The 72,089-nt window shown below is 46.7% G+C and overlaps 1 protein-coding gene across 1 annotated transcript; it reads left to right on the top strand.

Annotated features, from left to right (window-relative positions):
* The first annotated feature begins 27,404 nt into the window (after positions 1 to 27,404).
* LOC136631579 (cholinesterase-like) lies at positions 27,405 to 63,670 on the top strand. The gene is made up of 4 exons (XM_066605859.1): positions 27,405 to 27,423; positions 32,617 to 34,129; positions 38,411 to 38,566; positions 63,547 to 63,670. Coding segments are annotated over exons 2-4 (1,662 nt in total). The 5' UTR covers positions 27,405 to 27,423; positions 32,617 to 32,624; the 3' UTR covers positions 63,548 to 63,670.
* Positions 63,671 to 72,089: the final 8,419 nt, after the last annotated feature.

The raw sequence follows: 72,089 nt of genomic DNA, 5'->3' as shown, positions 1-72,089 counted from the left end.
AGTGTCTGACTAGGGGCTCCTACCCACTTGCGTTTTTTTTTAACGCTGCGATATTGCTGATATCCTGTTTAAGTATCCTGAAACCCGGACATCTAGATAAAACCCCTGCCACAGAGTTCTCTCAGGTGACCAGGAGTCTGGAGGAAGCTCTGGCAGACAAAACTCACCATGAACTGCAGAAAAGACAAGGAGAAGGGTGGAGAGGTGAGGGGCCCTGGAACTCTGGTAGGACACTCTATGCACAAGATAATACAGGAGGAAGGGGAGGGAGCACTAACATGCAGTGGAGGGAAAAAGCAGGCTTTCACAAAACAGCTCCACAAAACAAACTCAGATGTAGCAGAGCCCACACTGCAGGACATTCTAGGGGCTGTCACCAAATGCACAAATGCAGTACAAATGCTTCACCAACAGTTTGGCACACTGCAAGAGCACATGAGCCTAATCAGACAAGATGTGCAAAAAATATCTGAAAAGTTAACTGCTGCAGAGGGAAGGATCAGCGATATAGAAGACAGAGTGATCCATATGCAACATGCAGTGGATAATAATGCGCAAAAAATTGCATCCCTCTGCGCCAAAATCGATGATCTGGAGAATAGCTCCCGTAGAAATAATATACGTATAGTGGGACTGCCAGAAAAAATGGAGGGCAACAACCCATGTGAGTACTTTGAGAACTGGCTTATAGACGTATTTGGCAAAGAAGCCTTTTCACCAATGTTTGCAATAGAGCGTGCCCACCGCGTCCCCACAAGACCCCTCCTTCAGGGACCCCTCCGAGACCAGTTCTTATGAAGCTCCTCCATTTCAGAGACCGCGACACTGTTCTAAGAGGGGCCAGAGACAACGGCGATCTCAAAGTTAATGGTGCCAGAATATCCTTTTTTACCAGACTTTTCAGCAGAAATGCAAAAGAAAAGAGGGACTTTCATGGAAATCAAAAAACGACTAAGAGACCTACATGCGCCATACGCCATGCTATACTCGGCCAGACTGAGAGTAGTAGCAATGGTGGAGACGCAATTCTTTGATAACCCGAAAACTGCATCGCTCTGGCTGGAAAGAAATGAATCCGCAATCCACGCTGCCGCGCGCTCGCCTCGCTGCACGGAGGGACCCAATATCGACGGCTGACCCGGGGAAAATGAACGGAGCAAAATGACAGAAGAGCAAAGATCAAAGATTGAAGAATGAAGAAACAGCTACTCAAGAGCACAGCTTTAAGTTCTTTGTTACCAACATCCACCTTTGTTCTAAGTGTTGCTTTTCCAAGTTTAACTTTATCTGCTGTACTAACAGAGGACACACGGCCATATCCGGCGACTTGGTGGACTGGTACCCCGATCTGCGACGGTTTCGACAGATCTGTAAGATTTATGTGGGGAATGTTTGTTGAGTTTGTTTGTTGTCTCTCATGTGCTGATGGGGAGGGGAATGCAGTTATACATAATTGTAACGTGATTGTGGTGGTCTGGAGTGTCGACAGGCTCATGAATATCGTGACCTCCTATATTCATATTCAACCAATGAAAAATGGCTGATAGATTCACGATTGTATCTTGGAATGTAAGGGGGATGGGAGACCTGGTTAAATGCCTGGCGATATTCCGGACAATCAAAGAATACCATCCACTAATATTGTGCTTGCAGGAGACACACCTCTCTAAAGATTCATTATCTTCGTTCAAAATCCAATGGGCCGCACATAGCTTCCACTCAGTATATACTACATGCTCTAGAGGGGTCAGTGTCTTGGTACACCATTCTATACCTTTTTCTGTAATTGCACAAAAGATAGACTCAGAAGGCCGATATGTCTGCCTGCATTGCAAGATATACAATTATATAATTATATCTGTTTGTTGATCTCAATATACTCTCCACCCCCCTATAGTTGCACAGTCATAAAGCAGATACTGAATTTTATTGTGGATACACCAGACATCCCAGTGTTGATAATAGGAGACTTCAACTCAGTAATAGACCCCCACTGGGATAGAATGAGCACGCAGAAAACACCGACCTAAGAGGGGTTAACTGCACTGGGGCAACTGTTAACAGAGACAAATCTACTAGATATATGTCGAGCCAAAAACCTGGGTACTAGATAATATTCATGCCACTTTAGTACATACCAGTAGAGATGAGCGAACGTACTCGTCCGAGCTTGATATTCGTGCGAATATTAGGGTGTTCGGGATGCTCGTTACTCGTAACGAGTACCACGCGGTGTTCCGGTTACTTTCAGTTTCCTCTCTGAGACGTTAGCGCGCTTTTCTGGCCAATTGAAAGACAGGGAAGGCATTACAACTTCCCCCTGTGACGTTCAAGCCCTATACCACCCCCCTGCTGTGAGTGGCTGGGGAGATCTGATGTCACCCGAGTATAAAAATCGGCCCCTCCCGCGGCTCACCACACATGCCTTGTGACTCAGCTGAGGGAAAGTACTATCGTGCTGGAGCTGCTGTAGGGAGAGCGTTAGGAGTTAGTGTAGGCTTCAAGAACCCCAACGGCCCTTCTTAGGGCCACATCTACTAGTGTGCAGTACTGTGTTAGCACAGTATTTTTTTTTTTTTCCAAAATTGGATCTGCAGAGCATTGCGCCCTGCAATAGGGACAGAAGTGGGGGTTAGGCAGGGAGAGTGTTAGGAGTTAGTGTAGGCTTCAAGAACCCCAACGGTCCTTTCTAGGGCCACATCTATCCGTGTGCAGTACTGTCCAGGCTGCTGTTAGCAGTGTTGCATATTTTTTTTTTCTTTCTCAAAACCGGCTGTGGAGAGCATTGCACCCGGCATTAATACTACAGGGATAGCATTGTGTAGGCAGGGCCAGAAGACATACATTATTCATTGAATACACGCAGTGTGGGTGTTCCTTGTAAAAAGCAGGGAAAAAATTCTATTTGGCCTGCCTGTGTCAGTCCTAAGGGCTCTGGGTATGTGTGTGCTGCGTGGAGAACGTAAAAAAATCAGACGCAACCAGCTACGGTTGAGTGCAGCCTTGCGCCAATTTCTTTCCTGCCTGGGAAATACCTGCTCTGCCACAGTTAGTAACTCTGCAACAGTAAAGTTCTGTGACAGTTTTGCAGGGCCGCAACACAGTTATTAAACTTATTATTCAGTGAATAGACGCAGTGGGCCTATCCTTTTAAACAAAAGGGAAGAAAGTATATTTGCCCTGCCTGTGTCAGTCCTAAGGGCTCTGGGTACGTGTGTGCTGCGTGGAGAACATAAAAAAATCAGACGCAACCAGCTACGGTTGAGTGCAGCCTTGCGCCAATTTCTTTCCTGCCTGGGAAATACCTGCTCTGCCACAGTTAGTAACTCTGCAACAGTAAAGTTCTGTGACAGTTTTGCAGGGCCGCAACACAGTTATTAAACTTATTATTCAGTGAATACACGCAGTGGGCCTATCCTTTTAAACAAAAGGGAAGAAAGTATATTTGCCCTGCTTGCGTCAGTCCTAAGGGCTCTGGGTACATGTGTGCTGCGTGGAGAACGTAAAAAAATCAGAAGCAACCAGCTACGGTTGAGTGCAGCCTTGCGCCAATTTCTTTCCTGCCTGGGAAATACCTGCTCTGCCACAGTTAGTAACTCTGCAACAGTAAAGTTCTGTGACAGTTTTGCAGGGCCGCAACACAGTTATTAAACTTATTATTCAGTGAATAGACGCAGTGGGCCTATCCTTTTAAACAAAAGGGAAGAAAGTATATTTGCCCTGCCTGTGTCAGTCCTAAGGGCTCTGGGTACGTGTGTGCTGCGTGGAGAACGTAAAAAAATCAGACGCAACCAGCTACGGTTGAGTGCAGCCTTGCGCCAATTTCTTTCCTGCCTGGGAAATCAAATCACTGGTAATACAGCATGCTGAGGGGTAGGGGTAGGCCTAGAGGATGTGGACGCGGCCGAGGACGCGGAGGGCCAAGTGAGGGTGTGGGCATAGGCCGAGCCAGTGCGGTGGCCAGGGGTAGAGGCAGGGCCAGACCGAATAATCCACCAACTGTTTCCCAAAGCGCCCCCTCGCGCCATGCCACCCTGCACAGGTCAAGGTGCTCTACGGTGTGGCAGTTTTTCACAGAGACGCCTGACGACCGACGAACAGTGGTGTGCAACCTTTGTCGCGCCAAGATCAGCTGGGGAGGCACCACCAACAGCATGCGCAGGCATATGATGGCCAAGCACCCCACAAGGTGGGACGATGCCCGTTCACCGCCTCCGGTTTGCACCACTGCCTCTCCCCCTTTGCCCCAACCTGCCACTGAGATCCAACCCCCCTCTGAGGACACAGGCACTACCGTCTCCTGGCCTGCACCCACACCCTCACCTCTGCTGTCCTCGGCCCCATCCAGCAATGTCTCTCAGCGTAGCGTCCAGACGTCGCTAGCGCCACAGTTTGAGCGCAAGCGCAAGTACGACGCCACGCACCCGCACGCTCAAGCGTTAAACGTGCACATTGCAAAATTGATCAGCCTAGAGATGCTGCCGTATAGGCTTGTGGAAACGGAGGCTTTCAAAAGCATGATGGCGGCAGCTGCCCCGCGCTACTCGGTTCCCAGTCGCCACTACTTTTCCCGATGTGCCGTCCCAGCCCTGCACGACCACGTCTCCCGCAACATTGTACGCGCCCTCACCAACGCGGTTACTGCCAAGGTCCACTTAACAACGGACACGTGGACAAGCACAGGCGGGCAGGGCCACTATATCTCCCTGACGGCACATTGGGTGAATTTAGTGGAGGCTGGGACAGAGTCAGAGCCTGGGACCGCTCACGTCCTACCCACCCCCAGAATTGCGGGCCCCAGCTCGGTGGTGGTATCTGCGGCGGTGTATGCTTCCTCCATTAAAGCACCTTCCTCCTCCTCCTCCTCCAACGCAACCTCTGTCTCGCAATCAAGATGTGTCAGCAGCACGTCGCCAGCAGTCGGTGTCACGCGGCGTGGCAGCACAGCGGTGGGCAAGCGTCAGCAGGCCGTGCTGAAACTACTCAGCTTAGGAGAGAAGAGGCACATGGCCCACGAACTGCTGCAGGGTCTGACAGAGCAGACCGACCACTGGCTTGCGCCGCTGAGCCTCCAACCGGGCATGGTCGTGTGTGACAACGGCCGTAAGCTGGTGGTGGCTCTGCAGCTCGGCAGCCTCACGCACGTGCCATGCCTGGCCCATGTCTTTAATTTGGTGGTTCAGCGCTTTCTGAAAAGCTACCCCCACTTGTCATACCTGCTCGGAAAGGTGCGCCAGCTCTGCGCACATTTCCGCAAATCCCACACGCACGCTGCCACCCTGCGGACACTGCAACATAGGTTTAATCTGCCAGTGCACCGACTGCTGTGCGACGTGCCCACACAGTGGAACTCTACGCTCCACATGTTGGCCAGACTCTATGAGCAGCGTAGAGCTATAGTGGAATACCAACTCCAACTTGCGCGGCGCAGTGGGAGTCAGCCTCCTCAATTATTTACAGAAGAGTGGCCCTGGTTGGCAGCCATCTGCCAGGTCCTTGGAAAATTTGAGGAGTCTACCCAGGTGGTGAGCGGCGATGCTGCAATCATTAGCGTCACCATTCCTCTGCTATGCATCTTGAGAAGTTCCCTGCAAAGCATAAAGGCAGACGCTTTGCGCTCGGAAACAGAGCCGGGGGAAGACAGTATGTCGCTGGATAGTCAGAGCACCCGCCTGTCTATATCTCAGCGCGTTGAGGAGGAGGAGCATGAGGAGGATGAGGAGGAGGGGGAAGAGACAGCTTGGCCCACTGGTGAGGGTACACATGCTGCTGGGCTGTCATCCTTTCAGCGTGTATGGCCTGAGGAGGAGGAAGAGGAGGAGGAGGAGGATCCTGAAAGTGATCTTCCTAGTGAAGACAGCCATGTGTTGCGTACAGGTACCCTGGCACACATGGCTGACTTCATGTTAGGATGCCTTTCTCGTGACCCTCGCGTTACACGCATTCTGGCCACTACGGATTACTGGGTGTACACACTGCTCGATCCACGGTATAAGGAGAGCCTTTGCACTCTCATTCCCGAAGAGGAAAGGGGTTCGAGAATGATGCTATACCACAGGGCGCTGGTGGACAAACTGATGGTAAACTTCCCATCCGACAGCGCTAGTGGCAGAAGGCGCAGTTCCGAGGGCCAGGTAGCAGGGGAGGCGCAGAGATCAGGCAGCATGTACAGCGCAGGCAGGGGAACATTCTCCAAGGCCTTTGCCAGCTTTATGGCTCCCCAGCAAGACTGTGTCACCGCTCCCCAGTCAAGGCTGAGTCGGCGGGAGCACTGTAAAAGGATGGTGAGGGAGTACGTAGCCGATCGCACGACCGTCCTCCGTGACGCCTCTGCCCCCTACAACTACTGGGTGTCGAAGCTGGACACGTGGCCTGAACTCGCGCTGTATGCCCTGGAGGCGCTTGCTTGTCCTGCGGCTAGCGTCCTGTCAGAGAGTGTGTTTAGTGTGGCTGGGGGAATCATCACGGATAAGCGTACCCACCTGTCAACCGACAGTGCCGACAGGCTTACACTCATCAAGATGAACAAAGCCTGGATTTCCCCAGACTTCTCTTCTCCACCAGCGGACAGCAGCGATACGTAAGCAATACGTAGGCTGCACCCGCGGATGGCAGCTACGTTCTCTCTCACCATCCAAAACGGGGACATTTCTGCTTCATCAATCTGTGTCTAATATTCCTCCTCCTCCTCCTCCTCCTGCTCCTCCTCCTGAAACCTCACGTAATCACGCTGAACGGGCAATTTTTCTTAGGGCCACAAGGCTCACTCATATAATTTTTCTAAACAATTTTTATATGTTTCAATGCTCTTAAAAGCGTTGAAACTTTAACTTGAACCAATTTTTCGTTAAACTGGGCTGCCTCCAGGCCTAGTTACCACTTAAGCCACATTAACCAAAGCGATTAATGGGTTTCACCTGCCCTCTTGGTTGGCCATGGCCAATTTTTTGGATGTACATTAGTACTGTTGATACAGCAATTTTTGTGGGCCCTCGCCTACAGTGTAATCAAATGAATTTTTAGCCCACCTGCATTACAGCTGACGTTACATCCGCTGTGTTGGGCAATGCAATGGGATATTTTTGTGTATCGCCGGTGGGTTCCAGGGAGCCACCCATGCTGTAGGTGCACACGGAGTTTAACCTACATCTGTCCACTTGTAAAGAACCCCAGTCTGACTGGGGCATGCAGTGTGGGCCGAAGCCCACCTGTATTAAGCACGACATTACTACCTCAGCTGTGTTGAGCAATGCAATGGGATATATTTATGTACCGCCGGTGGCTTTCTGGCACCCACCCATGCTGTGGGTCCACAGCGAGTTGTTACTACATCTGTCCACTTGTAAAGAACCCCAGTCTGACTGGGGCATGCAGTGTGGGCCGAAGCCCACCTGTATTAAGCACAACATTACTACCTCAGCTGTGTTGGGCAATGCAATGGGATATTTTTATGTACCGCCGGTGGCTTCCTGGCACCCACCCATGCTGTGGGTCCACAGGGAATTATAAATGCATCTGTTTCCACTTGTAAAGAACCCCAGTCTGACTGGGGCATGCAGTGTGGGCCGAAGCCCGCCTGCATTAAACATGACATTACTACCTCAGCTGTGATGGGCACTGCAATGGGATATTTTTATGTACCGCCGGTGGGTTCCAGGGAGCCACCCATGCTGTCGGTCCACAGGGACTTCACAATAGGGAGTTGTACCTGCCTGTGTCTATGAATTAAAAACCGCGGTCTGACTGGGGCATGCAGACACCTTGACAGAATGAATAGCGTGTGGCACATAGGTTCCCCATTGCTATGCCCACGTGTGCAGCTCCTGATGGCGGTGGCACAGGATTATATTTCTCATTGCTTCTGTACAGCATTGTGGGCTATCGCCCCGCCCCTTTTAAAGAGGGTCGCTGCCTAGCCGTGCCAACCCTCTGCAGTGTGTGCCTGCGGTTCCTCCTCATGGCAGACGCACTTCTAAATAGACATGAGTGTGGCGTGGCATGAGGGCAGCTGAAGGCTGCGCAGGGACACTTTGGTGTGCGCTGTGGGGGGGAGGGGGGGCGGTTGGGCAGCATGTAAGCCAGGAGAAGTGGCAGTGGAGTATCATGCAGGCAGTGATTGTGCTTTGTTGGAGGTAGTGTGGTGCTTAGCTAAGGTATGCATTGCTAATGAGGGCTTTTCAGAAGTAAAAATTTTTGGGAGGGGGGGGCCCCACTCTTGCCGCTATTGTGGCTTAATAGTGGGACCTGTGAACTTGAGATGCAGCCCAACATGTAGCCCCTCGCCTGCCCTATCCGTTGCTGTGTCGTTCCCATCAATTTCTTGAATTGCCCAGATTTTCACACATGAAAACCTTAGCGAGCATCGGCGAAATACAAAAATGCTCGGGTCGCCCATTGACTTCAATGGGGTTCGTTACTCGAAACGAACCCTCGAGCATCGCGATAATTTCGTCCCGAGTAACGAGCACCCGAACATTTTGGTGCTCGCTCATCTCTACATACCAGGCTATGTCACGCATAGATCTAGTGATTGGTAATGCACAGTTATATAGCAAGATAGTACTGATCAAATATCTACCCAGAATTTTGTCAGACCACTCTCCTATACAACTAGTCATAAAACACTCAGAAATAGGAACACCCAGACGGCCACTATGGAAATTCAATGCATACTGGCTTAGCCTCATAGAGAATCAAGGTGTGGGGGAAACTCTTAAAGAATACTTCGAACTGAATGCGGGATCCACAACCAAGGGCGTGCAGTGGGAGGCTATGAAAGCCTATCTCAGAGGCATTCTAATACAGCGGATTACGCAGGCCAAAAGAATACATAGAGAAAAGGGTCAAAAACTAAAGGAGAAATTAATGGCTAGTGAAAATAGACATGTGGAAGCAGGCACGGTGGAAACACTTAGGCAGTGGCGGGGAGACCAGAAGGCCCTAAACCTGTATACTTTAGAAACCGCAGCGCACAAAAACAAATTTAGAAAACAATCCTTCTTTGAGGAAGGTGAAAGGGTAGGACACATGCTAGCCATAATATCAAAAGCACAAAGGGGTACCACATATATTGTCGGGATAAAAAACAATCAGAACATAATAGAGACAAATACTGATGTAATTAGGGAAATAATAAAGCAATATTACAAATCACTATACTCCTCTAACCTCTGCAAAGCAAAAGAACAAATCAATCAATATCTGGCAAATATTAAGCTACGAACATTAACAAATGAACAAAAAGAATACCTAGATGCCCCGATAGATGTAGAGGAAATGGAAAAAGCTCTAGAATCACTAAATAACAATAAAGCGCCAGGAGATGATGGACTCCCAGTGGAGATATACAAACAATATGCAGAAATACTACTACCAAGACTGCTTGAGGTACATTCAGAGGCGTTACAACGGACAGAACTACCACCGTCTATGCGGAATGCCGTAATCACAATAATCCCGAAACCAGGGAAAGACCCTCTATCACCAGATTCATACAGACTAGAGATGAGCGAGCGTACTCCTCCGAGCTTGATGCTCGTTCGAGTATTAGGGTGTCCGAGATGCTCGTTACTCGAGACGAGCACCACGCGATGTTCGAGTTACTTTCACTTTTAACACTGAGACATTTGCGCGCTTTTCTGGCCAATAGAAAGACATGGAAGGCATTACAACTTCCTCCTGTGACGTTCCAGCCCTATACCACCCCCCTGCAGTGAGTGGCTGGCGAGATCAGGTGTCACCCGAGTATATAAATCGGCCCCGCCCGCGGCTCGCCACAGATGCATTCTGACATAGATCAGGGAAAGTGCTGTCTTGCTTTAGCTGCTATAGGGAGAGCGTTAGGTGTTATATTCGTCTTGAAGAACCCCAACGGTCCTTCTTAGGGCCACATCTGACCGTGTGCAGTACTGTTGAGGCTGCTTTTAGCAGTGTTGCACAATTTTTTTTTTGTATATCGGGCGTGCAGACCATTGCGTCCGCAGTCTGCAGTCATTGTACAGAGTATAGGGGCAGTACTGGTGAGGCAGGGACAGTGGAAAAGGTGAAAGAGATATACTGTCTATATAGGCAGTGGGCTTTTTCAAAACAATTGGGGAAAAATACTATATTTGGGCTGCCTGTGACCGTCTTCAGTGTACTGCGTGTCTGCTGGGGGTAGTAGTCCTAATTAATACGCAGCTAAGCGTTACAGCAGGCTTGCGCAAAATTGTTTCCTGGCTCTGCTGTCTCCGTTACATCACCGTCATCATAGCGCCAGAGGGAAACAGTATACATAATATACGCTGCATGCAGTATCTGTCTGGTGTTTCAGCTCCCATTTAAACAAATTGAAGCAAAATACTTAAGGCCTACTACTGCCCTTTGGCCACTTGACTGCTTCTGCGCTGTGAATTCCACTAGCTCAATCACACGCACCTACGTCTCACTACAGGCATGCGCAAAATTGTTTCCTGGCTCTGCTGTGCCCGTTACATCACCGCCGTCATAGCGCCAGAGGGAAACAGTATACATAATATACGCTGCATACAGTATCTGTCTGGTGTTTCAGCTCACCATTTAAACAAATTGAAGCAAAATACTTAAGGCCTACCACTGCCCTTTGGCCACTTGACTTCTTCTGCGCTGTGAATTCCACTAGCTCAGTCATACGCACATACGTCTCACTACAGGCGTGCACAAAATTGTTTCCTGGCTCTGCTGTGCCCGTTACATCACCGCCGTCATCATAGCGCCAGAGGGAAACAGTATACATAATATACGCTGCATACAGTATCTGTCTGGTGTTTCAGCTCACCATTTAAACAAATTGAAGCAAAATACTTAGGGCCTACCACTGCCCTTTGGCCACTTGACTGCTTCTGCGCTGTGAATTCCACTAGCTCAATCACACGCACCTACGTCTCACTACAGGCATGCACAAAATTGTTTCCTGGCTCTGCTGTGCCCGTTACATCACCGCCGTCATAGCGCCAGAGGGAAACAGTATACATAATATACGCTGCATACAGTATCTGTCTGGTGTTTCAGCTCACCATTTAAACAAATTGAAGCAAAATACTTAAGGCCTACCACTGCCCTTTGGCCACTTGACTGCTTCTGCGCTGTGAATTCCACTAGCTCAGTCATACGCACCTACGTCTCACTACAGGCGTGCGCAAAATTGTTTCCTGGCTCTGCTATGCATTCCATAAGCGAAGTCAGCCTCCAATCACAGGCCAATAAGCGGCACATTTAATTACAGCGTTCTGTTTCTGCTCTACTCGTAATACACCATGCTGAGGGGTAAGGGTAGGCCTAGAGGACGTGGACGCGGGCGAGGACGCGGAGGCCCAAGTAAGGGTGTGGGCACAGGCCGAGCTCCTGATCCAGGTGTATCGCAGCCGACTGCTGCGGGATTAGGAGAGAGGCAAGTTTCAGGAGTCCCCAGATTCATCTCACAATTAATGGGTCCACGCGGTAGACCTTTATTAGAAAATGAGCAGTATGAGCAGGTCCTGTCGTGGATAGCAGAAAGTGCATCCAGCAATCTATTGACCACCCAGTCTTCTACTCCGTCCACAGCTGCAACTCTGAATCCTCTGGCTGCTGCTCCTCCTACCTTCCAGCCTCCTCACTCCATGAAAATGACACATTCTGAGGAGCAGGCAGACTCCCAGGAACTGTTCTCGGGTCCCTGTCCAGATTGGGCAGCAATGGTTCCTCTCCCACCAGAGAAGATTATTGTGACCGATGCCCAACCTTTGGAAAGTTCCCGGGGTCCGGGGGATGAGGCTGGGGACTTCCGGCAACTGTCTCAAAAGCTTTTTAGTGGGTGAGGAGGACGATGACGATGAGACACAGTTGTCTATCAGTGAGGTAGTAGTAAGGGCAGTAAGTCTGAGGGAGGAGCGCACAGAGGATTTGGAGGAAGAGCAGCTGGACGATGGGGTGACTGACCCCACCTGGTTTGCTAAGCCTACTGAGGACAGGTCTTCAGAGGGGGAGGCAAGTGCAGCAGGAGGGCAGGTTGGAAGAGGTAGTGCGGTGGCCAGGGGTAGAGGCAGGGCCAGACCGAATAATCCACCAACTGTTTCGCAAAGCGCCCCCTCGCGCCATGCCACCCTGCAGAGGCCGAGGTGCTCAAAGGTCTGGCAGTTTTTCACTAAGAGTGCAGACGACCGACGAACTGTGGTGTGCAAGGTTTGTCGCACCAAGATCAGCCGGGGAGCCACCACCACCAGCCTCACCACCACCAGCATGCGCAGGTATATGATGGCCAAGCACCCCACAAGGTGGGACGAAGGCCGTTCACCGCCTCCGGTTTGCACCGCTGACTCTCCCCCTGTGCCCCAGCCTGTCACTGAAATTCAACCCCCCTCTCAGGACACAGGCACGACCGTCTCCCGGCCTGCACCCACACCCTCACCTCCGCTGTCTTCGGCCCCATCCAGCAATGTCTCAGCCAGCATCCAGCCGTCGATAGCGCAACTGTTTGAGCGCAAGCGCAAGTACGCCGCCACGCACCCGCACGCTCAAGCGTTAAACGTGCACATAGCCAAACTGATCAGCCTGGAGATGCTGCCGTATAGGCTTGTGGAAACGGAGGCTTTCAAAATCATGATGGCGGCGGCGGCTCTGCGCTACTCGGTTCCCAATCGCCACTACTTTTCCCGATGTGCCGTCCCAGCCCTGCACGACCACGTCTCCCGCAACATTGTACGCGCCCTCACCAACGCGGTTGCTGCCAGGGTCCACTTAACAATGGACACGTGGACAAGCACAGGCGGGCAGGGACACTATATCTCCCTGACGGCACATTGGGTGAATTTAGTGGAGGCAGGGACAGAGTCAGAGCCTGGGACCACTCACGTCCTACCCACCCCCAGAATTGCGGGCCCCAGCTCGGTGCTGGAATCTGCGGCGGTGTATGCTTCCTCCACTAAACCACCCTCCTCCTCCTCCTCCTACGCAACCTCTGTCTCGCAAACAAGATGTGTCAGCAGCAGCACGTCGCCAGCAGTCGGTGTCGCGCGGCGTGGCAGCACAGTGGTGGGCAAGCGTCAGCAGGCCGTGCTGAAACTACTCAGCTTGGGAGAGAAGAGGCACACAGCCCACGAACTGCTGCAGGGTCTGACAGAGCAGACCGACCGCTGGCTTTCGCCGCTGAGCCTCCAACTGGGCATGGTCGTGTGTGACAACGGCCGTAACCTGGTGGCGGCTCTGCAGCTCGGCAGCCTCACATACGTGCCATGCCTGGCCCACGTCTTTAATTTGGTGGTTCAGCGCTTTCTGAAAAGCTACCCACGCTTGTCAGACCTGCTCGGAAAGGTGCGCTGGCTCAGCGCACATTTCCGCAAGTCCAAGACGTACGCTGCCACCTTGTGCACCCTGCAACATCGGTTTAATCTGCCAGTGCACCGACTGCTGTGCGACATGCCCACACGGTGGAATTCTATGCACCACATGTTGTCCCGGATGTATGAGCAGCGTAGAGCTATAGTGGAATACCAACTCCAACATGGGCGGCGAAGTGGGAGTCAGCCTCCTCAATTCTTGCAGTAGAGGGGGCCTGGTTGGCAGACATCTGCCAGGTCCTTGGAAACTTTGAGGAGTCTACCCAGATGGTGAGCGGCGATGCTGCAATCATTAGCGTCACCATTCCTCTGCTATGCCTCTTGAGAAGTTCCCTGCAAAGCATAAAGGCAGACGCTTTGCGCTCGGAAACGGAGGCGGGGGAAGACAGTATGTCGCTGGATAGTCAGAGCACCCTCATGTCTATATCTCAGTGCGTTGAGGAGGAGGAGGAGGAGGAGGAGGAGGGGGAGGAGCATGAGGAGGAGGGGGAAGAGACAGCTTGGCCCACTGCTGAGGGTACCCATGCTGCTTGCCTGTCATCCTTTCAGTGTGTATGGCCTGAGGAGGAGGAGGAGGATCCTGAAAGTGATCTTCCTAGTGAGGACAGCCATGTGTTGCGTACAGGTACCCTGGCACACATGGCTGACTTCATGTTAGGATGCCTTTCTTGTGACCCTCGCGTTACACGCATTCTTGCCACTACGGATTACTAGGTGTACACACTGCTCGACCTACAGTATAAGCAGAACCTTTCCACTCTCATACCCGAAGAGAAAAGGGGTTCGAGAGTGATGCTATACCACAGGACCCTGGCGGACAAACTGATGGTAAAATTCCCATCCGACAGCGCTAGTGGCAGAAGGCGCAGTTCCGAGGGCCAGGTAGCAGGGGAGGCGCGGAGATCAGGCAGCATGTACAGCACAGGCAGGGGAACACTCTCCAAGGCCTTTGACAGCTTTCTGGCTCCCCAGCAAGACTGTGTCACCGCTCCCCAGTCAAGGCTGAGTCGGCGGGAGCACTGTAAAAGGATGGTGAGGGAGTACGTAGCCGATCGCACGACCGTCCTCCGTGAAGCCTCTGCCCCCTACAACTACTGGGTGTCGAAGCTGGACACGTGGCCTGAACTCGCGCTGTATGCCCTGGAGGTGCTTGCTTGTCCTGCGGCTAGCGTCTTGTCAGAGAGGGTGTTTAGTGCGGCTGGGGGAATCATCACGGATAAGCGTACCCGCCTGTCAACCGACAGTGCCGACAGGCTTACACTCAACAAGATGAACAAAGCCTGGATTTCCCCAGACTTCTCTTCTCCACCAGCGGTCAGCAGCGATACCTAAACAATACGTAGGCTGCACCCGCGGATGGAAGCATTGTTCTCTATCACCATCAAAAACGGGGACCTTTTAGCTTCATCAATCTGTGTATAATATTCATCCTCCTCCTCCTGCTCCTCCTCCTGAAACCTCACATAATCACGCCGAACGGGCAATTTTTCTTAGGCCCACAAGGCTCAGTCATATAATTTTTGTAAACAATTTTTATACGTTTCAATGCTCATTAAAGCGTTGAAACTTTCACCTGAACCAATTTTTATTTTAACTGGGCTGCCTCCAGGCCTAGTTACAAATTAAGCCACATTAACCAAAGCGATTAATGGGTTTCACCTGCCCTCTTGGTTGGGCATGGGCAATTTTTCTGACGTACGTTAGTACTGTTGGTACACCAATTTTTTGGGGCCCTCGCCTACAGTGTAATCCAATTAATTTTTTGCCCACCTGCATTACAGCTGACGTTACATCAGCTGTGCTGGGCACTGCAATGGGATATATTTATGTACCGCCGGAGGCTTCCTGGCACCCACCCATGCTGTCGGTCCACACGGAGTTGTAACTGCATGTGTCCACTTCTAAAAAACCCCAGTCTGACTGGGGCATGCAGTGTGGGCCGAAGCCCACCTGCATTAAACATGACATTACCTCAGCTGTGATGGGCACTGCAATGGGATATATTTATGTACCGCCAGTGGGTTCCAGGGAGCCACCCATGCTGCCGGTCCACATAGAGTTGTAACTGCATGTGTCCACTTCTAAAGAACCCCAGTCTGACTGGGGCATGCAGTTTGGGCCGAAGCCCACCTGCATTTAATCTGACGTTAGCTCTGCTGTCCAGGGCACTGCAATGGGATACATTTGTGTACAGCGGGTGGGTTCCAGGGAGCCACCCATGCTGTGGGTGCACACGGAATTCCCATTGCGGAGTTGGGGATTCCCAGTTGTACCTGCCTGTGACTATTTATAAAAAAACGCGGTCTGACTGGGGCATGCAGACACCTTGACAGAATAAATAGTGTGTGGCACATAGGTTCCCCATTGCTATGCCCACGTGTGCAGCTCCTGATGGCGGTGGCACAGGATTATATTTCTCATTGCTTCTGTACAGCATTGTGGGCTATCGCCCCGCCCCTTTTAAAGAGGGTCGCTGCCTAGCCGTGCCAACCCTCTGCAGTGTGTGCCTGCGGTTTCTCCTTATGGCAGGCACACTTATAAATAGACATGAGGGTGGTGTGGCATGAGGGCAGCTGAAGGCTGCGCAGGGACACTTTGGTGTGCGCTGTGGACACTGCGTTGTGGGGGGGGGGGGGGGGGGTTGGGCAGCATGTAACCCAGGAGAAGTGGCAGCGGAGTCTCATGCAGGCAGTGATTGTGCTTTGTTGGAGGTAGTGCGGTGCTTAGCTAAGGTATGCATTGCTAATGAGGGCTTTTCAGAAGTAAAAGTTGTTGGGGGGGGGGCCCACTCGTGCCGCTATTGTGGCTTAATAGTGGGACCTGGGAACTTGAGATGCAGCCCAACATGTAGCCCCTCGCCTGCCCTATCCGTTGCTGTGTCGTTCCCATCACTTTCTTGAATTGCCCAGATTTTTTACAAATGGAAACCTTAGCGAGCATCGGCGATATACAAAAATGCTCGTGTTGCCCATTGACTTCAATGGTGTTCGTTACTCGAAACGAACCCTCGAGCATCGCGATAATTTCGTCCCGAGTAACGAGCACCAAAACATTTTGGTGCTCGCTCATCTCTAGATACTACCCATACCACAGCGGCCTTCGCAGACGATTTACTGGTACTGGTCACCAACCCAAACAAAGCGCTACAGGCACTTATAGAGACGTTCGACCTCTTCGGCAGGCTGTCCAATTTCAAAATTAACTATGAAAAATCAGAAGCCCTAAATATCTCCACTCCGCCCCGTATAATAAAAAGATTAAGAGAACGATACGCCTTCAAATGGCCCACATCTAATGTTAAATACCTAGGTATTATACTCTCCGCCAACCCCGCCCAGCTATACGAGGTAAACTATACTCCACTGCTCAAAAAAGTGAAAAATCAACTCACGCAATTTAACATGCAGCTGATTTCTTGGATGGGCAGGAAAAACCTTATTTCTACTTATATACTCCCACCAATTATCTATGTCTTACATACGGTCCCAATAGAAGTCCCAATTTTTTTCTTCTCGCATCTACATAAACTGTTTAGAGACTTCATATGAGAAGGGCATAAACCGCGGCTAGCTTTCTTTGTCCTGACTCAAAAACGCCCCGAGGGAGGCGCTGGTCTCCCGAATCTACAGCTATACCACAAAGCAATCCATATCGCAAGATGGATCTCCCTAATAGACCATATAAAACAAAACAGGAATCAGCGCCTTACTCGCACAAAACGATTTCAAAGAAGTGTGAGATACTTTTTTGTACTCACCTGGTGCACGGCCAAAACTCCTGTTTGGGAGATTGACCGGCACCTTATATCCGAGTTTGCTTGTAGCGTCCCTGGAGTCCCGAATCCAGATCACCGGAGAGCGTCTTTGGGGTTAACAGCCGTGACCGGCTATTTGTGCAACAGTTTGTATTTAAATAGAAAAATTTCCCCCGCGCTCCTGGGTTCCAGCAGAGATGAAGGACACAATGTCCATAAATAATTTTAAATAATTTATTAGTTCTTTTGCTACGCGTTTCTGCGGGCTTACCCGCTCTCTCTGAAGCAGAGGGCGGCTCCAAAAGCCGGCGTCTGAGCACTTCCGTGAGCATATAAAGAAGTGTACTGTGCTGTGTAATGTTATGCCTGAAGAGAGCGGGTAAGCCCGCAGAAACGCGTAGCAAAAGAACTAATAAATTATTTAAAATTATTTATGGACATTGTGTCCTTCATCTCTGCTGGACCCCAGGAGCGCGGGGGAAATTTTTCTATTTAAATACAACCTAATAGACCATAGCTCATCCACCCCCACATTGGATATAGAAAGGGCGATGCTGGGGAAAAACAATCAAGTGCTATTATGGATTAATGGAATCCCTCTCGTCAAACAAGCATATTTCAGCCCCATCACAAAATGCACAATAAAAGTAATAAGATCTACCTGCCAAGGGGCAATGGAAGGGAAACTCCTCCCCCCAACGGCCCCGGCATCTTTGATTCCAGCCATCTTAGCAAACAAACCAATCAAAAACGAAGGGATATTGGACAAACTTGAAGGCCTCAAAATTTACGATATTCTCACAGCTTCCAAACTAACAAATCAGGGGCAAATAGACACATACCTCCCACCACATCCAGTAGACTTTCTGACTAAAGCCGGTCTCTTCCACACTGAAGCGATTTCAATCAACTAATACAAACAACCTAAGAGACCCACTTTGGTACGAGTCGTACATCTCATTGACCTCACGCCCTAAGAAATTAGTCAGTCAACTCTATAAAGGTCTACTATTAGCGTCTACCCCCGAGAGGCCCTGGATTCTCCAGGAGTGGGAGAGAGAGCTTGGTCTCAATCTTAGCAGGGAGGAGATCTCTAGAGTCCTAAAAAACCCTTATGGTTTTTCTAAATGTGTCCGTATCCAAGAGAACTCATATAAGACCTTAACCAGGTGGTATAGGACCCCTGTCACAATCTCCAAAACCTCCCCTACATCGCCAGACGTCTGCTGAAGGTGTGAGGAAGCGAGAGGAACCGCCCTGCAAATTTGGTGGCAATGCACTAAAATTAAACCCTTCTGGTGATCGATCACCAACCTTGTCAATAAAATCTGCCACACGACGTACTCCTTTAGACCAGAGGAGATCTTAATTTGGCTGCCAACAAAGCAATTCAAACCATCCCCTAAAAATTTACCAAAACCCCTGCTGACGGCGGCCAAGCTCTTGATCCCACTTTTCTGGCGGAAAAAGGACACCCGGCAAATCTCACAGTGGATAGAGAGAGTTTCACAAATCTTCCGGTTCAAGGAAATTTTGGCCTGGAAAAATAGCTCGAGAGATGCATTCACAGCACTCTGGGCGCCCTGGATCCAGTTCCAAGGAAATAGAAACAACCCAGATACTTAAAAATTAACTGACTTAGCAATACATAGAGATCTGCCTTGTTCTGCCTTCTTGCTAAAAAGTACGTATCTTGCAACATGTCCCCCCCCCCACTCCTGTATCCCCAGCCCCTGTTCCTACTAAGTTCGAGCTGATTGTTCAGTTGTCTCTCATATGTTTACAAGTCTATATACAACCTGGTATTACTAATGCAAACCTGACTAGCGTCCTGCGAGAGCTGATTGTATCTATAAAGCACTGGCTCTGTTTTTTTTCCCCGTTTCCAAAACAATAAAAAGAAATTGTTTAAAAAAAGTCTCCTCCCAGCCTTCTTTTTTGCAAGCTAAACATTCCCAGATCCTTTAACCATTCTTCATAGGACATGATTTGCAGACCGCTCACCATCTCGGTAACTCTTCTCTGAACTTGCTCCAGTTTGTCTATGTCTTTTTTAAAGTGGGGTGCCCAGAACTGGACACAGTATTCCAGATGAGGTTTGACTAAGGAAGAGTAGAGGGGGATAATGACCTCACGTGATCTAGACTCTATGCTTCTCTTAATACATCCCAGAATTGTTTTTGCCTTTTTGGCTGCTACATCACATTGTTGGCTCATGTTCAGTCTATGATCTATTAGTATACCCAAGTCTTTTTCACATGTGCTGCTTCTTAGCTCAATTCCTCCCATTCTGTATGTGCTTTCTTCATTTTTCTTGCCCAGATGTAGGACTTTGCATTTCTCCTTGTTAAATACCACTCTGTTAGTTGCCTCCCACTGTTCAAGCTTTCCTAAATCTTTTTGAATACTCTCTTGGGTATAAAGAGAGTGGCTACAGCTTTTATTAACACGCATATTTTTTTCAAAACCTTAAAGGAAAACTACCAACCCTGGAGGAACAAACTTGAACTCAACCAAAAGTCCTGTAATGCTAACCCACTGGCTGAACGGACAGCATGCATGTATTTGCTCATTGCCTTCAGGGACCAATCCTCTGTAACATATGTAGAACAAAGAAAAGGAGCCAATATTTGTCCAAAATATATCATCTATCAAGCAGCTGGGTGAAAACCAGAACCACCAAATTGTAGGGAGGAGTGGGTGGGTGTCCTGTACACTGTCCAGAGGGTAAGAGAGAGGACACTCCCCTTAGCTCCACTATTATTAGCCCTAACCCCCACCTTTTCTCCACAAATTAAACAATCCCAGCAAGTGCCATTAAAGGGGTTGTCCCGCGGCGAAAGTGAAAATTTTTTTTTTTCACTTACCCCCGCATTCTGCCCTGTTAAAAAGAAAACATGGGTTAGTTTTTAAAAAGCACATTGTGCTTACCTGCATCAGCGTTCTGCAGCTTCTTCTTTTCTTCTTGTGAAGATGGCGCCGCTGGACTTCTCCCATGGTGGACCGTGGGTCTTCTCCCATGGTGCACCATGGATTTTCTTCTCCTTCCTTGCGTTCCATTGCCGATTCCAGCCTCCTGATTGGCTAGAATCGGCACACGTGACGGGGCGGAGCTACGATGACGACGCGGTGTCCAGCTCTCCAGCACGAGCGGCCCCATTCACCAGCCAGAAGACCGGACTGCGCAAGCACGTCTAATCGGGCGATTAGACGCTGAAATTAGACGGCACCATGGCAACGGGGATGCTAGCAACAGAGCAGGTAAGTGAATAACTTCTGTATGGCTCATAATTAATGCACGATGTATATTACAAAGTGCATTAATATGGCCATACAGAAGTGTATAACCCCACTTGCTTTTGCGGGACAACCCCTTTAACACACCACTGGTAAAATGTAACTATTAGATTCCCGTGTAGTCTCAGTCTTCCTCCCGATACAGCTTGGAGCCTCTACAAGTCAACAATGAAATGAGTGGGGATGTCTTTATTTCAATGTATGGATTCCATCTTCTAATTCACAGTTTGCATATCTAATTGTAAAAGTGGAGCTTTCCTTGCTGGCACTTTTTCACTGGAGGTGTATGAGCCAAGAATGCTCGCTATATCTTAGGACATTATTGTGGTATCAATGGACTACACAGTCTAGGTTTTTGTTTACATTGCTAGAAAATAACAACATTTCAAAAAATACCAGTATGTTTAACCAGCAGTTAGCTCTTTAATGGGTTCCAAAAACATTGCAGTTTTTGCAAAATAAAAAAATATATAAAATAAGTAAAGTGCTGAGCATATACTGGGACATCAGTGAAAAATTATAGTAATCTTATTGTAAAGCTCAAGATGAGGACGTGACAGCTCCATGCTGTCGGTGCCCACAGGTAGCCGACAGCATGGAGCTGTCATTCCAGGATGCGGGCAGTCAACCCCAGCATTGCGATCGGCGCTATCCAATGGATAGCGCCGATCGCAATAAAGTACATAAAACAGTGTAAAAAGTTAGATATTCAGCTGTCCTGATGGATCGGATCCATCAGGGCAGCTGAAAATACTCACCCGGCTTGTCCGCGGTGTCCCCCGGAGATCTGGTCCTCCCGGACCCGCCGCCGGCCCTCTGCGCATGCGCGCCAGACGATGACGTCACGCGCATGCGCAGAAGCCCAGGAGCCCCCGGCAAATTTAAAATCTCCTGGCTCCCGGCTCCTGAAGGTAGCCGGGAACCAGGAGGTGTTACTGGGGACTGCTGTAAGCAGTTCCCGAGCCCGTGATCGCCGCTATCCAATGGATAGCGGCGATCGTGAAAAAGTTTAAAAAGTTACTAAAAAAGTAAAGTTTCACCTCCCCTCATGGATCGGATCCATGAGGGGAGGTGAAAATACTCACCTCGGTCCTCCCCGATGTCCCGGGACCCGAAATCCCTGTCTGCGCATGCGCGCCCGATGTCAGAGGGGCTCGGGCCCCGGGAAATTTAAAATCCCTCTGCTCCTGGCTGCCATGTGCAGCCAGGAGCAGAGAGATTTCACCGGAGACATGATGACTGTTATCCAATGGATAACAGTGACCATTTAGAGTTAAAAAAAAAAGTGTAAAAAGTAAAAAAAAAAAGGGTAAAAAGTAAAAGAAAAGTTTAAAAAAGTTAAAAAAGCTTGCATGTCATCTCCCCCCACAGATAATATCCGTGAGGGAGGATGAAATGACGTACCTAAGGCCCGCAGATTTATCCGCGGAGCTTACCCTAGCTTCTGCGCACGCGCCCATCGCCAAAATGGCAAGCGCATGCGCAAAAGCTGTGATAATTTAAAATCTCCCTGGTCCTGGCTACAAAACTTAGCCGAGAGTCTGGAGATTTCACGGAGAGCCGCGGTGAGCGGTTCCCGATCACGTGTTCGCCGTTATCCAATGGATAATGGCGATCACGTAAAAGTTAAAAAAAGGTGAAGGTCGGTGAGATGAGATGAAACTTTTTACCGGAGGCCTCCGTATTTGCACCCCGACGCGATCTTCCTCAGTGAACTTTCCCGGATTCTGCACATGCAACCGCCGGCAAAACACCCGACACATGCGCAGGAGTCGGGGAGCCCAGGAAACTTAAAATCTCCTCACTCCCAGCGACCAATGGTCGCCGAGAGCCTGGAGCAGTGACCTTGTTGAGCGGTCCCCGATCACGTGATAAAAAGGTAGCGATCTACCTTTGGCCAGTCTCACATGACCAGATAGGAATTACGGATTCCGCATGCGTCTGATCCGCGGTAATACGCAGATCAATCGCATTGGATTACACAATTCCGCTCACATTAGTGGGTCGGAATTGCGTAATCCACTCGCAGAAAAGAGAATGCAGCAGGTTCTATTTTACCGCCGATATCCGCAACATGGAGCCCATTGTGCTCCATGGTCGCAGATATACCCGCAGCCCATACGCAACTACCTTGTATACTGGCTGCGGGTACCCGCATCATCGCTATGCAACGGTGCGGGAAATACAAACAACAACAAAAAAAAAAAACTGCGCATGACCGCCTGTGTGAGTAGGCAGTTATGCGCAGTACATTACGCGGCCGTACGCAGGGTCACAGCTGGGATCCGCTGCCGGCCTCTGCAAGTACATTCCACATACGGCCGCGTGAGCCCGGCGTTATTCAGACTGCTAACTGTAATACGCAATTTACAAGAAGCCCCGGGGACGTTCGCCTTCCTGCAGTTCCAGGAACAGCTTGTTGAGCGTCTTCTGTGTGAGACCGCCGCACCTCCGCAAGCTTACAGAGACTCACAGAGCGCCACTTTTTACACCCCATACCCGCTACTGAGGTCACAAAATACCCCCAAAAAGCATGAGAGGAGGGGGGATACCCGGTTTTATTGCCCCATGTACCCTTCCCAACCAGCCACCGTAATTACCACTGTCTTTGGAAATACTACACAGTTCACATTATTACTTTTATCTAAGATTTGGGCAACACCGAAAAGGGCGCGGAGGGGGGGGGGGGATTTTTTAAAGGTGTCAATTTTTATTCCGTACATGTGGGCAATGGGTCCTGGAATGTACTCAGTTGTGCCCTGCAATCCAACGGGTGTTCCCTCCATTATAGGCCTTGCCATGGGCCCTGTAAGTAGATTAGGGCCACAATGGGTATGTTTTTGAACACGGGACAAATGGGGGTATCCATTTTGGGGTGAATGTCTTCATTCCTATGTACACTGTACAAAAAAAAAACAGTTTTTAAATTGACAAAATTGCCAAAAAAATGAAAATCGTAATTTTTTCCTTCTGCTTTGCTTAGATTTATTCAAATACTGTGGGGTCAAAATACACAATGCACCCCTAGATGAATTCGTTAAGGGGTCTAGTTTTTAAAATGGGGTCATTTGTGGGGGTTCTTTATCGTTTTGGCCGCTCAATGGCTCTATAAGTGAGCAATGGGTCCTGGAATGTACTCAGTTGTACCCTGAAATCCAACGGGTGCTCCTTCCATTATAGGCCTAGCCATGTGTCCTTTAAGTAGATTAGGGCCACAAGGGGTATGGTTTTGCACACGGGACAAACAGGGGTATCCATTTTGGGGTGAAAGTCTTCATTCCTATGTGTGGTGTACAAAAAAAACAGTTTTTAAATTCATACAAATGCCAAAAAAATGAAAATTGTAATTTTTTCCCTACTGCTTTGCTTAGATTTATTCAAAAGTTGTAGTGTAAAAATACACAGTACACCCCTAGATAAAGTCGTTAGGGGGTCTAATTTTCAAAATGGGATCATTTGTGGGGGTTCTCTGTGGTTTTGGCCGCTCAAGGGCTCTACAAGTGGGCAATGGGGCCTAAATCACCTTCATGCTAAATTTCTGTTCTGAAAGCCACCGACTACTCCTTTCATTTTGGGCCCCGTTGTGCATCCAGACATAATATTAGGGCCACAATGCGTATGTCTCTGAACACAGGAGAAACAGGGGTATCAATTTTGGGGTGCAAGGCTTTCATGTGTGTGCTCTACAAAAAAAGCTGTTTTTAAAATGACAGAATTGACAAAAAAAAACAAAAATCACAATTTTTTTCTTTTGCTTTGCTTGAATTCATTCAAAAAACTGCGGGGTCAAAATGGGCAGTACACCCCTAGATAAATTTGTTAAGGGGTCTGGTTTTCAAAATGGGGTCATTTGTGGGGGTTCTCTTTGGTTTTGGACGCTCAAGAGCTCTACAAAAGTGCTATGGGGCCTAAAACGCATTCAAGCAAAATTTATGATCTGAAAGACACCGACTGCTCCTTTCATTTTGGGTCCCGTTGTGCATCCAGACATAAGACAAGGGCCACAATGGGTATGTTTCTGAACACGGGAGAAATGGGGGTATCCATTTTGGGGTGTAAATCCTCATTTTCATGCGCACTATAGGGAAAAAAATTGCCTTTAAAATGACATATTTGCAAAAATATGAAATTTTATTTTTTCTCCTCTAAATTGAATTAATTCCTGAAAAAAACTGGTGGGGTCAAAATACTCATGACACCCCTCAGTGAATATATTAAGGGGTGTAGTTTTTAAAATGCGGTCATTTGTGGGGGTATCTATTATTCTGACACTCATGAGCCTTTGCAAACTTGGCTTGGTGCAGGAAAACAAAGTGTTCCTCAAAATGCTGAAAAGTTATGTTAAATTTTTACGTCGTCTAAATGGTTAAAAAACACACAAAAGTTTTTCAAGTGTGCATTCAGAATAAAGTAAACAGATAGAAATATATATCTTATCAAAAATTTGTACAGTATGTTTGGACATATTTAAGATATTATGGTTGAAAATGTGAAAAAAATGACAATTTTTTCAAACTTTTTCCAATATTGGTACTTTTAATAAATATACACAAATTATATCGGTCTCTTTTTACAACCTAAATGAAGTATAACATGTGGTGAAAAAACAATATCAGAATCACTTGGATATGTAAAACCTTTACGGAGTTATGCTACGTTGAACGACGCATGTCAGATTTCCAAAATTTGGCTCCGTCACTAAGGCGCAAACAGGCTTCGTCACTAAGGGGTTAAGCAACATTTTGGAAAACAGCCTTTTTCAAATGAATGTCCCAATCTCTTTGCACTCCATTAGCTTGAAAACGGCCCAAAGTATTTCTAAGTTTGCCTGCATCTAGAGTCTAAAAGTATTATTATTTTGCACTTGATGTCCCAGTTGTGCTTGCCAATCTTTTTTATTTTTGACTATTCATGACTATTGACTATTCAGCGTGGTGCTGAAGACTAACAACTGCAAAGCTCAAAGTAATTGATATTCTAAATATCGCCATTATTGGAATTCACTCCTTCCTAAACTAGTTGGACAAGTTGCTAAGGAACTGTAGATGCAATCTGATGTTTTATTTACCCCTTCCCACCACTAATCTGTAGATTCATGTCCCAGCCGCAAAGCTCAGTGCAACTGGGATGTGAATTTACAGTTCTTCACTTGGCACAGTGCTGCAAAGAGCAGTCTGAGGAGCAGCCTGCCATCTTCAGTTGCTTATAGAGATGTCTTGCGATAGTCCAATCAATTGGTTCAGCTTATGTGTATGTGATGACTATGAAAGCCTATCATGACAATCACTGTAAAGTTTTTTTAGTGACCTTTTTTTGCCCTGCCCCTGTCTTTCAGCTTTCATTCATTCTCTTGTCAATGCTCTTTCAGCTGAGGAGAAAGGTGACCGATAGTGGGAAGGCAACCGTATAAAAAAATACACATATATACACACAGATAATACATGGTCTTGAACGGTTAATTAGTCTACCTTGAAATCTATGATGGATAGTAGAAAGGGTAGGTGGATGCTTAGGGATAATCTGGAGAAGGTGGAACAATTTATGGTAGAAATTCCCTGTTAGTGCTTTGATGACAGAAAAAAGTGTCCATCATCTTTATGACATTAGCCCACCATAACCAATAAGCACTTAGAGGAAAGAGAATGATTAGAGAGCATTGGAAAAAACTATATGTGTGTATCTTTATATATAGAAGGATGTGAGTGATGGTGAAGAGCTGCAGGACCAGGTAGATGGTACTACAGATAAGTTGAAAGATAGCCAACCTGCAGTGTGAACTGAGTTCCCATAATAAGGATTATGAAGAGAATGTGCATTTTAGCCTGTCATATGTTATGCTATAGAGAACTACATTGTACAATACTTGAAGGCTTTGTACTTGATTCAAACGGCTGCTATATGTATCCAGCCTGCAGAAACCCATCCTAGGGCAGGAGAATGCATGGTAGACCAAAAAGCACAGTGTAGTTCTAATAATAATAATAATAATCTTTATTTATATAGCAGGAAGATATTCCACAGCACTTACAAAACAGGGGAGAACAGAAACAAACCCACAGTTACATGTAGTAATTAGAGATGAGCGAACGTACTCGGATAAGCACTACTCGTCTGAGTAATGTGCCTTATCCGAGTACCGCTGTACTCGTGCTGAAAGATTCGGGACGCGCTGCGGAGCGGGGAGCTGCAGGGGAGAGCGGGGAGGAACGGAGGGGAGATCTTTCTCTCCTTCTCTCCCGCCCGCTCTGCCCCGCTCCCCGCTGCGACTCACCTGTCAGCAGTGGAGCGCCCCGAATCTTTCAGCACGAGTACAGCGGTACTCGGATAAGGCACATTACTCGGACGAGTAGTGCTTATCCGAGTACGTTCGCTCATCTCTAGTAGTAATCAATTGATGGAAACAGAAGGCGTAAGGGGCATACTCCAATGAGCTTACATACTACAAATAATGGACTGATAGAGAAGGTAAAGGGGCTGGAGATGTGCACGGTATGGCGAGTGTGGGATGCTATACACATAGACAATGGTCAAATTGAGCCGTTTATTGGCTGAATCAGTATGACTGCAGGGGGTGGTTGATGATGGCTAGCAGAGGATGCAATCAGTAGGACAGGAAGAATGTTATCAGGGAGAGTAAAGAGGGGTTTGGTTTAGGACATTGTGAGGAAGTCGTTAAACAGCTCCATAGACATCAGTTTCCTGGAGACCTTGAATAAAATGTTTTTGAAGTATAGTGAAAAAAACATATCACATTCTAAATGTTCTGTCCTTAACTGACCGTTGAAACTGTAGATAAATTGACAGTAACCCATGGCATTATTGATTTCTATCTGTTAATATTTAATCTGCTTAATAGCAATTTTACTCTCAAACAGTCCAAATCTCCATTTACTTGACCTCTAACCCTGAAACTTTAGTTTCAAATTATTTGCTAAGTTTAGTGTAACTTTAGTAAAGGTGGAGCCTAAACCTTTTCTTATAAAGCTACTGATGATGTCAATCGAAGAGACAAAATCAACAGTAGACCGAAAACACTTGGTGAGTAAAATCTGAGATGCAAAGCATTTATATTACTGTATATATTCTTTAAAATGATGTTATCAAAATCTATGTATGTAAGAAGGGTCCATGCTTAATAAAATGAACATGAGGTATCCAGCTGGTGGGATACCCCATGATCAGCTGGTATCCGTGGGGAGACTTGGAATTATTTGATTCATGCAGGCTGGTTTAATCCTTCAACTATACATCTAGTGTTTAGAATTTAGAAATGAACATTTTACTCTTTTAATTTAAATATATCAACTATATTGGACTGATTCAGTTGCATATTTTTGTAGTGGAACTGGGGCTTTGTTTTTCTGCGGCACAGATCAAATCCCCTATATAGGTATAGATTTAGGGGTGGTTTCACATACCTACAACCTGATTTGGCAGTTTTCCATGCAATTTTTTTTAACCAAGGCCAGAAGTAAATAAATAAATGTAGTAAATATAAAGTAACTATTTGTACTTCTCCCTCCTGCTTGAACCAACTCTGCCTTTTGCTATAAAACCTGTACAAAAAACTTCCACAAAAACTAGCTTTTCCCCAAAAAATCCTCTGCGTGAAACCACCTCACTTTCAGACAGAGGAGCAAAAATCACCTAACAGATTTAAATTACGTTAAAAGGGTTCAGTAGGAAACAGTAGCCCATAGGTAGAAATCTGAAAAACAAATTAGGTAGAAATTCCTAATACTCATCTTGACCTAATCCTACCTTCCCACGTTAATCCTTGGTCTGGTGGAGAGTAGAGATGAGCGAACACCAAAATGCTTGGGTACTCGTTGCTCGAGTCTAACTTTTCGTAATACTCGAGAGCTCATTTCGAGCAATGAACCCCATTGAAGTCAGACTCCAGCATTTTTGTATTGGACCGATGCCCAGCATAGCTGATGACTTGACAAACACCAGAAAACATCAGAAAGTCATGGAAACACCACAGAACCGAATAGGTAGGGGCAGCTATTAAGCCAAAATGGGGGCAAGTGTCTGGTGTCACCTGCCTAACAATTTTTACTTCAGACAAACCCTCATTAGCAAGGCACACTTTAGCTAAGCACCACACTACCTGCAACTAAGGACAATCACTGCCTGCGGGTGACACCGCTGCCTCTTCTCCTGGGTTACATGCTGGCATTGCTGTCCAACCCCCCCCCCCCCCCCCCCCACAAGATCCTGCGTCCACAGCGCACCCAAAACTTTCCCTGCGCAGCGTTCAGCTGCCCTCATGCCACATGCTCGCTTCATAGCTACACCACCCTCATGTCTATTTATGAGCACGTACTGGATGAGGAGGAACCAGAGGCACACACTGCAGAGGGTTGGCAGGGCCAGGAAGCGACGCTCTTTGAAAGTGTGGGTGATAGCCCATGATGCTGTTGAGAATTGATAATAGATTGACTTACGATCATTCCAATCCCGTGCCACCGGCATCACAAAATTGTCAGGAGCCGCAAACGTGGGCATAAAGGGGACTCAGGTGCCAGCACTTCTACATATCTCCACAATGCAGCAATACTCTGTGTGGGAAGCACGTGAGCGGGCCCAGGGTCAGGCTCGGTCCCAGCCTCCATCTTGTGTGACCCAAGGTGCCATGAGTTACATAGCAATGGGAAATCCATGTGTCCCCACACAATTCATTCTGTGTAGGTGTTAGGTAGCTCAACAAGGCAATGGAAAGTCTTTGAGTTCCTTGAGCTTGCCTATGCTGTCGGTGCACAAAGAAGGTAATACACAAGAGGAAATCAGAGCGCCCAAACATGGCCGAATTTCACCCCGCCAAGGACCTCGGCCCACATTTCTACCCTAGTCAGTCAGTGTATTTGTGCCAGACAGGTAAACCAACGCAATGGGATGTCTTTGTGCACTCACAGCATAGGCGAGCCCAAGGAACTCAAGCATGGTATTACACATGAGGAAATCAGAGTGCCCAAACATGGCAGAGTTTCACTCTGCTAAGGGCCTCGGCCTACTTTTCTGCCCTAGTCAGTCAGTGTATTTGTGTTAAACAGGTAAAACATCGCTATGGGAAGTCTTTGTGCACTCACAGCATAGGCGAGCCAAAGGAACCCAAGGAAAGGTCGTCCGTGCTTTCACTAAAAAACATCCACACCTTTGAACATCTAGCTCTCTGCACGGTGGCTTACCGCGAGGGGGTGCTTTGGGAAACAGTTCGGGGATTTTTTGCTTTGCGCCTGCCTCTACCCCTGGCCACCGCACTGCCTTTTCCAACCTGTCCTGCTGCTGCACTTGCCTCCCCCTCTGAAGCCCTGTACTCAGTAGGCTTAGCAAACCAGGTGGGGTCAGTCACCTCATCGTCCAACTGCTCTTTCTCCGAATCCTCTGTGCGCTCCTCCCTCAGACTTACTGCCCTTACTACTACCTCACAGATAGCCAACTGTGTCTCATCATCATCGTCTCCCTCACCCATTTGAGACAGTTGCTGGAAGTCCCCAGCCTCATCACGCGGACTCCGGGAACTTTCCAAAGGTTCGCCTTTGGTCACGACAAGCTCCTCAGGTGAGAGAGGAACCAGTTTTTCCCACTAATGGCAGGGACCCGAGAACAGTTCCTGGGAGTCTGCCTGCTGATTAGAATATGTCATTTTCATGGAGTGAGGAGGCTGGGAGGAAGGAGGAGCAGCAGCCAGAGGATTCAGAGTTGCAGTCCCTAGGCCGGGAGTAGTGGACTGCATAGAAGACTGGGTGGTCGATACATTGCTGGACGCATTTTCTGCCATCCACGACAGGACCTGCTCACACTGCTCTGTTTGTAATAAAGGTCTACCACGCAGACCCATCAACTGTGATATGAAGCTGGGGTCCCCAGAAACTTGCCTCTCTCCTAATCCTGCAGCAGCCGGCTGTGATTCACCATGACCAGGAACTCGGCATGTGCTCACATTCTCACTTGGACGTCCTCGTCTGCGTCCACGTCCTCGACCCTTACCCCTACTCCTCATCATGGTGAATTAAGAATAGAGCAGGGCCAAAATAAATTACCCCACTGTATAACACTGACAACTGTGGCTTAATTCACCGCACACAGAGACTTGTAGATAGCGGAGGCTCTATGCTGTGACTTGAAAAAAATAACCCGCTGTCTTGCGCTGATACCAAGGGGTAATTTACTAGGGTTGAGCGAGTATACTCGCTAAAGCACTACTCGCTCGAGTAATGTGCTTTAGCCGAGTATCTCCCTGCTCGTCCCTGAAGATTCGGGGGTCGGCGCAGGGCGGGGAGCTGCGGGGGAGAGCGGGGAGGAACGGAGGGGAGATCTCTCTCTCCCGCCCGCTCCCCGCCGCGACTCACCTGTCAGCTGTGGCGGCTCCCGAATCTTCAGGGACGAGCAAGGAGATACTCGGCTAAAGCACATTACTCGAGCGAGTAGTGCCTTAGCGAGTATACTTGCTCATCCCTATAATTTACCACTCGCAGAGACTTGTAGATAATAGAGGCTGTGTGGAGTGGGAGAAGACTCTAAAGCCAGAGGATAGTGCTGGTAACTGCGGCTATCTCAACGCCACCAAGGAAAGGATATTGCGAGAAGAGCTGCACAGCGGCAAAGCTGAAATACTTTGCAGTGGCCCAGGTAATATTACAGTACTGTTTAGCGGTGAGACCGCTGTCTAATGCACTGCAGACACAGAACGTTATAAATGAATTCGTTTGCAGCAGGCTATGAAATATTTGAGTGCAGTTTCACGATGAAAGCTGGTTGTACAGCACTGCAGCCGGAGAAAACTATTACTGAAGAGGCTGGGAACAGGCCTAGATGTGTAATACAAAATTGGATGCACTACAACTCCCAGCCAGCCACAAGTATAATGCAAACAGTCAGATGTAGCCCAACGAAGGAGCTTTGGGGCTTTTGAAGACAGGATCCCACTCTAACATTTTCCTGAAAAAACTATTACTGAAAGGCTGGGAACAGGCCTAGATGCGTAATACAAAAATGGATGCACTACAACTCCCAGCCAGCCACAAGTATAATGCACACGGTCAGATGTAGCCCAAGAAGTAGCTTTGGGGTTTTTGAAGACAGGATCCTACTCTAACACTTTCCCTATATCAGCAGCAGCTCTTTCCCTAAACTCTGTATAATACACTGCAGACTGAGAACGCTATAGCTGAAATGCCCCGCAGAGCCTGAGATGAAAGAAAAAAAATGTCGCACTACTGCTCCCAGCCAGCCACAACAGTAATGCACACGATGTGGAGTAGCCCTAAGAAGGACCATTGGGGTTCTGGAAGACAGGACATAGTCTAACACTATCCCTTAATGAGCAGCAGCACTTTCCCTAACCTCTGCCAGCGTGTATCTGAGGCGAGCTGCGGGCGGGACCTCTTTAAGTACTCGGCGGTCACTTGATCTCACCAGCCACTCACTGCTGGGGGGGGGGGGGGGGATAGGGCTGGCACATCACAGCAGGAAGTGGTAATGCCTTCCCCGCATGTCTATTGGCTAGAAAATGGCGCTAAACATGCAGGGAAGGAAATGGAATTGACTTGAGTACTGCGTGGTGTTCTTCTCGAGTAACGAGCTTGAGTACCCTAATGCTCGAACGAGCATCAAGCTCGGACGAGTGTGCTCGCTCATCTCTAGTGGAGAGTAAAGATGGAACTATAGTAAAAGATATATTGCTGGTCAATCCTAAAAATTCTATAAGGGATCTTATGTGAAATAATTGCCCACCAGTATCAATGTTGTTGAATGCTCTTATCAGATGTATGTGCAATTGTGCATTTATTTAATGATGGTATCAAACTAATATATGTATGATTGTACAGACATTTTTATGATGTCACAGTTTGTGTAATTTATTTCTATTTTGTACAACTCTGAAGATTATAGACCCCAATCTCCCACCATAAATACTATAGACAGTGGAAAGATTGCGTTACATCTGTATCTTGGTGTTTGGAGGAGAGGCAAAGACTCCTCAATAACATAAAAGAACAGTAGTAATAAAAGTAGTACTTAATAGCAGCTTATGGTACAGATTTTGCATTGTTCTCTTCAAGCCTCTGTTACAATTTCTCCACCAGTTTAAGAAGTAGATCAGTTCAAGCAATATTTAGGATTATTAATTAGAAAATATACTTAATTTATTGCATTTATTGTAACTTTAACATGTCCTCTATGAAAGGTGAGAAATTTCAATATATCATGTTTTTAACTTTGCAGACAAGGGTATGGAGCATAAGAATATGTGGTTCTGCGGCAATACGATCTGTTTTGCAATACTAGCTGTGCTTGCTGTATGTGTCATGGCAGAAGATGACACAATTGTAGAAACAAAACAAGGGAAAGTGAGTGGGATAAAACAGTCTGTGATATCTCATACTGTCATAGCCTATCTAGGCATCCCATATGCAGAGGCAACAACAGGGGAAAAAAGGTTCCAAAAACCAGAACCACGAGCAGCATGGCATGACATTTATAAAGCCACTGCATATGGTAACTCTTGCTATCAGAGTAAAGGAGAGGAGTACAGTGACTTTCCTGGGATAGATAAATGGATTGTCAAAAATGAAATGAGTGAGGACTGTCTTAATCTGAATGTATGGGTTCCACAATCAATGTCTAAACCAGCACATGTTATGGTGTTTATCCATGGAGGAGCGTTTATTTCTGGCAGCTCATCTTTAGACGTACATGATGGAAGTGTGCTGGCAGCTTCTGAGGAAGTCATTGTAGTGACTATGAACTACAGAATTGGAGCACTAGGTTTCTTAGCTTTTCCGGGAAATACAAAGGCTCCAGGAAATGCTGGTTTGTTTGATCAAAGGCTGGCTCTGCAGTGGGTTCATGAAAATATTGCAGCTTTTGGTGGAAACCCAGAGAGTATAACAATTTTTGGAATCAGTGCTGGAGGTGCAAGTGTAGGATATCATGTGATAAGTCCTGGAAGCCAATCTTATTTCAAAAGAGCCATTATTCAAAGTGGAACACCAACAGCAGACTGGGCTATTATTTCCCATGAACGTTCAAGAAACCTGTCCTTACAATTAGCCAAGAATCTCAAATGTCCTACGGAGAATGATGAAGCCACGATAGCCTGCTTACAAAAAGTAAATGCTGAAGAATTAGTTGAAAAACAAATTTTAAGTGTGTCTGAACATGCTTTGATCCATTATGTTCCAATTATGGATAATGATTTTCTAACTGATATCCCCCAAAACCTAGTAAAAACCCCAATCATTAATACTGATATTTTAATTGGAGTAACAAAAGATGATGGTAACCCATTTCCAATGTTAGGTGCACCAGGATTTAGTGTAAAAAATCTAAGTCTAATCTCCACAGACGAACTTAAAGAAGGTTTGAGATATTTCTTCAAATCAGCAGATGATGTCTCTGTAGAATTGATGATGTTAGTGTATAGAGACTGGGATGATGAAAAAAATACAGAGAAAAATCGTAAAGCCTTGGAGCAGATACTCAAAGACAACTATTTTACATGTCCTTCAAAGTATTTTGCAAAGTTTGCAGCAAATGCTAAAAATAACCTATATGTCTATGAATATGATCATCGTCCATCCTGCGAAGAACTTCCAGAGTGGATGGGTGTGACACATGGTGCAGAATTGAGAATCTTATTTGGAAAGCCCCTTGTTTTAACTCAAACTTACTCAAATCAAGAGCAAGATTTTAGCAGAAGACTTATGAAACTCTGGATCAACTTTGCAAGAGAAGGGTAAGGCCTTTATTATGAATGGTATTGCGGGATTATTCTATATAGTTTGTGCATAACACCAGAGATTAATTTATGGTTGATAAAGATGGAGCTGTAATGTTGACCATATTGGTTCTCAAGGTCAACCAGTTGTCTATTAACCCCTTAATGACCAAGCCTGTTTGCGCCTTAATGACCAGGCCAAATTTTGAAAATCTGACACGTGTCACTTTAACATGAAAAAACACCAGAAAGGTTTTGCATATCCAAGCGATTCTGACATTGTTTTTTCACCACATGTTGTACCTCATTTAGGCGGAAAAAAAAGACCGATAGAATTTATGTTTATTTATTAAAAGCGCCAAAATTGGGAAAATTTTGAAAAAAATCGTCACATTTTTTCACATTTCCAACTGCAATATCTCAAATATGTGCAAACATAATATAGAAATTTTTGCTAAGATATATATTTCCATCCGTTTACTTTATTTTGGGCGCACATTGGAAAAACTTTCGTTTTTTTTTAACCATTTAGGAGACGTACAAATTTAACATTACTTTTCAGCATTTTGAGGAACACTTTGTTTTCCTACACCAAGCCAAGATTGGCTCATAGGAGTCAAAATGATAGATACCCCCACAAATGACCCCATTTTAAAAACTACACCCCTTAACGTATTCACTGAGGGGTATCATGAGTATTTTAACCCCACAGTTTTTTTTTAGGAGTCAATGCAATTTAGAGTAGAAACTAAAATTTCATATTTTTGCAAATATGTCATTTTAAAGACAGGACTTTTTTCTATAGTACACATGAAAATGAAGATTTGCACCCCAAAATGGATACGTGTTTGTCCCGTGCTCAGAAACATACCCATTGTGGCCCTAGTATTATGTCTGGATGCACAATGGGGCCCAAAATGAAAGGAGCAACCGGTGGCTTTCAGAACAGAAATTTTGCTTGAAGGAGATTTAGTCCCCATTGCCCACTTGTAGAGCCATTGAGTGACCAAAACGATGGAGAACCCCCACAAGTGACCCCGTTTTGAAAAGTAGACCCCTTAACGAATTTATCTAGGGGTATGATGACTTTTTTGACTTCACAGTTTTTGAATGAATCTAAGCCAAGCAGAAGGAAAAAATTATGATTTTCATTTTTTTGGCAATTGTGTCAATTTAAAAACAGTTTATTGTAAAGTGTACATAGGAATGAAGACGTTCACCCCAAAATGGATACCCCCGTTTGTCCCGTGTTCATACTCATTGTGGCCCTAAACTACTTGCAGGACACATGGCTAGGCCCAAAATGGAGGGAATGCCCGCTGGATTTCAGGGTACAACTGAATAAATTCAAGGCCCCATCGCCCACTTATACGGAAAAAAAATTGACTTCCTAAAAATAACCCCCCCCACCCCCGCCATCCCCATTTTTTGACATTTCCTAAATATTAGATAAAGGTAATAATATAAACTGCGTTTTATGTCCGAAGACAGGGGAAATTACGGAGGCTGGTTGGGTTGGGCACATGGGGCAAGAAAACCGGGTATCCCCTCTCCTCTCATGCTTTTTGGGGGTATTTTGTGACCTCAGTAGCGGGTATGGGGTGTAAAAAGTGGCGCTCTGAGCTTGCTGAGGTGCGGCGGTCTCAGACAGAAGACACTCAACAAGCTGCTCCTGGAACTGCAGGAAGGTGAGCGTTCCTGGGGCTTCTAGTAAAATACGTATCACAGTTAGCGGTCTGAATAACGCCAGGCTCACACGGACGTAGGTGGAATCCGCTTGCGGAGGCCCGCAGCGGATCCCAGCTGTGAGCCGGCCGTGACCCTGCGTATGGACGCGTAATGTACTGCGCATAACTGCCTACTCACACAGGCGGTCATTCGCAGTACACCTTTTTTTTGTTTGAATTTCCCGCACCGTCGCTTAGCGATGACGCGGGTACCCGCAGCCCGTATACAACGTAGTTGCGTATGGGCAGCGGGTATATCCGCGACCATGGAGCACAATGGGCTGTATGTTGCGGATATCCGCGGTAAAATAGAACCTGCTGCGTTCTCTTTTCTGCGAGTGGATTACGCAATTCCAACCCACTAATGTGAGCGGAATTGTGTAATCCAATGCGATTGATCTGCGTAATACCGCGGATCAGACGCATGCGGAATCCGTAATTCCTATCCGGTCATGTGAGAGCAACCTATGTTAGATCGCTACTTTTTTATTACGTGACCAGGGACAGCTCAACGAGGCCACCGGTCACTGCTCCACTCGCCGAGAGCAAGGAGATTTTAAGTTTCCTGGGCTCCCCGACTCCTGCGCATGTGTCCGGTGTTTTGCCGGTGGTCGCATGTGCAGAATTTGGGTAAGTTCACGGATGAGGATCGCGTCGGGGTCCAAATACGGAGGCCTTCGGTAAAAAGTTTCATCTCTTCTCACTGATCGCATCAGTGATGGGAGATGAAACTAACTTTTTTTTTTTTACTTTTACGTGATCGCCATTATCCAGTGGATAATGGCGAACACGTGATCAGGAACCACTCACCGCGGCCCCCTGTGACATCTCCAGGCTCTTGGCTACGTTTTGTAGCCAGGAGCAGGGAGATTTTAAGTTATCCTGGCAATCCACAGCTTTTGCGCATGTGTCTGCCGCTTTGGCGATGGCCGCGTGCGCAGAAGCTGTGGTAAGGTCCGGGGGCCTTAGGTACGTAATTTCATCCTCCCTTATGGATATGATCCATGAGGGGAGATGAAATGTAAGCTTTTTAAACATTTTTTTTACTTTTTTACACTTTTTCTTAATTACTTTTTTACACTTTTTTACTTTAAATGATCACTGCTATCCATTGGATAACAGTGATCATCTTTGCAGTGACATCCCTCTGCTCTGGGCTACACATGGCAGCCTGGAGCAGAGGGATTTTAAATTTCCAGGGTCCTGAGCCTCTCTGTGCATGCGTCCGATGTCAATCCTACCTTCAGGAGCCGGGAACCAGGAGATTTTAAACTCCCTGGGGCTCCCATTCTTCTGCGCATGCGCGTGACGTAATTCGTCTGGCGCGCATGCGCAGAAGAGCCGCGCCGGGTCCCGGAGGACCTATTCTCCGCAGCAGACATCGGGGAAGCCCGGTAAGTACTTTCAGCTGCCCTGATGGATCCGATCCATCAAGGCACCTGAATCTTTAACTTTTTAAACTTTTTTTTACACTTTATTGCGATCGGCGCTTGGATAGCGCCGATCGCAATGCCGGGGGGGGGGGGGGGGGAGTCCCCGCAGCCCAGGATGACAGCTCCATGCTGTCGGCTACCTGCGGGCACCAACAACATGGAGCTGTCACGTCCAGAGCCCACGCGGCTTTATTCTCTGCAGGACACATGTTTTTACGTCCACAGAGAATAAAGCCCACTTGAGCAGGACGTAAAAAAACTATGGGCTGGTCGTTAAGAGGTTAAACAACATGTAAGAAATGGTTAGCTTGATGAAGAAAAACAAACTGTCTTTCAAGGTGTCAGTTCTTACAAGTCTTATGTCTACACTGTTCCCGCAAAAATGAGACCTACCCTGAAAATAAGCCCTACCCTGAATTTTCAGGATTTTCGGGAAGGCTTGAACTATAAGCCCTACCTCAAAAATAAACCCCAGCTTCATTACATAAAAAAACAATACATTACTTAGCAGGCTCTGTCCATGTCCCTCCCGCTGCTCTCCGGAGCTCCAGCATGCTTCCCTCAGTCCTTGGCAGCCCACAGAAGATTGCTTACTGGTTACGGCATTCATAAATCCAGCCTCCAGGAAGCGATAGCTCTGATTGGTTCTCGAGCACTGTTCAGCCAATCAAAGCAACGCTCGATGAACCAATGCAATGTCTGTTGGAGATTGGTTTATCCAGCGCTGCATTGATTGCCTGAGCAGTGTTCGAAAACCAATGACAGCCATGGTGTTGTGGAGCGGGATTTATGAATTGGCCGATCAATGCTGCGGCTCAGGGACATGTACTGAGCCTGCTAAGTATAATAAGATATTCCCCGAAAATTAGACATAGTGCCTTTTTTGAGGCAAAATTTAACATATGACAGGGCTTTATTTTCGGGGAAACATGGTATGTGTGTGACTGAAACTCCAGGTGTGGACAGTCGTAGCTTCCTTCATCAATAACAGCTGTTTGTTGGGAATGTTAGCTGACAGACAGCAATCTCCACTCTGGTAAAATGATGGAGATCCTAAACAGGAACTATAAGAAACTGCCTAAAGACTTATGAGGTATTTCTAAGCATAGTGATCTATTTTATGTTTTTCATACAACTAGAAATCCAAGTGATGATAAATTTAATTGGCCCAAGTATACAGATGAAGAACAAAGCTATGCAATTCTGAAAGTGGACCACATTGATGTTAAGCAAAAATGGAACAGTCAAAAATGTCAGTTCTGGAACTACTTGTACCCTAAACTAGGGAAAAAATGGTGAGTGAGCAATAATTGCTTTTTTTCTTATACTAATTCACTACTACATATAAAATCCTACATAAGGCTGGGTTCACACAGGGCTTATTTACCGCGGATTTATTACAGTTTTTCCGTTGCGGATTTGCCACAACCTAGGCGCATCTGCAGCAAATCCGCACCTCATGTCTTAATTGTGATGCGGTTTTTTACGCGTATTTTCCAGCGTTTTTACTGCAGGCAAATCCGCAGGAAAAGTGCTGCGGTAAAAACCGCTGCGGAATTAACATGATTGTCACGTTTTTACGTGCGTATTTTCTTGCAGATTTCTTGTTGCAGATTTTGACTTTGCCAAAAAAAACCTGTTTCCTGTGATGTCATTGTCCCTGCCCACTTACAGGGAAGGAAGAGGAAACACCCCGTGGCCATTTTCTGCTGCTCTTCCACCATGGAAAGTGAACGCAGACTACGTCTCCGTAAAGCCTATAGGAGAAAATTACTATTACTTGTAGTACTCATGCAGACTGAGAAATCCAAAAAGGTGAGCTATCCGACATCTGATTATGTGTGTTTCATTGGCTTAACTTGAAATAGCAGTTCCAAATGTTTTTGTCACAGTGTGCACTTATGTGCGATTGTGGGCTAATCTCTTATTGCCAATTTCTTCTTGCAGACAGAACGTGCATCCCGCCGCCGCTATTGGGTCCATCCCCTGCTTAGCGAAAGGGGGACAAAGGGGCACTTTGCAAGTCTTTTCCAGGATTTGAAAAAGTAAGCCTAGTATGGCACGAAAGTAAGTTTGCCACTGCAAAAACAGTACTGTTATTAAATCTCTCTCTCCCTCTCCCTCTCTCCCCCTCTCTCGCCCCCAGCCATCCGGAGAATTTCGTTCAGTTTTGCCATCTGCCAATGGAGGCCTTCGAGCGTCTGCTGGAGCTGGCGCCGAGAGCTGACATATCAAGACACCCAGATGCGCAAAGCGATCACTGCAGAAGAAAGGCTGCTCATCACCCTTTGGAATGTAACCTTTTTTTAAATCAATTTTGTGCTGTTGCAAACTGGTGGAAATTCCGTGTTGGAAGTTTTCACAGGAATTCCGACGTTGTACGCTGACATAGCATGTCAGCCTGATGGCCTGCGCGGATCGGTGTTTGAGAATTCTCGCAGCGGGACAGAATCTGAGCCCCTGCAGAGTGTTCCACTGACTCACCGTCGTTGGCATTTCTGACTCGTTCATGTGTGTCCTGGTGAGTCCGTGGAATACTCTTCCGATGCACGACTCCGCTCCCGCTGTGAGAATTGGTTGTCGTTGGGTAAGAAACGGTTCAGTGCAGGGCTCTTTGAGCCGCTTACAGAGTTGGGACCTCCTGCTGCTTGTAAGCCAATAGCGTTTTTGCGCTGGAAAACCACGGATGTCTGCATAGGACTACGTGCTTTTGTCTGCAATGCTATGCAAGCACCAATGTGTGGAAAGTCAGCGGGGAATCCTGTCGTGGAATTTGCACACATGCAAAGTTGCTTGTTATCTGCATGTATGTGGGTCCCGACATTACCATTTCCCTCCGCTGCTACGATGTTGGGACAGACCGCACACTTCCGTGCAGGAGTGCATCTGTACCCAATCATCTGACACATCGGGTGCATATGCACTCCTGCACTGATTCTCATCAGGGTCACCCGAGGAGAAGGCAGAACAGGTAACCCTTCCTGCCTTCTCCTTTACACATTACGAAGCGCCCAAATCGCGCAATGTAATGCATGGAGGTTGCGGCTTGCAATCAGGTGGCCGCCGGTGTTACCTTTTCCCACGTGGTCTCATGAACGTGTAGCCGGGATCCTGCACCGTGGGGGTAGCTGTTTATCGTTTCGGTGTCTTTAGCATTCTCTCTTCTCCCTCATGGCGCGTAGATCATGTTGCCGTTGGTTGCCAACTGACCCCAGCGGTCACACGATCGCAGAGTCGGGAGGCAGAAGGGAGAATGCTAAAGACAACAAACAGGTAAGCAGCTAGCCCCACCGTTGCGGTGAGCACCTGCACCCTCCAGAACTTTGTCAGTTCAGGAGGATGCAGTTAAAATGTTTTTTTCTCATTCTCTCTCCCCATCTACAATTATTTTGTAGATGGGGAGAATGGATTAGGAAAAATGGAGAGATTGTAAAGTGTTAATCCAACTTCCCAAATGCTTCCTCGGGATGGAATGCAGATAGTATTTGTGTGCCACTAATTCAGCCACATTTTTCCATCGTTATAAACTGCTTGTAGTGTGCACCAATTAAATACTGTGGTTATTTAACTGATGTAATACTTTAGTTCTTGAAAGTGTACTAATTTTTTTTCCTTTTTTTCTTTTTCTTTTCAGCTTTCTGGCCACAGGAGAGAGCTACGCATCCCTGCATCTCCAATTTCGGGTTGGTAAATCAACCATCACTGAAATTATGAGGTGCACATGCAGCGCCATCTGGCAGAAGTTGCAGCCCATTGTGATACCTTCACCATCCGAGGAGACTTGGCACCGTGTCGCAGCAGGCTTTCAAACTGTTGCCAAATTTCCTAACTGCCTAGGTGTGGTTGATGGCAAGCATGTCCATGTGCTTCAGCCAACGCACTCAGGCTCCAAGTTTTGCAACTACAAAAAATATTTTTCGGTTGTCCTGATGGCAGTGCTGATGCACATTGCAAATTTGTTTGCATCGACGTTGGCGCCTATGGTAGTACTGGAGATTCTCGGGTCCTGTGAACATCACAGATTGGGATGCAAGTTCTCCGAGATTGTGTTACTCTCCCAGCCCGACAACCTTTGCCGGGAACCACACATCCAGTCCCCTTTGTGATGGTATCGGATGAGGCTTTCCCTCTAATGCCAAACCTGCTGCGCCCATACCCACGAAGAGGACTGAATGCCCGGAAAAGGAATTTTAATTATAGTCTGAGCCGGGCACGTCGAGTGGTTGAGTGTGCCTTCGGGATTATGGTTAGTCAGTGGAGGGTTCTAGGGACTACCCTGATGGTAGACTCTACCACAGTTGATGACCTTGTCAAGGCATGTTGTGTTCTTCACAACTATCTCCGGGAATATCACCCCAAGATAGATGTTGAAGAACTTGAACCTACCTTTGACACGGCCATCAACTGGGGTGATGGTCGCCCGGCTGCTACTGCTTTGCAGGTACGGGAACACTTCACTGACTATTTCCTTAGTCCCGAAGGCACCGTGCCATGGCAGTACTCCTGTGTCGATGGTGTGCAGCCCTAACTGCAACTTGATCCCCCGGCGACCAACTCCAGAAGAACGCAGACGACCAGATTTCCAAATAAAAATTTTTTTTTTGTGCACGATGTACTATGCAGATTTTACTGCAAATTGTATTATAGTTTTTTTCATGCTATTGTATTTTCTAAACCAAAAAAAAAAATTTTTGAAATATTCTACTACGTTTATCACACATATTCACCTGTTAATTTGCAATTAAACTGTTGTTTAAAAAAAACAATCCGGACTTGTATTTATCTCCACACTGTTTATTGGTTAATTTTGTAATTCGAGGTACGCGCATAAATATTCAAGTATGCGAACAAGAAAGTTTGGAACACAAATGAAAATAATTTGGGTACACAGACAAACCCATCAAATAACACCACTCCCTCTACATTTTCCCTGCCAAAAACTTTTCATTTATGTGTTTATGTACATGATCTTAGCCCTTTTTGCCACATCTCAGTTGTAGTTTCATTTCTTTGACTGTCCACATTGAAAAGAAAATAACAAATTTAACAAAGGGTAATGAGTGCCGAATGTGGGGTGATTTTTTTAATAGATATTCCAGAAAAGGGAAACGAGAATTCCCCGCTTTGGCAGACAGTATGCTGTATCTAAGCTTTATTGGTGTACATGGCCAATGTTCTTTGCTTTTAAAAAACAACCTACCTAACAAACTGAGGGGAACAGGAGTGCTAAATGCAGTTGTCCACATTGTTTTTTTAATTATTCAGGTACTGCGAACTATGATGTATCAATCTCAATTGTAGGGTGCACTTCTCAGAATACGTACATGAACAGCAAAACAAACAAAGAATGATGTTGGCATGGAACTAGCAAAGTAGCCAACCCCAAACTCGATGGGCTCTCAGCAAGCTAAAATACAGGGCAGAACACACCGGCATAATGCACTAGTTCCCAGCAGTTTTTTTTTTTGGTTTAATTTTTGAGGTAATGCGAACTCTGATGTAGGGTTACATTACAGAGAAGTCGTACATATGCACAAAAAGAAAAAAAAATGTTGGCATGGAACTAGCGAGGTAGCAACCACCCACCTTGGCGGGAAGGCAGCAAGCGTGAATGCCTAGGTGGAACTGCCTGGCATAAGGCACGTCTCGACAGCCAAATTCTTGTGTGGTATTGTACTATGTACTGCAATCTCAAATGCAGAGTGCACTACGTTGAACATGTAAATAAAAAGCTAAACAACCGAAGAATGATGTTGGCATGGAACTAGCGAAGTCGCAAACCCCAAACTTCACAGACAGTCAGCAGGCTAAAATACTGAGGGAAGCAGACCGGCATAATGCACTGGTTCCCAGCAGTATATTTTTTTAAATTCTTTAGATACTGCGAATTCTGTTGTAGGGTACATTACAGAGAACCAGTACAGATATACACACAAAAAAAAAGGTGTCATGGAACTAATGAGGTAGCAACCCCCAACCTTGGCGGGCAGGCAGCAAGGGGAAATACTGAGGGGAACAGGCGTGCAAAATGCACTTGTTCCCAGCAGTATTTTTTTTTTTAATTATTCATGGAATGCGAACGCAAATGTAGGGTACATTACATAGAGAAAATGTACAAAGACACAAAAATAAAAACAGAGGATGTCATGGAACTCCAGAAGTATCAAACCCCAACCTTTGAGGACAGCCATCCAGTTAGTAGAGAATTTGTAATAAATAAGACACCCAGAGGGCGTAATTAAAAAACAAAAAAAATTCCTTCCAGTTCAGTTTCACCACGTTTGCAGTATTTCTCAATCTGTGCTGCAATTTTGGCTTTTTTGTAATTAAAGACTGAAGTGCGTCAAAGCAACTTTGAGTTGTGTGTTTTAAAGCAGCTTTGAGGCAGATCCCGCGCATGTGGAGAAAACTCTATAGTTGCTGGGTGCTGCCCTCACGTAACAAAAAAAATTTCCTGGTTCACACACGGCTGACGTATCACGGAATTTTCCCCGGTAACTTTGCAGCGGATAATCCGCCCGTTTGAAATCAGCGATGTGTGAACCAATCAAAGTTATGAAACTGAAGGGAAGGAATGTGTAGGATTTTACCATGTAGCACCAGAGCAGGGAGTACCAATGCAGGTCCCTAGTACAAATTTTTCCCCAATCTTTCTCATGACCATCCAGAAAACTTTTTGGGACACCCGGCAATCCCATGCAGTGTCCCAGGAGCTTGAAGCTTTTTCTAAGATGTAAACTGCAGTTATTACGTACACGATATTGCAGTGATCCCCCTATAACTGTGGGATCACTGCATTGTCGTATAACTCCTGAACAACCCTTCACTGCTTCCTGATTGTGAACTACCTGGTGGTGAATACAATACTGAGGTAGCCTGTTGTGCTGTTTGGGGCAAAGGGCTGTTCATCAATGACATGAACGATGGTTGTGAAGGGGAACTGGTCGTCATGGTGTCCGTGTAGCCAGAATCGTGGGAGACATACTGAATGGGATAGCCAGGTGTCCTAGAAACCCTTTCCAGATGGTCAGGGAAAGATTGGGGTTGAGACAACATTCGTGTGGGCGGCTGCACAGCAAAGGCCGCATTTTTCATTGCCTTAATGATGTCGCAGGAGTCGGCAATAGGCCGCGGAGCTGCAAAGACCTCCAGAGCAGTATAAATTACTCGGGCAATTGCCCACTGACGCTCAGATGATAATTCACGAATGCGTGCAGCCACTGCAGCACCCATCGTATCCCACTGATCCTCGGTGTCAGCGCGGCGCAACATTGCCAGCCCTTCTTCGGCAGCATCCGGCTGATTTTTTTTCCGCCGCGGCCGAGCAGTGACGCTCCGACTGGAACGTTCGGAACTGGCCGCCCGGTTTTTCCCTGCTCTGCTACCAGTACTGCTGCTGTGTGACGCTGTTTGATCCGCCACTTCTGGGGTTACAGAAATGGGGTCCAAACCTGCTGTGCTAAGTCGCCTGCTCGAGCTCTGCTTGCGACGCCTGAGGGTTCACGGCTTGCGACGGCTGCACGTTCCCGCTGGATCTGTGGAAGACAAAACAAGAAATATTTAGAAACGGTCAACTATACATTTGAGTCACGGTACCAATGAAGCAGGTGTAAGAAGAATTAACCTTACGGATGCAATTCTCTACTGCTTCTTAGGAACGCCAATTCGTCGCAGTGGGGACATTTTTTCTTCAATGGGGAAGGGCAACTTTTCTCACAGTCCTCGTATTTCTTATAACGATCGCGGACAGAACGCCATTGATTTTTCACGTCTTTCACTGCAATTCAAAAATGAGTTTAAATACAAGGTCGACAACTATTTCAAACATCTTTTGCTGCAATAAAGAATCAAGGTTAATCGGGGATATCTTCGCTACATGAGCAAATAATACACAAAACATGGTACATATGAATGTCTACTTACATATCTCACTTTGAAGGGCAGCTGTGGCGTTGTCCCAATCTGGATACATCCCCGAACAGACTGATAGCCAGGCGTCCGCCTTCACATCCCGGTCGCTGTAGCCCTCGTCGGCTGTGTCCCAGATTTGGGGCTTGCTTTCAACCTACAAGAAAGAGAGAAAAGAACATGTAATATAGCATTACATAATTAGCGTTAGGTAAAAGTAGCGGCTGCTGCCAATAAACTCACCAACATTATCATTCTTGAGACGTTTATCCACATCCGCTGGTACCACGCCATTGCAAGGATTAGTAGGTGTTGTCAATTCAAATTGCCTTCTTGCCTGTAGAAAGTGTATAGGCTGCATGACAAATTTTTAAAAAAAATTAGAAATTGAGCAGATCCACAGCATGCAAAAGGCGGGAGGATTGCAAAGTAGGTAATTTAAAAAAAAAAAGGGAACCCCGCATAAGCATAATACCGCCATGCAACAGAGGGAGAAATGCAAAATTTGAAAGGGAATGGAAAACGGGGGCCACGCCCTTGCAAACGAGCGACAGGCGACAGTAGGAGCAATGCAAAAAAGAGCAAAATGCAATAAAAATGGTGGCCGCGTGCAATGGGGAGCGATGCATCAACGGAAAATGCCCTAAAAAGGGGTCCACACACAAGAAGACGAGCGCCATGCGACAAGGGTGGGCAATGCAAACGTAGAAAATGCAATAAAAAGGTGGGCCGCACCCTGGACAAGCTGCGCCATGCTGCTGGGGGAGCGATGCAAAATCAGAAAATGCAAAAAAAGGGAGGCCACGCCCTTGCAAAAGAGCGCCATGCAACAGAGGGAGCAATGCAAAATAGCTAAATGCAGTATAAAGGTGGCCGCATCCGTGCAAAGCCGCGCCTAGTAGCAGGGGAAGCGATACCCAGTAGGAAAATACCAAAAAAGGGGACCGCACACATGCAATACAGCGCCATGCAACAAGAAGGGGCAATGCAAAATTTAAAAAATGAACCAAAAAGTGGTCCGAAAAGATGCAAATTCACACCATGCAGCATAAGGGGGTGGGGGCGGGGGGTGTAATGTGGACAAACAATGGCGTTCGAAGATTTTTACCTTAGGCCGAAGGGAAAAGATGGCGTTTGTGGTGGTTGTGCCGCTGACGCAGATACTGGTGGTTATGCCACCGCTGATGGTGGAGGTTTTGCCGCCGCTTTCGGTGGTAGTTTTGTGGCGGTGGTGGTGTTTACGCCGCTGGGGGTGGTGGAGGTGGTTTTGCCTGCTCTGGCGGTGGTGGTGGTGCAGACGCTGCAGCTGGTTCTGCCCCCACTGCCGGTGGTGGTACCGCTGCTGCCGGTGGGTCTGCCGGTGCAGGCGATGCAGTGGGTGCTTTTGCCTCACCTGGCGGGGGTTGTGGTGCCGCCGCTGCCGGTGGTGGTGTTGGTGGTGGTGCCGCCGCTGCCGCTGGTTCTGTCCCAGCCGTTGTTGGTGGTGGTGGTGCCTCCGCTCGCGGTGCTGTCACTGCAGGTGGTGGTGATGCCCGCGCTGCCGGTGGATGTGCTGCCGGAGGAGCTCCAGCTCCCTGCTTCCTAGCAGCACAAGGTCCTGCTTCAAATGGCGCCAGTCTCCTAAAATGGCTGCTGTAGCACTTCCTGTGAAACAAACTTTATTGCATCTTTTCACACGAGAACATTCTGCTGCGGAACCGCTATAAAAAAACGCAACAAAAAAAGCAATTGTGGATTTCATAGCAGTATCAGCTGCGTTCATGGGGGCCTATGGTAAAAAAAGCGCTGCGAAAAGGTCGAGAGAATGGACATGCTGGGTCTTCAAAATCCGTGCCGCTGTTGCTTATCCGCATTGCGGCACAGCGGAAAAAAATAAGCCCCGTGAGAACAGGATTTTGGCCAAACACATTTGCACTGCATTGCACTGCAACCGCAATGGTTTGGCCGCAATGCGGATGTGCAAAGGCAAACCACAGCAAATCTGGGGTAAATACGCCTTGTGTGAACCCAGCCTAAGGGCTTTTACCCACTAGCGTTTTTTTTTTTTAATGCTGCGATATCACTGCATTTTGTTTTTACTGCAAATGTCAACGAGACTTTTTAATGTAAATATCGCATCACACAGAAATCGCAAGTTTGCGCTTCTGCGATTTTTGTTCGATGCGATTTTAACATTAGAAAGTCCCATTGACATTTGCAGTAAAAAATACAGCAATATCGCAGTGTTAAAAAAAAAACACTAGAGTGTAAAAGCCCTCAGTTATAACTAATTTCATCTTCTGCCATAATATTGGCTTTGGTAGGGGTCTGGGAGCTATTAAAGGGGTTGTCTCGCGAAAGCAAATGGGGTTAAGCACTTCTGTATGGCCATAATGCCCTTTGTAATGTACATCGTGCATTAAATATGAGCCATACAGAAGTTATTCACTTACCTTCCCTGCGCTGGCGTCCCCGTCTCCATGGCTCCGTCTAATTTCAGCGTCTAATCGCCCGATTAGACGCGCTTGCGCAGAAGGGTCTTCTGCCTTCGGCTCGGTCTGGCACGAGCAGCGTTCTGGCTCCGCCCCTTCTACGCGTCATCGCGTAGCTCCGCCCCATCACGTGTGCCGATTCCAGCCAATCAGGAGGCTGGAATCGGCACACGTGACGGGGCGGAGCTACGCGATGACGCATACAAGGGGGCGGAGCCAGAACACCGCTGCTGCCAGACAGACCCGAAGGCAGAAGACCCTTCTGCGCAAGCGCGTCTAATCGGGCGATTAGACGCTGAAGTTAGACGGAGCCATGGAGACGAGGATGCCAGCGCAGGGAAGGTAAGGGAATAACTTCTGTATGGCTCATATTTAATGCACGATGTATATTACAAAGTGCATTAATATGGCCATACAGAAGTGCTTAACCCCACTTGCTTTCGCGAGACAACCCCTTTAAGTCCTCAGATGAAACAGCGGCAACACTGCTAATTTGACTTCTGTAATAGATAAACAGAATCTAGTATTGTTCTATCAGAACTGCAGTCTTTGAGATTTCCAGTAACAAACTCTATCGCAGCCTTTTGTTGAAGCAAGGGAAGGACAAACTCTCTTGGTGCATGAGGCAGGGAATGGACCTCTTAGGCCACCTGCACACTGCCGTGTCGGACCCTGCATGCGGGATCCCGCAGCAGAATTCGACCCGGTGCCAGGCCGGTGACCCCTGTGTACCTGTACAGTGTCTTGTTTCCTCTGCTGTGGATGTGCCAGTCGGTGCACTAGTACAGAAGACACCACGCGGTTGCTAGACGATGACGCAGATCCTGTGGCCATTCTGCAATATTGCGATTTCTTCTCTTCTCTAATCACAATTAATTTCCGCTTGTGGACATGAAATCGCATGTTGCCATAGCATGCTATGGGCTGGATTTGCAGCGGAATCTGGAGGCTGATGCCCACTCTGGATTTTAAAATGCTAATCCGCCCATATGCTGGCAGCCTAACACATATAGCAAACTTTAACTTGACTGTGATAATTGTCTGCAACAAGTTAGCCTATCTTAATTGACTAAATTATTAGAAAAATTATAGCACCAGTGTTTCTGGTGGCACAATGCGCCACACTGCTGTGCTACATGGTACATCCATTTTGATTCACAGACATCACACACACAGCTCTACTACATCCATTGTGACTCCACACACCACACACACAGCTGTACTACATTTATCCTGATTTCCAGACATTACACACACAGCTGTAGCACATCCATCCTGATTCCCACACATGACACAAACAGCTGTGCTACATCCATGCTGATTCCCACACATAATACACACAGCTGTACTGTATTCATTGTGATTCCCACACGACACACACAGCACATTACACACACAGCTCTACTACATCCATCCTGACTAGAGATGAGCGAGCACGCTCGGTAAGGGGAGTTACTCGAGCAAGCATCGCTCTTCTCGATTAACTGCCTTCTCATCGGAGCAGGTTTGGAGGTGCAGCAGGGGAGAGCGGAGGGGAGCGGGCGGGGGAGTGCAGCTACCCCCCGCCGCCCCCCTCTCCGCGAACCTACTCGGACGAGAAGGCAGTTACTCGAGAAAAGCGATGCAACCAATAGGCGAATGAATGCATACTCAGCATATATATCTAAGTGCGGAATAAAGCGCCGCTAATTAAAAATTAAAAATAAAGCACAGCACAACGATATATATGGCTTTGATTTCAGTGTCCCATGACAAGATAGATTTGACCTGGTACGAGGAGACTGTATGTCCTATTTAAGTGTGGCTGAACGGCATGGTTCTATAAGCTATTGGCCACAAACTTTTTCTATGGACATACAGTATATATAATATAATCGCGGCAATGGTCCAATGAGTGCCATTTGATATCCCACTATATATTTTACACTGGACTGTATGATCTGTACATGAATTTAGTATCAGTAATAATACATTTGATCTGGTACTGACAGATTATATGTTTTATTCCAGTGTAACTATTGAATATGGTCCTATAATTAATTGACCATAATTCATTTGTATGGGTATATAAATACGAGTGCGGCAATAGCAAATGATTGCTGTTTGATCCCATACTTTATGCTGGGTCTTATGATCTAGGTACGTACCCAGGGTCAGTATTGATATGAGGACAGAATAATGAAAGAACCTTTGTCTTGAATAAATGATTATATCAGTACTATTCTGATAAACAAGAGGCACATTATTTTATAGTTTTTGTTTGCACATTTTTTATTAGAAAATCAATAAAGGTTATATTTTAACTATTAGTGTTTCCCATCGGTGACTTAGTCTTACGTAATAATTGGGAAATTGGCCTGTCACGGTGACATATCGCTCGAATAACGGCCTTATCTGAGCATGCTCGCTCATCTCTAATCCTGACCCGACACATTACACACACAGCACATTACACACACAGCTCTACTACATCCATCCTGACCCCACACATTACACACACAGCACATTAGACACACAGCTCTACTACATCCAACCTGACCCCACATATTACACACACAGCACATTAGACACACAGCTCTACTACATCCATGCTGACCCCACACATTACACACACAGCACATTAGACACACAACTCTACTATATCCATCCTGACCCCACACATTACACACACAACTTTACTACATCCATCCTGGCTCCACGCATTACACACACAGATCCTAGATACAGTGATCAGCCCCTTGTCATGTGATCGTCAGGGATCACAGGTCATCACAGGTCCTGGTAGCTGCTGTTGGCTTATCCAGTATACAGTACTTTCTACCAAACTGCAGAATAGCTTCTCCCACAGTAGTAATGTCACTGCAGGTCCTTCAGCCCGCCGGATCTCTGTGGTGGTATTAGGTCAATGTCTCCTGTCAGGACCGCTGAGTTGTTTCTGACATAATAACGGCTTAGTTGTATTCTCATTTTGTTATTTTTGTCCTCCCCTTTCCAAGAGCCCTAACTCTTTTGTTCTTCTTCTGCCGGTCAGGCACCGTGTTATATATATATATATATATATACATATACATACATATACATATACACACACACATACTTTAGGACCTGCAATGACCAAGGGTGGAGCATGAGAAGCACCCACACACATACATACATACTTACAGACAAGTGGTCGTTAGTAGTTTGAGAAGCTATTGTGATTGTTATATTATCTTAAAGAGGTTGTCTGGTAACTTTTTGAAAATGTAACGGCAGGTACAGCTGTCATTAAATAACAAATCCTGCTGTACTTGCCTGTCTTCAGCCCTTGCAATCGAACCAGCACTGCAACTTTACTATTCATCCAGTCTCTCTGTTGACAGCGGAAGTCAGGAGCCGCCACTGTCCAATCAGAGGCCACAATGTCACTGTTCGTAACTCCTAGCATCACGGTGCCAAGGATGCGAGTGCTAATGTCAATAGAACAAGCAGTCATGCTGTGGCTTCTGATTGGCAGGTGGTGGTCACCTAACATCCACTGTCAACAGAAAATGAGTGAACCGTGGGGTTGCAGCGCTGGATCGCTGGGGCCGAGGACAGGTAAATTCTGCTGTATTTATAATTTTTCGACACCTGCATCTGCCGTTAAATTTTTAAAAAGTAACCAGACAACTCCTTTAACACAACAAAAGCCATTGCAAAACTGTTGAAAGGGCAAATAATCTTTGGCACAGAACATTTTTCTTAAAGAACTACTTCGGTGATTTTTTTTTCCATTCATTACATAGCTAGCCCCCAATATATATAAGTATATGGTGTTACCAAAGATAATTACTCCTTTATATGAACCTCCTGGAGTCCTTCTGCTCACGGGTTTATGTGATCTCAATTCTAACCAGCTCTGATTTACTTTAGCTTATGTTTTCAGTTTCTTTGTCTGTGTGATGCTGCTGCAAGGACCCTACTACAGAAACCGCTTAGAGTGGGAATACATACACATACATGCCTATCACAGTTACTGATGATGATCACACAGCTATTGTCACAGTTATAATAGAGGAGATCACAACTGGTCTTCCTGACTGCATATTTTTGGGCTGCAGCTTATTTAGAAGAGTAGAGGAGATAATGATAATTAATAGGGATGAGCGAGTATACGCGCTAAGGCACTACTCGCTCGAGTAATGTGCCTTAGCCGAGTATCTCCTTGCTCATCCCGAAAGATTCGGGAGCCGCCGCAGCTGACAGGTGAGTTGCGGCGGGGAGCAGGGGAGATCGGGCGAGAGAGAGGGAGAGAGAGATCTCCCCTCCGTTCCTGCCCACTCTCCCCCGCAGCTCCCCGCGCCGGCCCCCGAATCTTTCGGGATGAGCGGGGAGATACTCGGCTAAGGCACATTACTCGAGCAAGTAGTGCCTTAGCGAGTATACTCGCTCATCCCTAATAATTAAACTAACCACCCAGCAGGCAGAAAAGGTATAGCCTCTAGCTAATGCTGTGCTTATAGATCATGGGATTGATGTTAGAGTGAAAGCAAAAATCTCAGCATCAAGATGGTGTCTGATACGTATCACACATGAAAATGACTGAAATATACAAAGGAGGCCTCCAGAGTGTTGCAAGCAATCAAATGAAAGGGGCACGGTTGAAAAAATGTGTTTTATTTCTGGAGTGGCCCTTTTTAGTTTCTTCCTTGGTGTCTGCCCACAGAGCTCCCACACACTTCTGTGTCTCTCTTAAGGAACCAGTACACACTCCCTGAACCTGTCCCCCAAATCCCATCTATAAAAGGCATTCATCCCCTAGAGTAAGTGCCTAAGCAATTCATCTCCTCTAGAGATGAGCGAGCACCAAACTGCTCGGGTGCTCGTTACTCGAGACGAAATTTTCGCGATGCTGGAGTAACGAACCCCATTGAAGTCAACGGGCGACTCGAGCATTTTTGTATATCGCCGATGCTCGCTAAGGTTTCCATTTGTGAAAATCTGGGCAATTCAACAAAGTGATGGGAACGACACAGGAACAGATAGGGCAGGCGAGGGGCTACATATTGGGCTGCATCTCAAGTTCCCAGGTCCCACTATTAAGCCACAATAGTGGCAAGAGTGGGCCCCGCCCCCCCTCCCAACAATTTTTACTTCTGAAAAACCCTTATTACCAATGCATACCTTAGCTAAGCACCACACTACCTCCAACAACGCTCAATCACTGCCTGCATGACACTCCGCTGCCACTTCTCCTGGGTTACATGCTGCCCAACCCCACCCGCACGACCCAGTGTCCACAGCGCACACCAAAGTGTCCCTGCGCAGCCTTCAGCTGCCCTCATGCCACACCACCCTCATGTCTATTTATAAGCGCGTCTGCCATGAGGAGGAACCGCAGGCACACACTGCAGAGGGTTGGCACGGCCAGGCAGCGACCCTCTTTAAAAGGGGCGGGGCGATAGCCCATAATGCTGTACAGAAGCAATGAGAAATCCAATCCTGTGCCACCTCCATCAGGAGCTGCACACGTGGGCATAGCAATGGGGAACCCATGTGCCACACACTATTCATTCTGTCAAGGTGTCTACATGCCCCAGTCAGAGTGGGTTTTTTATAAATAGTCACAGGCAGGTACAACTCCGCAATGGGAATTCCGTGTGCACCCACAGCATGGGTGGCTCCCTGGAACCCACCGGCTGTACATAAATAAATCGCATTGCATTGCCCATCACAGCTGAGGTAACGTCAGGTTTAATGCAGGTGGGCTTCGGCCCACACTACATGCCCCAGAAAGACTGGGGTTCTTTAGAAGTGGACACATGCAGTTACAACTCCGTGTGGACCGACTGCATGGGTGGGTCCCAGGAAGCCATCGGCGGTACATAAATATATCCCATTGCATTGCCCATCACAGCTGAGGTAACGTCAGCTTTAATGCAGGTGGGCTAAAAATTACCAGGATTACAATGTAGACGAGGGCCCAAAAAAATTGGTGTACCAACAGTACAAATGTACTTCAGAAAAATTGCCCATGCCCAACCCATTAATCGCTTTGGTTAATGTGGCTTAATTTGTAACTAGGCCTGTAGGCGGCCCAGTTAAAATAAAAATTGGTTCAGGTGCACGTTTCAACGCTTTATTGAATTGAGAATTGAAACTTATAAACATTGTTTACAAAAGTTATATGACTGAGCCTTGTGGGCCTCAGAAAAATTGCCCGTTTGGCGTGATTACGTGAGGTTTCAGGAGGAGGAGGATGAATATAATACATAGATTGATGAAGCTAAAAGGTCCCCGTTTTTTATGGTGATAGAGAATGATGCTTCCATCCGCGGGTGCAGCCTACATATTGTTTAGGTACCGCTGCTGTCCGCTGGTGGAGAAGAGAAGTCTGGGGAAATCCAGGCTTTGTTCATCTTTATGATTGTAAGCCTGTCGGCACTGTTGGTTGATAGGCGGGTACGCTTATCCGTGATGATTCCCCCAGCCGCACTAAACACCCTCTCTGACAAGACGCTAGCCGCAGGACAAGCAAGCACCTCCAGGGCATACAGCGCGAGTTCAGGCCACGTGTCCAGCTTCGACACCCAGTAGTTGTAGGGGGCAGAGGCGTCACGGAGGACGGTCGTGCGATCAACTACGTACTCCCTCACCATCCTTTTACAGTGCTCCTGCCGACTCAGCCTTGACTGGGGAGCGGTGTCACAGTCTTGCTGGGGAGCCATAAAGCTGTCAAAGGCCTTGGTAAGTGTTCCCCTGCCTGTGCTGTACATGCTGCCTGATCTCCGCGCCTCCCCTGCTACCTGGCCCTCGGAACTGCGTCTTCTGCCACTAGCACTGTCGGATGGGAATTTTACCATCAGTTTGTCCGCCAGGGTCCTGTGGTATAGCATCACTCTCTAACCCCTTTCCTCTTCGGGTATGAGAGTGGAAAGGTTCTCCTTATACCGTGGGTCGAGCAGTGTGTACACCCAGTAATCCGTAGTGGCCAGAATGCGTGTAACGCGAGGGTCACGAGAAAGGCATCCTAACATGAAGTCAGCCATGTGTGCCAGGGTACCTGTACGCAACACATGGCTGTCCTCACTAGGATGATCACTTTCAGGATCCTCCTCCTCCTCAGGCCAAACACGCTGAAAGGATGACAGGCAAGCAGCTTGGGTACCCTCAGCAGTGGGCAAAGCTGTCTCTTCCCCCTCCTCCTCATGCTCCTCCACCTCCTCCTCCTCAACGCGCTGAGATATAGACAGGAGGGTGCTCTGACTATCCAGCGACATATTGTCTTCCCCTGCCTCCGTTTCCGAGCGCAAAGCGTCTGCCTTTATGCTTTGCAGGGAACTTCTCAAGAGGCATAGCAGAGGAATGGTGATGCTAATGATTGCAGCATCGCCGCTCACCATCTGGGTAGACTCCTCAAAGTTTCCAAGGACCTGGCAGATGTCTGCCAACCAGGCCCACTCTTCTGTAAAGAATTGAGGAGGCTGACTTCCACTACGCCACCCATGTTGGAGTTGGTATTCCACTATAGCTCTACGCTGCTAATAGAGCCTGGCCAACATGTGGAGCGTAGAGTTCCACTGTGTGGGCACGTCGCACAGCAGTCGGTGCACTGTCAGATTAAACCGATGTTGCAGGGTGCGCAAGGTGGCAGCGTCCGTGTTGGACTTGCGGAAATGTGCGCTGAGCCAGCGGACCTTTCCTAGCAGGTCTGACAAGCGTGGGTAGCTTTTCAGAAAGCGCTGAACCACCAAATTAAAGACGTGGGCCAGGCATGGCACATGCGTGAGGCTGCCGAGCTGCAGAGCCGCCACCAGGTTACGGCCGTTGTCAACCACGAGCATGCCCGGTTGGAGGCTCAGCGGCGAAAGCCAGCGGTCGGTCTGCTCTGTCAGACCCTGCAGCAGTTCGTGGGCCGTGTGCCTCTTCTCTCCTAAGCTGAGTAGTTTCAGCACGGCCTGCTGACGCTTGGCCACCGCTGTGCTGCCACGCCGCACGACCCCGACTGCTGGCGATGTGCTGCTGACACATTTTGATTGCGAGACAGAGGTTGCGTAGGAGGAGGAGGAGGAGGAGGGTGGTTTAGTGGAGGAAGCATACACCGCCGCAGATACCACCACCAAGCTGGGGCCCGCAATTCTGGGGGTGGGTAGGACGTGAGCGGTCCCAGGCTTTGACTCGGTCCCAGCCTCCACTAAATTCACCCAATGTGCCGTCAGGGAGATATAGTGGCCCTGCCCGCCTGTGCTTGTCCAGGTGTCCGTTGTTAAGTGGACCTTGGCAGTAACCGCGTTGGTGAGGGCGCGTACAATATTGCGGGAGACGTGGTCGTGCAGGGCTGGGACGGCACATCGGGAAAAGTAGTGGCGACTGGGAACCGAATAGCGCGGGGCCGCAGCCGCGATCATGTTTTTGAAAGCCTCCGTTTCCACAAGCCTATACGGCAGCATCTCCAGGCTGATCAGTTTGGCTATGTGCACGCTTAACGCTTGAGCGTGCGGGTGCGTGGCAGCATACTTGCACTTGCGCTCAAACACTTGCGCTAGCGACGGCTGGACAGTGCGCTGAGAGACATTGATGGATGGGGCCGAGGACAGCGGAGGTGAGCGTGTGGGTGCAGGCCGGGAGACGGTCGTGTCTGTGTCCTGAGAGGAGGGTTGGATCTCAGTGGCAGGTTGGGGCACAGGGGGAGAGGCAGTGGTGCAAACCGGAGGCGGTGAACGCCCTTCGTCCCACCTTGTGGGGTGCTTGGCCATCATATGCCTGTGCATGCTGGTGGTGGTGAGGCTGGTGGTGGTGGCTCCCCGGCTGATCTTGGCGCGACAAAGGTTGCACACCACTGTTCGTCGGTCGTCTGCACTCTCAGTGAAAAACTGCCAGACCTTTGAGCACCTCGGCCTCTGCAGGGTGGCATGGCGCAAGTGGGCGCTTTGGGAAACAGTTGGTGGATTATTCGGTTTGGCCCTGCCTCTACCCTTGGCCACCGCACTGCCTCTTCCAACCTGCCTTGCTGCTGCACTTGCCTCCCCCTCTGAAGACCTGTCCTCAGTAGGCTTAGCAAACCAGGTGGGGTCAGTCACCTCATCGTCCTGCTGCTCTTCCTCCGAATCCTCTGTGCGCTCCTCCCTCGGACTTACTGCAATTACTACTACCTGAGTAATAGACAACTGTGTCTCATCGTCGTCGTCCTCCTCACCCACTGAAAGCTCTTGAGACAGTTGCCGGAAGTTCCCAGCTTCATCCCCCGGACCCCGGGAACTTTCCAAAGGTTGGGCATCGGCCACGACAAACTCCTCCGGTGGGATAGGAACCATTGCTGCCCATTCCGGGCAGGGGCCCGAGAACAGTTCCTGGGAGTCTGCCGCTCCTCAGAATGTGTCACTGTAATGGAGTGAGGAGGCTGGGAGGAAGGAGGAGCAGCAGCCAGAGGATTCAGAGTTGCAGCAGTGGATGGTGCAGAACTCTGGGTGGTCGATAGATTGCTGGATGCACTTTCTGCCATCCACGACAGGACCTGCTCACACTACACACTGAAGTTGTAATGCCTTCCCTGTCTTTCTATTGACCAGAAAAGCGCGCTAACGTCTCAGAGATGAAAGTGAAATAACTCGAACATCGCATGGTGCTCGCCTCGAGTAACGAGCATCTCAAACACGCTAATACTCGAACGAGTATCAAGCTCGGACGAGTACGTTCGCTCATCTCTAATCTCCTCCTGCCATTTGTGTATTATGGTTTTGACTCCTGATTATTTTGACTTCGATGTTCCCTAACCTTGGCTCTGTTTACTAGATCTTGTTATTGCTTTGTATTTGCCTACCCCCCTGACTTTCTGTCTGCATTCCATTTTTGCTTCTGTGCAGCCAGTTCCAACCATTGCTATGTCTCTGGATAAGCTCCTGTTCATGCCATCAAGTACCGCACCTTAGCCTATCTATTCGAGTAACAGCTTGTGGGCTCTATAACAAAGACTAACCGGCTTGGAGGGCTCAAGGATGAAAAATGGGGATTTCCAGGTCAAAGTCTAACTGGTGTGTAGCAAGGTGGATCCACATCAATCTGCCTGACACAGCAGTTTCTTTCTTAACCATAAAATGCACCCCCTTCCCTCCAGCAGAGCCACAACTGATTCACTACGCCATCTAATCTTTGTTCTGCCCCTGTGTTGGAGACTTCAGAGAGTACTAAAGGGGTCTGACTGCTCTACTGTGCAATGATCTCCAACCAATGTTTTCTCTTATCTTGTTTATATAAATCCTTTTAGATGATTATCATATGAACTAGTAAATAAGAGACTGATGTCACTGATAGCTCGTTCATTCTCATGCAACCTGTTTGGACGGGCCGATACATTGTTGGCTCATTCAAATGAGAATTGTCAGAAACATTCAGTCTTTCACATTTGTTGTATAAACAAATGAGAGGGACTAAATGAACACTGTTAAACCCCTTGAGTGACACGCCCGGAAATTTTCCGGGACGAGCTCCACTGCCCATAGTGAAATGTTTCACTATGGGACCTGCAGAGCACAATGCCATAAGCTGTGGCAGTGTGCACAGCCTGCACAGTCCCACAGAGAACAGTGCAGGCTTAAAAAAAAAGAAGCAGCAAGATATTACCGATCTGCTGGCAACTTCCGGCTTCTTTTTTTAAACTCCTGCAGTGCTTTGTTTACAGGTTGCTACGGAGACCATCGGCCAACATGTGACAAGCCGGCGGCAGGGAGAGCTGGTGATCGGCTGTCAGAGGATAGCCCGGCACCAGTTCTAACACAGAAGAGAATGGAGAAAAACCCCGATCACTGCTGTTTAACCCTTTACATGCCGTGGTCGATGCGACTGCAGCATGTAAAGGGCTGTCACCATCGGACCCCCGGAATTTGATCAGGGGGTCCTGATGGGTCTCTGTGGCACCCGGAGGCTTGAATATAGCCTCTGGATCTGCCAGCTGGCTATGATGCTCAGACTCTGTCTGGGCGTCATAGCCTGTCTAAGGGTGGCTTCACACGAGCGCGTTTCTAAGCGTACATAGGTGCGTACATAAGTGTGCACCCATGTACGTGCAAAAACACGCATGAATGCAGGTCCGTGCATTGATCTCAATGGAGCCGCGGCTGCTGCCGGCGGCTCAAGTGAAAACAATGGTTTGCCGGCACCCCTGCATTCTTTTTCAGGGAAGAGCTGAACATATAAGCCCTTCCCTGAAAAACAAAAACTTTAGTGTAAAAAATAAATAAATAAAAAATAAACTTACCTCTCCGCTACTGCCGTGTCCCGGGCAGTAAAGAAGAACACATCCACCTCATCCCCGCTAGTAAAAAGAATTCCCTGCTGCTACATCTGCCACATCTGTGACAGATGCAGCAGAGGAATTCTTCAATTCTCTACTGCAGCTGTTACACATGACAGGTGCGGTAGAGGATTCTGCTGCTGGCATCCCGTCAATTGCTTTCAGGGAAGGGCTTTAAATATAAGACCTTCCCTAAAAATCCTGTAAAAGTGCTATAAAAAAAAAATAGATGCTCAGCTGCGTCTTCTCCTGCTGTCCCCTGCTCTGTGGTGCTGATCTATCAGCAGCCGGGGATTTAAAATCCGCACCTGCTGATAGAGCTGATTGTGATTGGCTGAGGGAATTCTTTTTACTAGCGGGGATGTTCTTCATCCCAACAGGGGACACGGCAGCAGCGGAGGGTACGTTTATTTTAAATTTTTTTTTTTTCACACTGAAATTTTTATAAAGCCCTTTCCTGAAAAAGAATGCAGGAGTGCCGGCAGACCATTGTTTTCAATGGAGCTGCCGGTAGCAGCCGCAGCTACATTGAAAACAATGCATGCATTCCCTACGGTGCACACATGTCCTATCTTTGCAGGCACATGCCTGTAAAGCACGGACATGTGTACACACCATAGGGAATGCCTTGGGGCTAATAGATGCGTGTTTTTGTGTGCGCGTAAGCATGAACAAAATACACGCTCGTCTGAAGCCACCCTAATACCCTGCTATGCCTCAGCATAGCAGAGTATTAGAATAATAATTTTAAAAAGTATTATGCACGTCCCCTAAAGGGACCAAAATTTTAAAAAAGTTTAAAAAAAAAATAGTAAAAAAATTAGAAAAAAATAAATAAATAAAAACCCCACCTTTCTCCCTTTAGGCCTCGGTCAGACGGGCGATTTCTCACGTGATTTGCGGATCAATCGCGTGACCGGGGCCGACGATTCACTGAAAAATCTGACAGCTGAGAGCTGCCCCTGATTGATCCCTGCGCTCAGCCAATCAGAGGCAGCACTCACTCACCCATTCATGAATTCATGAATGGGTGAGTGAGAGCTGCCTCTGCTTGGTGAGGGCTGTGACCAATCAGAGGCAGCCAATTCAGCAGGCGGGGATTTTAAATCCCCGCCTGCTGAATACTACACAGAGCAGTTCAGGAGAACTGCTGGCCGGCCGGCCGCGGCTGAACTCCAGCTGCAGGGAAAAGGTGAGTATAATTTTTTTTTTTACACATTTCAGGATGCTTTTCAGGGATGGGCTTATATTTTTAAGCCCTTCCCGACAATTCATCCCGCGCTCGCCGGCAGCCCATTGCTTTCAATGGAGCCGGCTGTATTACCGGATCCATTGAATTCAATGGGCGACATCATTCTTCTCTGCCACAGCTGCTACAGCTGTGGCAGAGGAGAACGATCTTTAGTATATGTTCTCAATGGGGTCGGCGCTGCTGCCGCCGGCTCCATTGAGCGCATATATAGAACACAGCGATGCGCAGAACGCACAAAGGCGCGTTCTGCGAATCGTTGTGTCCTATAATTGATCGCACATCCGCATAAAAAGAGGACATGTGACCGATCCCATTGGGATGCATTTGGTCTATAGATCTGCAGATCGCAAGCGCGTCTGCAGATCGAACCAAAAAACGGTCGTGTGACCGAGGCCTTACTTTGTAAAAAAAAAAATTAAAAACAAAATTACACGTGGTATCCCTGCGTTCATAATGACCCAGAGAGGGAAGTTAGTACATTATTTAACCCCCTAATGATGCAGCCCCTCTTTTTTTTTTTGGTCCCCCCCTTTCAAAAAAAATTATAACTCCTTTATTTATTTATCAACGTTGCTGTATGAGGGCTTGTTTTTTGCTAGACGAGTTGTATTTTTCAATGGTGCTATTTAAAGTACCATATAATGTACTAAAAAAAACTTTAAAAAATTCTAAGTGGAGTAAAATGAAAAAAAAAAAAACGAAATTCCACTATCTTTTAGCGCGCTTTGTGTTTACGGCGCAAACTGCATCAAAAGTGACATGATACGTTTATTCTATGGGTCAGTACTAGAGATGAGCGAACGTACTCGTTTCGAGTACTTACGCACCCGAGTACCGCCATTTTCGAGTACTTCAGTACTTCAGTACCGGGGCGCCGGGGGGCAGGGAGAGGCGTGGCGGTGTGGGGGGTAGCAGCGGGGAACAGGGGGGAGCCCTCTCTCTCTCCCTCTCCCCCCCACTCCCCACTGCTACCCCCCGTGCCGCCACGGCGCCCCCCGAATTTTTTCGCCCGAGTACGGAAGTACTCGGAAATCGCGGTATTCGGGCGAAAAAGGGGCGTGGCCGAGCACGTTCGCTCATCTCTAGTCAGTACGGTTACTTTTTACTGTAGTACTTGCAATTTTTTTTCAAAGACATTTCATCTTTTAAAATTATTTTCTGCCGCATCTTCTGCGCACAATAACTTTTTTATTTTTCCATCAATGTAGTTGTGCGAAGGCTCATTTTTGTGGGATGTCCTGTAGTTTACGTTAGTACTAGAGATGAGCGAGCGTACTCGCTAAGGCAAACTAGTCGAGCGAGTAGTGCCTTATGCGAGCACCTGCCCGCTCGTCTCTTAAGATTCAGGTGACGGCGGGGAAAAGCGGTGAGTTGCGGAAGTGAGCAGCGAGGAGTGCCTCTCCACCCCCCGACGGCACCCGAATCTTTAGAGACGAGCAGGCAGGTACTCGCATAAGGCACTACTCGCTCGACTAGTTTGCCTTAGCGAGTACGCTCGCTCATCTCTAGTTAGTACCAATTCGGAATACATACAACTTTTTGATCGCTTTTTATTGCATTTGTTCTGGGAAACAGAGTGATTGAAAAAGTGCATTTCTGGCGTTCTTTATTTATTTATTTTTTTGGACTACGTTCACTATGTGGGGTAAATATTGCACTACTTTCATAGATCGGACTTTAATTTCGATTTTTTTGTTATAGATATGGCAAAAGGAGGGTGATTTAAACTTTCATTACTTTTTTTTTTTTTTACAATCAGGACGTAAATGTACGTCCTAGAGCTGGAACGGGTTAATCTACAGGGTGCACGACATGGGAAAAAAAATTAAAACGTGGCAAAAATTGCTAATTTTGTTTCTCATCATACAAAAAATGGAATAGAAAGTGATCAAAATGCTGCACAGATCAAAAAATGGTACTAATAAAAAGTACAACTCGTCCCGCAAAACCGAAAGCCTTACATAGCTCTTTGGTAAAAAAAAATTAAAATGCTAGGGGTCTTTGAATGCAACTATAAAAAATAATATATATATATATATATATATATATATATATATATATATAATTTTTTTTCTTTTTTTTTGAAACTGTGAAAAAGTAGTGAAATAATAAAAAACGATTACAATTTGGTATTGGCATAGTTGTACTGGCCTGTAGAATCACTTCATTATGTTATGTATACTACTCAGAGAATGCAGTGAAAAATAAAAATAAAAAACATGCCAGAATTACAGATTTTGTTAATCTTGCCCCTGGAAAAATTGAGATAAAAAGGCATCAAAATTTTACATGTTCCTAAAAATTAGATAAATGAAGACTGGAGTTCATCCCACAAAAAACAAGGCCTTCTAGAGCTCTGGCAATGGAAAAAGAAAATGAATACGGCTCTTGGAATGTGGCGACACAAAAGCAAATCTTTAATAAAATTATTTATTCTGCACGCTGAACGCCGTAAAAATGAAATCCAAAAGACAAATTGCAGAATTTCTTTTTCCCCCCAATCTCCGTACAAATGTTTTTACAAAAGTTATGCAATACATTATACATACCCAAAAATGATGCCATCAAAAAATACAACTTGTCCCCCAAAAAACAAGCCCTCATATGGCCGTGTCAATGGAAAAATGAAAAATGTTATAGCTCTTGGAACGCGACTGAAAGATTAGTTGAAATTAAATGATTGTCCCATTTAAAAACCTGCCCTGGTGGGTCTCACAGGGTGGTAAGAAACCCGCCACTGAAGGGGTTAAACCAAATGATAAGTGAATGATCAACAGAGATTTTTCTGCTTGCATAAAATGAACGATGGATGAAAAGTGAAAAATTATCGTTTTGAAATTGGCTTGCGTTTAGATCAAATGATTATTGTTCGCTTTCGCTAGTTTGAACAATTCTTTGAACGGTAATTGTTCCATCTGAAAGTACCTTTAGTAATAGTGGTTCTGCTATAAACAGCTGAACATGCTCTATCAACTGTTTACATATTATTAATAAACTATAAGGAAAAATGACCTCATCGGTGCTCGTACATAGGACAGCTCTAAAGTTGACCACCACCAAAGGTATAATTTGAATTTGCTGGGTTCTAACAGGGTTCCCCACATACAACCTGCCATTGAAGCCCCTTGGGCATCAGGAACTGGGCGTTAATGGTCCCTATTTACCTCCTATGTATGCTTTTGGCACCTACTGATTTGCATGGTCCTCCTTACTATGCTCGAGGATTAAACCCTTTGTTTAGGAGTTTTTTGATGGAAGGCATATACAAATAACTTGTGTGCATAATGAAAATCTCTATTATAGATATATGAAAATTAAATTATACAAATCACATATAATGGAAATACATTGAATCTAGTAGCCATTGTAATGCTTATCTCTTTCTGGTTGCAGACACATGAAGGCAAATTTCTAAAGAAAACTTTGATGCTGAAATCAAGACATCAAAGTGAAGTGAAAACCGGAAATGCCTTGATTAATTAAAGTGTATAATTACTCATGAAATAAAAGTTTCATACTCTCATGAACGTTGCAATTTATCTAAAATAAAATATGAAATAACTTTGGTTACAGACTACAAACAGCCAGCCGCCAGACAAACTAGTGCCCACCAGAATTGCCTGTAGCCATAGTCGATCATCTCTTCCGTATCATGCTTAGTATCTATGAGTAGATAAATTCCTGATATTAAGCATGACAACCATATCTTCTTTATTGGAGCGTCTCTAGTGGAAATATGGCCAAATATACCTGGGAACCAAAAGCTCGTGTTGGCAGCAAGTGTGTGGGGGTAGTGAAGGGTGCTGGAGGCATTTGACTGGATCAGGGGGTGATGTGAGCTTTCATTCTGCATGTGTGCCGAAGCCTGGGAAAGCTGGGTACAAATCCAACTGTATTCTAACAACTCCGTGCTTGCAATCCTGCTAGAGTGATCAATCAAAGCTCTTGCGTGGCAAACCCTAAATACTCAGTAGGTCTGGCGTAGCTCTGGGGGTTACACTTGTCAGCATTCGGCAGTTTGCACTCATAGTGTCTATGCTGGCATGCCTTCAAACCTCTCAGCAATACAGCAGGTAACAGTTTCATATAAATCCATAGCAGTTAAAACACTATCCCAAATACACAAGGCTAAAACCTTCATTCCATTGCAGGTAACTGCTGTCACATCACAACTATGTTTCAGTCAAGTAAGATGTTGTAACATCAAAAGTGAAATTATTGGTGGATTTTGTCCAGGTAAACTGCAGTGATATCACAAATTTATTTCCATCAGGTAATTTGCTGTGGCATCACTGTGTTTCAGTCAAGTAGGCTGTTGTGACATCACAAGCATGTTTCTGTAAGATGAGATTATGTTCTATCTAGAGATGAGCGAGCACCAAAATGCTCGGGTGCTCGTTGCTCTAGTCGAACTTTCCGTGATGCTCGAGGGTTCGTTTCGAGTAACAAACCCCATTGAAGTCAATGGGCGACTCGAGCATTTTTGTATATCACCCATGCTCCGCAGAGGTTTTCATTTGTGAAAATCTGGAAAACCCAAGAAAGGGATGGAAACGACACAGAAACGGATAGGGCAGGCGAGGGGCAACATGCTGGGCTGCATTTCAGGTTCCCAGGTCCCACTATTAAGCCACAATAGCGGCAAGAGTGCCCCCCCCCCCCCCCTAACAATGTTTACTTCGGACAAACCCTCATTAGCAAGGCACACCTTAGCTAAGCACCACACTACCTCCAACTAAGCACAAGCACTGCCTGCGAGTCACACCGCTGCCTTTTCTCCTGGGTTACATGCTGCCCAACCCCCCCCCCCCCACATGACCCAGCATCCACAGCGCACACCAAAGTGTCCCTGCACAGCCTTCAGCTGCCCTCATGCCACACACTGGCTGCATAGCCTCACCACCCTCATGTCTATTTATAAGTGTATCTGCGATCAGGAGGAACCGGAGGTACACACTGCAGAGGGTTGGCAGGGCCAGGCAGCAACCGTCTTTAAAAGGGGCGGGGCGATAGCCCACAATGCTGTACAGAAGCAATGAGAAATCCAATCCTGTGCCACCTCCGTCAGGAGCTGCAAACGTGGGCATAGCAATGGGGAATCCATGTGCCACACAGTATTCATTCTGTCAAGGTGTCGCATAGCTCAATCGACACTGCAAGGGGAAAGCCATCTGCACTCTGCCCCCTACCCAAGTCAGTCAGTGTCTTTGTGCCAGACAGGTCAAACACCGTGATGGGAACTAAGTTTGCACCAACAGCATAGGTGGGTCCTAGGAAACTCAAGACATGAACAAAAAATAGATCTGAGCGGCCAAACATGGCAGACTTGCACCGCGCCCAGGACATAGGCCTCGGCCAACAGCCTTAGCAATCCTAGGCAGGAAGCAAACTTCTCCTGCACCCAGGAGATAGGCCTCTGCACAAACCCTCAGCAATCGCGGGCCTACAGCGGACTCCAATGCTAGCGTAGCTGTGCACATCTCATTAGCGCTGTATTGAGAACCCAGCTTGGTGGGGGGTAATAAGTAATAATTACCTGAAAGCGCTGCGGAATAAGTTGGCGCTATACAAATACCAAGATTTATATTTTTTATTTATTTTATTGCTCCTGTAGTTTGTCCCAATGCAGTGCCCCAGATAGTGGAGCTTAAGTCAGATTAAATACAGGTGGGCTTCGGGCCACACTGTCAGACTGGTTTTTTTTAAAAAATAGTCACAGGCAGGTACAACTCCGCAATGGGAATTCCGTGTGCACCCACAGCACGGGTGGCTCCCTGGAACCCAGCGGCGGTACATAAATATATCCCATTTCAGTGCCCTGGACATCAGAGCTAACGTCAGATTAAATACAGGTGGGCTTCGGCCCACACTGCATGCCCCAGTCAGACTGGGGTTTTTATAAGTAGAAACAGGCAGGTACAACTCCGTGTGGACCGACAGCATGGGTGGGTCCCAGGAAGCCACTGGCGGTACATAAATAAATCCCATTGGATTGCCCTGCACAGCTGAGGTAACGTCAGATAAAATGCAGGTGGGCTTCGGCCCACACTGCATGCCCCAGTCTGACTGGGGTTTTTTATAAGTCGACACAGGCAGGTACCACTCCCTAATGTGAAGACTGTGTGGACCGACAGCATGGGTGGGTCCCAGGAAGCCACCGGCGGTACATAAATAAATCTCAATGCATTGCCCTGCACAGCTGAGGTAACGTCAGATAAAATGCAGGTGGGCTTTGGCCCACACTGCATGCCCCAGTCTGACTGGGGTTTTTATAAGTCGACATAGCCAGGTACCACTCCCTAATGTGAAGTCCGTGTGGACCGACAGCATGGGTGGGTCCCAGGAAGCCACCGGCGGTGCATAAATAAATCCCATTGCATTGCCCTGCACAGCTGAGGTAACGTCAGATAAAATACAAGTGGGCTTTGGCCCACACTGCATGCCCCAGTCAGACTGGGGTTTTTTATAAGTATACACAGGCAGGTACACCTCCCTAATGTGAAGTACCTGTGGACCCACAGCATGGGTGGCTCCCTGGAACCCATCGGTGGTACATAAATATATCCTATTGCAGTGCCCTGGACAGCAGAGCGAACGTCAGATTAAATACAGGTGGGCTTCAGCCCACACTGCATGGCCCAGTCAGACCGGAGTTTTTTATACATAGACACAGGCAGGTACAGCTCCCTAATGCGAAGTCCGTGTGGACCGACAGCATGGGTGGGTCCCAGAAAGCCACCGGCGGTACATAAATAAATCCCATTGCATTGCCCCGCAGAGCTGAGGTAACGTCAGATAAAATGCAGGTGGGCTTCGGCCCACACTGCATGCTCCAGTCTGACTGGGGTTTTTAATAAGTCGATACAGGCAGGTACCACTCCCTATTGTGAAGTCCATGTGGACCGACAGCATGGGTGGGTCCCGGGAAGCCACCGGCGGTACATAAATAAATCCCATTGCATTGCCCTGATAGCGATGAAAAAAGTAAGAAAAATAGCTCTTGCGCCGTCTCAACAAACAACTGGAGTTGACAATGTAATATTGTCTAAAAGATTTAATGAAGTACAACGCGTTTCGTCGCGCAAAAGCGACTTTATCAAGTACATAAACCATAACATAACAATGCATACTTATATAGGAACTTACATGTATGTAGTGGTGTTAATTAGGTGAGTAACCGGTTGTGAGTAGCTCACATGACCTCCACGTCATGTGTGCCACGTCAGCATAGTTGTTGCCGGTGGAAAAACGAAACTGAAACTACTTCCGGGTATGCGGAGGTCACGTGACCCGAGTAGTTATATGTATACATAGAGCTTTATAGCTTTATGTATATACCGCTGTATAACACCATGTATGGGTGTGATGCAGGCGGTGGATAAGGTGTATTATGGGCTCCGGTGTGAGTTGTCGGCATAGAAGTGCCGGACGTCATGACGCAGAGTGCGTCATGACGCCGAGGACGTGAGGACTCTTAGTAGCGCTGGTGCCTATTGATATGAAACCAAGGCGACCGGCGTCAGAGCGTCATGCTGCGGAGTTACGTCCCGCCGTCGGTGACGTGAGGACGTATGGTGCGCTGGTGTCTGTCGATGTATTGTTGAGTGTAACTATGGCGACCGGCGCCGTGGGATGGCGTAGTGACGTAGGTACGTCAGTATCGTCTTTAACCCAGCGTAGATTACATGGTGCCGCGTTGCCATGGAGACAAGTGCCGTTTACAGATGTCCTACAGGTAAGTAGTGAGAGATATAATTGTATAATCATATGTATAGTGGCGTGTAAAAGGTATATACAGACACAAAGTTAATTAAAGCATTGATCTGAAATAAAATATAGCAGAGCATGACCTGCCTACCAATACAATAATAATTGTGTATGGATGCATAAATAAAATTTTAAAAAACATTTGATACCAAATGAAAAATAGTATAATTTTTAGATTAATATATGCAATATCTCAATGTAAGTTAATAGGGCCGCTAATGTAGAGTCTGGCGGAAATAATAGTACATTGGTAGATGAATAATAATAAAAAAAGCGGCTGGTAGGAATAAAATAGAATATTTTTTAGATATTAAAATATTAGAAAAAATATATATATATATATATACACATATATGTGTAACATGTTATACATTGGAATATTGCTGTATCCAAGGATAGTACCATGAATGAGATGGTATATAGACGGTGAAGTACAAAAAAATACAAAAAATTACCAAAAAATTGAAATTACAACACAATATGAAAGTAAGTATATATACGAAATGTTCAGATTTTTTCCAATACCTCATTTAGCCCATTGGGAAATAAAGTGTCCAATTGAAAAATCCAGAACATCTCCTTTTCGCGCAGTTTCTAGTTACACCACTAGAAACGATACACAGTAAGTCCATCCAGAAACTGCGCGAAAAGGAGATGTTCTGGATTTTTCAATTGGACACTTTATTTCCCAATGGGCTAAATGAGGTATTGGAAAAAATCTGAACATTTCGTATATATACTTACTTTCATATTGTGTTGTAATTTCAATTTTTTGGTAATTTTTTGTATTTTTTTGTACTTCACCGTCTATATACCATCTCATTCATGGTACTATCCTTGGATACAGCAATATTCCAATGTATAACATGTTACACATATATGTGTATATATATATATATTTTTTTTTTCTAATATTTTAATATCTAAAAAATATTCTATTTTATTCCTACCAGCCGCTTTTTTTATTATTATTCATCTACCAATGTACTATTATTTCCGCCAGACTCTACATTAGCGGCCCTATTAACTTACATTGAGATATTGCATATATTAATCTAAAAATTATACTATTTTTCATTTGGTATCAAATGTTTTTTAAAATTTTATTTATGCATCCATACACAATTATTATTGTATTGGTAGGCAGGTCATGCTCTGCTATATTTTATTTCAGATCAATGCTTTAATTAACTTTGTGTCTGTATATACCTTTTACACGCCACTATACATATGATTATACAATTATATCTCTCACTACTTACCTGTAGGACATCTGTAAACGGCACTTGTCTCCATGGCAACGCGGCACCATGTAATCTACGCTGGGTTAAAGACGATACTGACGTACCTACGTCACTACGCCATCCCACGGCGCCGGTCGCCATAGTTACACTCAACAATACATCGACAGACACCAGCGCACCATACGTCCTCACGTCACCGACGGCGGGACGTAACTCCGCAGCATGACGCTCTGACGCCGGTCGCCTTGGTTTCATATCAATAGGCACCAGCGCTACTAAGAGTCCTCACGTCCTCGGCGTCATGACGCACTCTGCGTCATGACGTCCGGCACTTCTATGCCGACAACTCACACCGGAGCCCATAATACACCTTATCCACCGCCTGCATCACACCCATACATGGTGTTATACAGCGGTATATACATAAAGCTATAAAGCTCTATGTATACATATAACTACTCGGGTCACGTGACCTCCGCATACCCGGAAGTAGTTTCAGTTTCGTTTTTCCACCGGCAACAACTATGCTGACGTGGCACACATGACGTGGAGGTCATGTGAGCTACTCACAACCGGTTACTCACCTAATTAACACCACTACATACATGTAAGTTCCTATATAAGTATGCATTGTTATGTTATGGTTTATGTACTTGATAAAGTCGCTTTTGCGCGACGAAACGCGTTGTACTTCATTAAATCTTTTAGACAATATTACATTGTCAACTCCAGTTGTTTGTTGAGACAGCGCAAGAGCTATTTTTCTTACTTTTTTCATCGCTATCACGTTTCCGTGGGTCCAATTTACCATTTGGACACAGAGGCTCTGCAGCAGACTCCAACAACTCAGGAACCAGGACAACACCAGAGGAGTAAGACCCTTCAGAGGTCTGACAAGCAAACTTGGACTAGGAGGTGTTGGTGGGACCCCTCTCCACAGGGGTTTCCACCATACACCGGGTAAGTCCCATTTTATTTTATAGTATATTTCCTTTAAACTTTATTTTTATTCACTTATTCGGATCACCCAGTGACACACCCCCCAGTTAACCAGTTGAAGCGCCTCCCTGACTATCTGTTTATATTGCATTGCCCTGCACAGCTGAGATAACGTCAGATAAAATACAGATGGGCTTTGGCCCACACTGCATGCCCCAGTCCAGCTTTGTTGGAGGTAGTGTGGTGCTTAGCTAAGGCATGCTTTGCTAATGAGGGTTTTTCAGAAGTAAAAATTGTTGGGGGGGGGGGGGGCCTCTTGCTGCTATTGTGGCTTAATAGTGGGACCTGGGAACTTGAGATGCAGCCCAACATGTAGCCCCTCGCCTGCCCTATCCGTTTCTGTGTCGTTCCTGTCACTTTCTTGAATTTCCCAGATTTTCACAAATGAAAACCTTAGCGAGCATCGGCGATATACAAAATTGCTCGAGTCGCCCATTGACTTCAATGGGGTTCGTTACTCGAAACGAACCCTCGAGCATCGCGGGAAGTTCGACTCGAGTAACGAGCACCCGAGCATTTTGGTGCTCACTCATCTCTATTCCATACTTATACAGTTTTTGAAAGCAGACACCTAGCAAATTGTGCAAATGCCATGCTTTGCTCTCATTTGCTCCTGCATGCAATGTTGCATCAAAGAAATGTGTTGTAAAAAAATTCATAAAAGTCCATGGGGCTAAAAATGTAACAGAAATCAAAAAGTGTTCCATGGTGTAGAAACCCCAGGGTGCACAAGGAATACTGCTGGAAGAATAAGAGGTTTAATACCTATCAGTGTAATACTGAGACACAGCACCCTGGGGAGCCTATTAGATCAGCAGCACTCTCCCCAGTGGCATAGCATAGGCTCTGTGAGGATTGAAGTCAGCTTGAAGAGGAAGATGGAAGTCGGCTTGTGCAGCCCCATGTATTCCCCATCTTTCTCTTCAAGCTAACCTCATGTGACTAAAAACCTCATTTAAGATGAACGTTAAATGCACAGCACCTCCTAAAAATAAAATTTGAAGATATGCAAAGTTCATATGTAGTCACAAATAGCTATGTTAAAGTACAAATACCTTCACAAAGTCTTCAAAACTAAAAAGCAAAAATGTCAATCAGTGGCTGGTGAACATTCAAGTCACCAAGTGCACATATGGATATCCTATTCAGTAGGTAATTTCATTGTTTACTTCTGTCCTGGTCTTGTGATAATCACAAGGGTTCTTGGATTGTGACATTTACTATACATGTTATCGAAGTTGTGCCTTCTAAGAAGCCAAAAACCTATGTTTACATCATATGAGACTGAATTTTACTCATTGCAAGTAATTCAATTTTCTATTAAATGGCATTTGGCAGAAATCATGAGAACTATGAAGTTATATAGAAGTTCTATTAGAAAATTTGATTAACTTGTTATTATACAAAAAAATTAAGATTCATTTATTGAAACCAGTATACCCCCTTAGGCTTATTCAGACAACCGTATATCGGCTCGGTTTTCACGCCCAGCCGATATACGGTGTCCTCGTCTGTAGGTGGCAGAGGATGGAAGAGCCAGGAGCAGGAACTGACAGGGTGGAGCCAAGTAATGATGCTTAGCTCCGCCCCCATCTGGCTCCTCTCATTGCAAATAGGGGCGGGGAAGGGGCGGGAGCTCTGTTCCTGCTTCTGCCTCCCCCTCCCCTGCAGACGAGGACACCGTATATCGGCTCAGTGTGAAAACGCAGCCAATAAGCCCTTAAGCTGGTATTTAACTAAAACTACTGGGACAGACACAAGCCCATTCAATTCAAATACATATTCTAAATATTTTAGAGAATGTGTAAAATCAGTACTGGTAAAATAGGGTTGAAATTAAAATGCATTTTCATTAAGACTTTTTACATTTTTCCTAATCGGGTTCCAGGAAACGCCTCAGGATAAATAGACTCATGGGGCAAATGT

Source organism: Eleutherodactylus coqui, chromosome 6, assembly GCF_035609145.1.
Source record: "Eleutherodactylus coqui strain aEleCoq1 chromosome 6, aEleCoq1.hap1, whole genome shotgun sequence".
Taxonomy (NCBI): domain Eukaryota; kingdom Metazoa; phylum Chordata; class Amphibia; order Anura; family Eleutherodactylidae; genus Eleutherodactylus; species Eleutherodactylus coqui.
The sequence above is the reverse complement of the archived record's forward strand: the minus strand, read 5'-3'. Positions and strand labels throughout refer to the sequence as shown.

Bases quoted from the DNA above. Each gene is read 5' to 3' on its own strand.
- LOC136631579 (XM_066605859.1), top strand. From the start codon at position 32,625: ATGGAGCATAAGAATATGTGGTTCTGCGGCAATACGATCTGTTTTGCA. The intron at 34,130-38,410 runs GTAAGGCCTTTA...TCATACAACTAG, and splicing joins ATCAACTTTGCAAGAGAAGG to AAATCCAAGTGATGATAAAT.